Raw genomic sequence first — 52253 nt, 5'->3', positions numbered from 1 at the left:
ATGTACGTTTATGTATATTTATATTTTATTTTATTTTGTCATCTGAACGTATCAATTTTCAGCATAAGACCATCTATGGAACTGATTCTCCATTTTGAAGTTGTTATTTGTATGCATGGTAAAAGCTATACAAACGGGCTTGACCATGGCTGTCAGTCAAAATGCGCCTTTTCCCTCTTCCGTTTTTTCTCCATCAAGGTAATGGATGAAAGTTCATAGACATTATTTTATATGTTGACATGGATGTATTGCTCTGCATTGTTGAAAATCACTTTAAAAGATATGTAAAGAAATAGTGATAATTATGTAATAAAAAATTAATATGTAAAAAAAAATCCTCCATTCATTCAGATATATATCCAGAATAAAAACGGGGAGAGATTTTCGCCTGGTTTTACTTCAACATATCGTGAAGAAATCGGTCATGCCATTGCTAGTTAAACACGATTTAGTGTTATCATAAAAACTAAATATAGTATTAAATATTTTTCTGTGATATTACTTTAACATTTTCTTCAATAAACCTACCCTAAAATTTGACAAAACAATAAGTGGACAAAGTATGTATTTTTAATCTATAAATGTTATATAGATATTAAAGCGTGGAGGATAAATTTATTTTTAGACGTGGAGTAGCCTTTTCTAAAACCAAGTTGGAAATTGGAAATTGGATCAATTCCTTCTGATTTTTTTTATAATCTTGAGTCCAAAATAGCAGTAAATACTTTACTGAGACAACAAAATAGTGTAATTGCACGATAGTTATCGAGATTTTTAGGGTCACCCTTCTTTTTGTACATTGGTTTAACTTTTCCAATGGTTAATCATTCTGGTATATATAGCCTGAGTTCAAAATACAATATATGTTGGTAGCAGTATGGACTCCGTATCTTATATATACTAATTTATGATATTATCAAAAACCTGGTGCCTTATTATTAGGAAGGTAACAAATAATCCCTTATTTCTTGTTTATACACCTTACTATTAAGCATAAAAGTATTTCTGTTTTAAGTATTAGAATAACATTTTTTACTCCCGATGACTCTGCTGTGATTCAATTACTTTTCATAACAGATTCTTTTGGGAAAGCATGAGATTCTGGTAAAGAATAAAGGAATTCGTCTAGACGTGTGTGATATAAATAAAACTTTTGACAGGGTTTGGCATTAAGGGTTAATATACAAACTGTTGGTAGGTCTATCGGGTAAAAGTATTGAACGGTTTGAACGTTATTTGAAAATATAATTAAAACGAAGGGTATTTTAGGCGTGAGAGTTTCAAACATCAAAGGTTTTATGGCAGGTGTTCCTAAAGGCTCAGTACTTGTACCTTAATTGTTATTCCCTGTATTCATTATCGATATTGTTGTTTATTTAAGGCATAAAGTTATTTTTTTGCAGACAATACCTCAATAATTTACATAATAGTTGGCGAACCAAGTGTAACTAGAAATATAATGCTAAATAGTGAAATTAATACTAATCAAGAATGACTGATAAATGGCTTGTAACTGTCAATCCCCCCCCCCCAAAAAAACAACCAACAAAAAACGATAGTTTACTTAAATGTAGTAAAACTTTGAAACCTGATCTGTTCTTTTGATCTGAGATGCGATTGCACTTTCAAGGAATAAAAACACTTTGGGTTTTTGAAGAACATTTGAAAAGAAAAAAATAGTCTTAATTTAAAAGAAGAAGAAAATTTCAAAGCTGAAAAATTCTAGATACAACAGTTTATTTCTAAGCCCTCAGTTGTTCTTCTAAACGATCGGTATAATTGAGTAATAGTGTTATTTCTGAAGTGTCTAGTCATAAACGTCTTTGTATTTGATTTTCATCAACTCTTTCATGGCATGTTCATACAAATGATACATTAGAGTCTGCTTTAAAAACGTTTATTTCTTTAGAATAATAACAGTAACAAAAAAACCCAAAAAACAAAAAAAACAAAAAAAACAACAACAACAAAAAAAAAAACAAATAAAAAATAAATAAGACTCAACTTGATCGAAATTACATCAAATGTTTATATATCCTTATGACCTTTAATGGACCCATTTTGGAATATGGCGACGGAGTCTGGGACAATATACCTAACTGCCTAAGTGAGAAACTAGAAAGTATATCAGGCAGCGAGAATTGTTACGGGGTACCAAATTATCAAATTTAAAACTTTTTTACAGAGTATGGTAGAAAAAATGATACACACCGTAAAATGGTTGATAAAATGTCTCCTAACTATACAGCCCCTTCAAGAATTTCCGATAACCATACATATACAGTCGAGAGTTATCAGATTACTTGTTTCGCTGAATATTGTCCACCGTTGACCAGCTGACTGTTTACTATCCCCACTAGCACCAGAATACATTCCATCAAAGTTAATTCTATTTCAAATGGCAAATGGTTAATATTTTCACCAACCTATAATCATTATACCCATCGTGCCAAGCCCCTGTGATCAGGGCCAGAGGAAACTCGGGCTACGGCATCTTTACGGGTTTTTAACTACAAATTACTGTCGATCATTGTGAATTAAAGATTTTCATATGTATAATTTTTCATTGATTACGTAATAAAAAAATCTTGGTAATATTTTAATATATATATATATATTTTTTCACGTTACGCAATAAATAGTCTAATGTTCATTTCCATAGTGTTAGCCGGGATCCGGGGTCGGCTCCGGTATCTAATTAGACCATCACTTAACCGGAAAAGATGTTTACACATGCGTGGCTTTGGTGTTGACATTTTTTGAACAACGTAAACATCATGTTGTGGTGGTTCGTTAATTTATACCATTTACCTATCGACCGATAAGGGGTAAGATATATGCTAATCCATCTCTAAAAACACATGCCATATGCTTAACTGTATATTCGTTTGCATTAATCACTCATTGTCAGATATAACATTATAATAGCCGGGAACACACAGATGTGTTCAGGCATGTTTTGGCATACTGGAGCTGTTTAGTTTCGATGCGAAAATGAAACCATGATGATGTTTTCATTACAAATTATAATAGTATGTCTTTGAACAACGGGATAATATTACATGGAAGTAAGTATTTTTACCATCCAAACTGCAACAGTATTTAATTTTCAGCCAATTTGCGAATCGCATATATATATTATATATATCAAAATGCTACATCCTCCAAAACATAGAAATAGCTATTAAAGTCCGTTAACAGAGTTCAGACTGTACATACATTTTTCTTTAAAATTCGTTTCCAAATTTTTTATCAAAGTAATTTTAGGTATATTTTTAGTAAGGAAGACAAACTTTCATATCAAGAGTCTCTTATAAGCTATCTTTAGTTAAATCCTATCATAATGAAGATATAAAATGTAGTAACATATACATTTTTTTATATATGAAATCAATATGGTGGTAACTTACTTATGACCTTATACAACACAACATATATTGCCATAGCCAGATATGAAAGATAGTATGTGACAGGGAATCGTAGCTCTGATCATGATGACAAGTCTTGACGACCATCTGTCAGAAATTGTCTGTCCGCCGTCCAGAGCTGTGTTATCGCAGCTACCTTGACATTACGACCTAGGTAAATTGAGGATATCTCAGTACAAAATCAGACTACAGATACAACATTTTGACACTTGGTAGAGAAGCTAAAGTCTATTTCAGAATATGGAAAAAAAACACATTCTGACACATGATGTTGCACTGTACATGTAGTTTGTGCAATCCTGTGGAAACATATATACATAATCTGCATCAGATAGTATCAAGATGCCTTGGAACTCTACTGCATCATCTCAAATCAGACACAATCATCGGTATATAATATAAGTCAAAGACATATTTTTACGAATAGCTTATCAACGATCTATTTACTTTCACTGACTGAAGTTTGCAGGCTAATTAATGATTAATGATCATCACTTGTGATTTGTGCCCCCCCCCCCCCCCCCAAAAAAAAGGGGGATCTGAATGCCCTGCACACATATAGGTCTCTGACAATATGTTATACATATATCAGATCCTACAACTTTATATAGACATATGTTAACTCTCATGATCGTCAACTTACAAAAAATAGTCTGGCGAATTTTCAGATGCTACGTATATACGTATGTATACACCATTGCTTATACATTGATCTGTTAACAACATTAATTGGGAAAAAGTGAAAGTAAACAGCATCTTAAAAAAAAATGATCACTTATTGAATGTAAAAGCTTTTTATTGCAGCTATTATGGTCTTAATTACAGACCTTCAGCTGATGAGCAATGATCACCTGATCTTGTTTTCAATTAATCATTACTTTTTTTGCAGTTGAAGCTTGTGCATCTTTAATAGTTATCCGTCTCATTCTGAAAAATTCAATGGTATAGAGTTAAATGTTCAGTATACTCTGCGACAAAAAATTATGATGAATACACATGTACAGTACAGTATGTCTCTTTGGCAGTGAATGTCTTTTTTTTTAAGAACTCAACTGTATGTAAATTAAGTGAATGTCTCCTCAAACCAACTAGATCTGATAACCATATGCATGTTCTTGTTCATGTTCTTGCAGGTAAAGGTAATAAATTGACATGATGGCCAGTAGCAGTTTCTTGGGAGCCTCTGGGGGCACAGGTTTAAATGCAAGCCTTCCTCCTTTGCCTCCCTCCCCAGGACAAGGCTTGGCACAAAAACTCCCTCAAATCGCAACAGAAACAGAATTACAGAAAATGTTGACTGACGAGCGAATGAGAAGTCAAATGCATAGAACCAACTATGAACAGTTAAAACAAGAGCATAGAAGGTTTGTAAAGTTATAGAAATAGGTATTTGATTTTGAAAGAGCTATCAAATTGATGTAGTACATGATATGTACAGGGCTTTTTCTGAGGAATTTTGGGACCGTTAATGGGCCCCATTCTCTATTGGAATTACTTCATTTTAAAGCCAAATTCCCAAATGTTTACTCCTGAAAAAATCTTTCCTAATTCACCAATTTTCTTCCCAAAATGAGACAAAAAGGTCCCATCTCCAACCAGTGAGAAAAAGTGCTAATGTATTTGTACCTGATACAAGGTTTTATTGCTTTTTGGTACCACAGGTGATACTGCTACATACTGACCTGTGAACTTTAACAATGTGCCATGCATGCTTTAAATGAAAATATTTCTAGCCATATTATATGGATTGTTTTCCTAGGTCTGTAATCTGATTAGAAAGTTGAACTTGGTTTATATATACGAACTAGTATAGGATATTAGTTGTTGATGTGACCTGGCCTATTCTCTTTTAGATAGCAAAACTCATATGCTTTAAACTATTTCAAAATATATAGTGTCCACCTGACCAGATATGTAAGATTTTCTTCAAAGTTTCCACCATTACTGGCTGGGGGGCTATGAGTGTCACTGTGGCTAAGTTGATATATAAAACTATAACACAAACTGTCTGTAGTATACATTTCTATATGAAATACATTAAAATGCATGTATCTTATTTAATATTTTGAAGAAAAAAAAAAGATACAAAGAAATTAATTCCAGTCGTGTCTGGGCTTGTTTTTTTTTTTTTTAGGCTTCAAGATGAATACTCTAAACTGGAAGATGAAATTAAGCACACCATCGAGGAAAGTAAGATTGTCCAGGAGAAGTACAAGACAATGTATGAACAAGCCAGGAATGATCTGACATGTAAGTCAGAACAGCTGGAGGAGCTACGCAGCAAGGTACCTAATTCTAGATATTTGAAAATCATTGAAGTTGAAAAGATAGTTCCAATTGGTCATATTTTAACATGTAGAAGTGTGTTTTGTTGCAAGTAAAAGTATATTTCTAACCTCAAAATTAGCTCAATTCACTCATGGATTTGATATAAATAAAGATACATATAGGAGTTCCTTGATATACCTGGTAAACATTTATTTGAGATTGAATTAGATATCACATATATATATAAGACAGCAAAAGGTTTAAAATGTAATTATAACAAATATAAAGTCCATTACCTAGACAGTTCAGTGCTGATATATCTAGTTATGTCTGTATCAAATGTGGCTTGACCTTCCATATTACGGTAGATTGTTATCAGCCTTCTGAATTGCTAAATACTTAAATATTGCCACAGTTGGGACATCCTATGGGATCCTATGCAATATTAAGTTTTAACAAGAATGAAGTGTGTAAATTTTAATGTTCATGTGACAAAAGATGTACATCTTGTTCTATTAATGGTTGATAATAACAACATAGTTGTACATTCAGCAAATATACTTGTATCAGTGAATCCTATTGTCAGGAGAACATGTTGTGAATTGATGGGTGCAATACATATTTGTGATAATTACCTCTCAGGTTGTGACACCCCAACGTCTGGAGATCCTGAAGATGCAGGTCGTGGACGATATGGAGAAGACATACAAAGAGAAGTACCACAGGCAGGAGACAGAGTTGGATGAGTACAAGACCACCTGTACCAAACTCAAGTACGAGATTGCCTTTGTAAAGTCCGAGTTTGAACATGACAAATTGGAAAACCAGCGCATTCTTGAGGAAATACAATTGCAACAAGAGGCTGAGGTTGGTTGATTATCATTATATAGATAAGCACTTATGTAATAATCAATACACAAACTTACAAAATACAGAATTTCATATCATTCAGTTTGGAATTGGATCAAAATAATCATGTAGAAATTTATATCATTCTGTTTGAAATTGGATCAAAATAATCATGTAAATAAATTCTATAAATGTTTAATCAGCAACATATTTAAATAAAAAATTGCCATTAATCTCTTTAAAAATTCAGATCCTTAAATGCAAAATAGAAGTCCAAAAATTTATCTAAATCATTCAGTTAATGCTAAGTTAAAGATTGTAAATCATTGTGTGTGTAATTTTGTTTTCTATGTATTTGAATTTTCATGAAAAATGCTACAGAATGGATATCTGAATCAATTGGGTGAATCTCCTAACAATACCCTGAAATTTCATTTTAATAGGTATCAAATCTGAGGAAGGAACGCGAGGTTACCTTGACTAAGATGAAAACAGAAGGCAGTCTTGATTCTGAGCGCGTCCGTGTCTTGCAACGTGAGAATGCTCAGCTGCACCTAAAGCTTAAGAGTTTGACTAGAGAAATGGAGGAGATTCAGGCTCAGCGAGAGAAACAAAACTTTGATGTGGACCATCTTAATCGTGTGCAGGCCAAACAGATCTCTGAGTTCACTGCATCTATCAAGTCAACGGAGGTATGACCATAACAGGACCGAAAGTATTTACATACTGATCTCAGCATTAAACACTGATGTTACATGTATAGAGAGGTTGTAATTGATATGTTATACAACACGGTATGTAGTTAATTGCATATTTGACTGTTTTAGGCATCAATATATTATATCAATTAATCCAAAGATAAAATTTTGTTGAATGAAAAATAATTACACATGACTGTATACATTGATGGAAAACATTTTGTTCAAACAAAGCAAAGTTGTATGTTTTGTTTACAAATTGAATCATGTATTTTTAACAGATTCAGTGTGACGTCGCTAATATAAAGTATTTTACAGTGTCAGTACTGACAAACTGGGGACTGGTAACACAAGTTTTATTTTGGGATACTCAAAGAATGGCATTGTGAGAGTGGTAACATTGTATTTTGGTGTTTACAGACAAACAATATTGTATTTTGGTGTTTACAGACAAACATATTGTATTTCGGTGTTTACAGACAAACAATGTTTACAGACAAACATATTGTATTTTGGTGTTTATGCCCCTGTCACACTTGACCGGATTGGTGTACCGGACATTAACGGATAGAAATTTTTGTTATCCGGTGGTATACGGTGGCAAAGTTGTCAGTCCGGTAGAAAAATCCAAACTGACGACGTACTTGCACCGAATATGGAACGGATAAAACGTACCAATAACGAACATGTAACGTACGGCTACCGTACTACCAACCGGGTGTCTCCGAATGAGTAACGAACAACAAACGAACATGAACCGGTGAATCAGGACGTGTACAGGATGCATTCCGGACAAACCGAACACCTTACGGACATTAACGCGCGCGTGCAGAAAAAAACAAGATATATGCATTTCTCCGGCGATCAGTTGTCAAAAAGTTACAGTGCTGACTGCCTCGCCAAAATGCCTCGCGGTAGAAAAAATAAATAAAAAAAAAAAAAACGTTCCTGCAAAAGCGCAAGACACAGAAGAAGTGTCTGTCGATGCTGTTGATGCTGTTGCACAGGAAACCGAAACTGAAACTGAAACAGAGCATGATAAAGGTGGTGATGATATTCCAGTTGAAGGTGGCGAAGTAGAAGTTGATACTTGTAATGCAGGTGAAGTGGAAGGGTTTGAAGAAGTTGTGCCAAGTGCGGGAATGACTACCAAGAAGAAGATAAAAAAGAGTTGCCATCTGAAAGATGAGGAAGAGGAGGCCCTCGTTCTGGAATGGTAGAAGCCAATCCTTTATTATGGAATTCCAAAGATCGGGAATATATGCATTTCTGCCTGCAGCAAGGCGGCCCTAAACTGCACTGAAACTTTAGTCTGACATTCCATGCTGACAACTGTCTGTGAATCTAATTTGGAAGCTTCTAAGAACCTTTTTATATGCCTGCGATAATTAATCAGTTTCTGTCGGTAGTCAGTTCCTCCCCCTGTAGGTATCCTGTAGGTATTCTGTATTCATCCGTTCTGTGCGTGTTATCCGTTTTCAATCCGTTTGTCTATTCGTCGTGTCCGGTGTTAATCCTGCAAGCATCCTGTGTTTGTCCGTTATGTGTCCGTTATGTGTTCGTTATGTGTCCGCTGAAGGTCCGGTTTATGCGTGGCGTATGCGTTCAAGTTCCATCAACGGACTGGGTAACGCATGCCCCCCGTACACCTACCGCATATAAACGAACAATGACAGGATATATACAGGACAAAACGGACATGCACAGGACAGCCAACGGATATTCTTATCCGTTACTGTCCGTTTCAAGTTTTGTGCATGCACAAAACTTTCCAACGGATACCACCGGACGCACCGTACATCACCTGACATGAAACGAATGAACTGGACATAAAACGGACATAAAATGGATATTGACGAACATCACCGGATATCTAAAAATGTTATCCGTTTCACGTCCGGTGGCCCAATCCGGTAAAGTGTGACAGGGGCATTACAGACAAACAATATTGTATTTTGGTGTTTACAGACAAACATATTGTAATTTGGTGTTTACAGACAAACATATTGTATTTCGGTGTTTACAGACAAACAATGTTGTATTTTGGTGTTTACAGACAAACATATTGTATTTCGGTGTTTACAGACAAACAATGTTGTATTTCGGTGTTTACAGACAAACATATTGTATATCGGTGTCTACAGACAAACATATTGTATTTCGGTGTTTACAGACAGAGAGGGAGTCCCTTCGTAAACAGGTGGAGCAGCTCCAACGAGACCTGTCCTCGACCGGAGACACTCACAACAAACTGATTTCTCGCACTCATGAAGTAGAACGTGAGAACATCCTCCTCAAAAACAAGGCGGATGAGGTGTCACACAAGAGCAAGGTAGATCTCACCAATCTCAAGATGGACATGCTGAAACAACGGGGAGATTTGGAGCGTGACCGGGACAGACTTGCCAACCTCATTGATGGTAGGGTACATTGGTCGTCTTGTGTCCCAATCAACATTTGCAATGTCCTGAGTATTACCTCATAAATTTCCTTCACAGGAATGACCAATGCCTGCTTTGATAAACTTATGTTGGTACTTGTACTGCTGTAGAGTAACTATTAAAATTGATATAATCAGTAGTGCATTACTGGTAATTAATGTTTCTGCTTTATTGCTATACATATTTAAATGGTAAAATTTGGAATATTAACCAAGAGATGTCAGGATATATTGAAACAAATTGAACAGCTGTGGACAATAAGTCAATCAGATTTTGTGTATTGTTATACAGCCAATTCAGGTTTCCATCATTTAAAATAAATTAGACTCAAATCATAGGCTTCATGTTTCCTAGTTAGTAATTTAGTGGAACATTTTCCATGACAACCACCAGAGTGAATTTCAATCTGATTAAAATCAGCTGTTACATGGCTACGTTTACTATGCACTACGCCTGTTCAGGCGTAGTGCATAGTAAACGTAGCCATGTAACAGCTGATTTTAATCAAATTGAGTGAATTTTGTATGCAGTATGATAAAGCTGAATGAATAATAGTTCAGATATAATCCTCTACTAGGCAGCCTTTACCCTATACATTTACAAACTTAATTAATATTTTCTAAATTTGTTAATTTATAATAAAACAGCATTAATTTATATCTGTCACAATATAAGTTTGAATACATAATCATTCTGTGTCTGAACACAATTTGATAATCTGATACCTACATGCATCCTGAATCTTATTTTGATAATTTGTTATCAGGAAATTTATGTTGCTGGGATGAATTATTTTAATATTGACTTAAACAGATCTACAGACAAAGCTGGAGATCTCCAAACACACCATTGACCAGCAGTCTCGCGGGCTGGCTGAGAAAGAGAGAGAATCAGTACGGCGTGTCCAGGGAGCACGAGAAGAAGAATTTGAAAAATTCACAAAACTGGAGAGTGAGAAGTAGGGCACAAAAGTTTTATTTCTACTCTGGTGTACAAACTTAGCAAGATTTTAAACAAAATGGATTGTTTTGGCCTGGATGGCTTTCAATATCAATATGCTCTATATGGTATATAATAATGACACTAAAAGACAAAAAAAGACATTTATTCTATATATATGTTGCCGTCAATACCATCATTTGAAATGATATCAATATATATTCTCTCTGGTACTTTCAGAATTTAATACCAATATAAAGTAATTCTAGGAATTTACTACATATTTCTCAGGACAAATATTCTGTAGTCTGTTTGATTTTATCTTATAATTAATTTTCAATGCATAAACATTATTTTATAACTTGCTCCAGACTTGCCATGGAAACTAAATTGCAAGAGATTGAGAGAAGGAAAATTGATGAGGAAGCCCAAAAGCATGCAGAGAGAGAAAAGACTGAGGAGAGGATCCGTGCAGCGATGGATCTAAAAGACATTGCCGAACGGGAACTTCTTGTGATAAAGTACGATATAAGTGTTTTTATTTTGATTTTTGAGGTCACTTGAGATGGAGTCCTATGATCATGTTGGCCTATTGCAGTGCAGTCGCCTTTTATCTGTATCCGTGTACTGTCTGTCCATAAACAATATTTTACAACTTCTTATGAAAAACTCTTACACAAATCCTAAACCAATTTCAGTGAAATCTTTAGAAACCTTCCATTGCCAAAGTTAAATCATGAGTGTGAAATTTGAGGAGGGGAGGGGGATGCAAAAAGGGACAGATGTGTTGAAGTTTCCAAAAATCTTCTAAATACCCAAATATTGTAGAATAAAATACTCTTCATAGAGGAAATGGTCTTATTGTGCTTTACCACAATTGTAAATTTCACCCTAGGGTTTCTCCTTTCCCCCTAGGGAGGAGTAAACTTATTAAATATGTATATGAAAATCACATTTTTTAGCTCCATGTGTTAAATTGCCACTCAAAAAAACATGGTTACCATCATCAGTATAGGATGCCAGATTGATAGTATCCTGCACATATTGGCCCTGACTGAACCCCAGGGGCTGATAGGTGAAGCAAAACTGATTCAGATGGACTGACATTTCATCAATTTTCTTCTGTGTACCTGTAGATAAGGTAGAATCACAATACTGTTTTACAGTACTCTTTTGGATGTATCATTGGGTTAAAGGTTTTATGCTGCCTTATTAGAATTGTGAATTTCATTATCCCATGGCTTCATGTTTGCTGTTGGATAGGGGATGAAATTTACAGTCGTTTATATTGGTGAAGTGGGGCCAAACAGTGTCAAATTGACTTTAAAATGATAATAGTTTATGTCCGATTCAGATTGATTGGAAACAAATACCTGTTATTGGTCCAGGTATCAGAAGTTTGAATTTCACCCCGAGCTGTCTAGGGTATTAGGTGGATGTGAAGTAAATAAGTTCTGTTTATTTGGGGGAAATGACCGAAATGAAGCTTCAAAACAAATTATTAGATAATAAATGAAAGATTTTGAAGGTTGTTTATCATAGTTTCACTACTCCTGTACTTCATGGCAGTGATTTTCTTACCCTAATTATACAGGGGCCTGTACCTTCTCCATTGGGAAAATATAGCCATATCTTTTTAATTTCGGCAAAAATGTACTTTCTTCCAAGCTCAAAAATAATCAAGTCAATGGTTTAATATCATTTTGAATAAGCATAATATAGCTATGATCAATCAATTATAGCATTGGCTTGTGAAAACATTATGTGAAATGTTATATGATCAACATTTCTTCATATTTATTAACAAACAAGGGAATATATGAACTAAAAATTGGGAAAATACAGCAAATTTTCTTTAGGGGAAGGGGCCTGTATTCGGCCCCAAATCCATGCCAAAAAAATCACTGTATACATTGGCTTGTGAAAACATTATGTGAAATGTTATATGATCAACATTTCTTCATATTTATTAACAAACAAGGGAATATATGAACTAAAAATTGGGAAAATACAGCAAATTTTCTTTAGGGGAAGGGGCCTGTATTCGGCCCCAAATCCATGCCAAAAAAATCACTGCATGGAATGCAATTACATTGTGTATGCTTGAAAAGGTGGCTATCTAGATGCTATGGATGTTTTACTGTAGCCAAACCCCATGGGCTGAGCCCAAAGTAGTCAGATGTTCTTAAATGTCACAATTTCTTTGTTAAGACCCAAAGTTACTATAATTAAATACTCATCAGTCTTGAATCTGTATGCTCGAGATATTGGATTTTATCAATTTTAATTGGGTTTTATTGTTTTTTAACGATTGGTTGGCTTGTAAGCTTAGGGCTGTTACTAAAGTATCTATGTCGGAGCGGTGGGAGGCATTTTTCAGAGAGGCATTTTCCACCCATCAAATATTAGAATGTTTTTTAGTATAAAGGAATAATATAAAAATGGGGGCTTTACCTAATCAAACTTTAATACAAGTGCCTCCCACATGGATGATTCTGGAATAGTCCTTCCCAGGTATCGGTTTATTGCTGGATAATATGGTAAATATTAATTTTAATTGTAGTATGTGTTATATATTTTTTGGTGATTATGATTGTTTTAGTTTAAACCACAGAATTCTGCTGATTGAAATCAAAATAAACAAGTCTACAGCAAAGGAATGTTTGGAGTCATGTATTCATAACTTCTGGGATACTACTAAATTTTGTCTAAATCAGAACAGTTTTTAATGCATTGTATTGAAGGAAGTGGTTTATCAGGAATCTTAATTTTGTTGTATATTTCCTAACGTAATTTAATCCTGAATTCTCTACTGGTCTCCAGCTTACAACCATTTATTCTACCTCTCTTGTTTTACAGGACAAAACTTACTCACTCACAGTCCACGTCAGACCAACTTGAAAGAGAGAGACGTGAAAACTCTGAACTTAAAAGTAAACTCAACAAAGTGGAAACTGAACTCAATACTTATATGGGAAATGAACATGAAATGACTGATGAAAACATTAGGTTACGCAATCAAGTAGAACTCTTAAAGGAGGAAGTGAAACTGACGAAGGATCAGTTACATAGGATTCAGGATAACCATGATTTAATAGTAGCTCAACAGAAAACTGCCTTTACAGATGATAGGACACAACTAGAATTACGGGTACACGAACTGGAAGACAAACTTGGCACTGCCCAGAAGAAATATCAAAAGGCTTGTAGTGTATATAAAAAGGTAGGGTCTGTGTGTAATCTACTTTTTGTTGGACTGGTACCTACATAATAATGAGAGTATTTGTTTGTGCATGTATTTCAGCGTGCATACTTGCCAACTTTCCCGATTTAGTCGGGAATTTCCCGATTCCAGACTCCCTGCCCCGTCTCCCGATTGTATAGATAAAACATAAGGTATTCTCCCGATTTTGGAGAATATGTCTTGATAACCCCGTATGGAGCCCCTATTCATCTTGTTAGTTTCACTTAGGCCTATGACAGGTAAGGCTTGCTGGCTGGCGAAAGACATATGTGTGGGGCATTGGTCAGTTAACTGACCTGCTCACAGACCGTAACGAAATTCTGACACTTCACTGACTGCAAGGGTGACAATACCCCGATAAATAAACAATTAATTAAAACCAATTAAGCTGAGGACGCATGGTGATGGTTTCGTAGCAGGTGGGTCATGGTTGATTAAACGCTTGCAAATGGCTTCGTATACTGCCTTTGATGTCAAGCGCATAAACGACCTCTACTTAACAGTATATTTCGGACAGTAAAAGTGAAAACAACACTGGCAATGTTATCAACGGAGTATCGAATGTGACAGATTACTTAATGAAATGTTAACTACATTTAAACATTGGCTGATCTTTAGATAATTAGCACAAGGAAATAAATTCACAATAACGACCATATAGACTGAAGGCCTGGTTGCCGGTAGGTAACATGTCGTTTCAATCACCGTATCATCAGCATACTTGGTGTCAATTAGCAGAGACTTATTTTGGCAGAAACTTTCCCAATTCACATTTTGAAAGACAAAAACATGTCCAAAAATACTCACTTTCTTAAACTAAATACTGTCATGTTAAAAACTTAGAATTTAAGTATCGATCCCCACCTACAAAGCACTGAGTTGTAAGCCTATAGTGAGTACAGCTGCTAGTAGTGTACAGCCCTTTTTATTTAGTTATTTTTTTGTATTATTTTCTTTGTTTTAAACCAAAGGAAACATTTGAAATTTCATTCAGATATTATATTGTACTCTAGATATTTATTGTGACACTTTAGGTATTTTCTTTTGAAGTTTACTGCCGGAGAGAAAGCTTGATAGAAAGTGATATCATTGTGATAATTTGCATTCATTGACTGACATCTATCTTACAACATAATTTTCATAACATATCTAAGTAAATACTTTTATTTAGAGTGAACAGTCAGTTAAATAATTTCCAGAAATAATTAATAATGATGTAATTTTGCATCTATTTTTTTGTAACTTGTTGCTTATCTTTCCAAACTTGAATAAAAAAGATCATTGGCCAATCTTGAAGTAAGTTTTTCCCTGCTCTTTTTAGTGAGGGAAGGAAGATTAAGTGTTAATGCAAGGAATTTATTTTCCAATAGCTAATTATCTCCCCTTAGTTTTTGTTTGCTAAATGTGTCGCGCGTGAAATGTGTTTTCCAGTCAAAAATGTCGCTCACGCACTTTCTCCCCCATGAGAATTTTAAAAAGTTGGCAAGTATGAGCGTGAGTTTGAGCTGAAATCTCTATATAAAATTGATAGTTGATCTCTGATTCAGGTAGGATCATGCAGGTACATTTTTATAATGCCAAGTGTTCCACTACATTAAGTTACAAACAATGAGCTTATATGTAATTATGTATATTTAATCAGTCAAGCTTGTCTGGATAAAGGAAATATTTGTCTTTGGTAGAACACGGTGTGATGTGTTGTATAGTAACCATCAGTGTATGTTGAGTATGAGAACTAAGATTTTAGTACACTTTGATGTGATCTGTGCAATTTTGGGTATAAATTATCACAAGGTATATATGGCACTAACGATGTAGCAAATTTGCTACATCACGAGTCAATGATAGGAGCTAATCAGTAACTATCTGTCTGTCAACCATTATATTGATGTAGGATATTTGCTACGAGTGTAGGACAAAAGCCCCCCCGGACATTAGCCCCCCCGGACATCAGCCCCTAGGACAAAAGCCCCTCCGGACGAAAGCCCCCCCGGACATTAGCCCCCCCGGACAGAAGCCCCTTCTTTAGAAATTTAGCTGGTATACTTTATATAAATCTGTACTTTTGAAAAACAGAAATTATATATATATATATATTGTTGTTTTTATCTCTGAAATTTGGAGAATAATTGTGTGGAAAATGAAGGTCCTTGGTTCAATGTCAGTGTAGCATTATATGTCTGTGGTTAAACATCATAATTTATTTTTTCAAACTTTATATTATTAAGTAAGCTAAAAATTTCAGGAAACTCTCCATGATGAACATATTGTTACTGATCACTGATAATTTTTGACTTCCTAATTAATATACTGCAAATATTGATAATCAAAGAAATGCCTACAAAAGCAATAAACATTTGATCCCTATTTGCAGTGTCTCAAATTATAATATAATAAGTACCTAACCAAACATGTTGCACTGCGTTGTAATAAGAAAAGTTTGATTTTAGGAATGATTAAAATCAAAGAAACAATGAAGCCATCAATGATATATTTCTTTCCAGGAGAACACAACATCAATAAAAACCTACCAAACAACTGTGTAACAGCTTATTATTTATGTAACAGTTCAAGTAGTTGTTGTTGGAACCGGTTGTTTACATTGCCGAAGCCACTGATGACATATGTTATGTATATGTAGCAATTAAAAATCATAAAAAAATAAATATCATTTTTTTTTATGAAGTGCTTTTGCCGAAGCTACTGATGACATATGCATATGTAGCAATTAAAAATCATTAAAAAAATAAATATCATTTTTTTTTTATGAAGGGGCTTTTGTCCACTTTTTGATTAGTGTGAAGGGCTTTTGTCCGGAGGGGCTTTTGTCCTAGGGGCTAATGTCCGGGGGGGCTTTTGTCCGTACCTCATTTGCTACATCGTAAAGCCAAGATAAGAGATGATCAGTAACTATCTGGCTGTCTACTATTATATCAATGTATGGAAATTTTCTACAGAGTGAGGCCATGATAGGAACTGATCAGTAACTGTCTGGCTGTCTACTATTGTATTGATGTGGCAAATTGGCTACAGCGTATCGATGTATGGAAATTTTCTACAGCGTGAGGCCATGATAGGAACTGATCAGTAACTGTCTGGCTGTCTACTATTGTATTGATGTGGCAAATTGGCTACAGCGTATCGATGTATGGAAATTTTCTACAGAGTGAGGCAGTGATAGGAGCTAATCAGTAACTATCTACTAAAATGGTAAACTGCCAGATATTTACTGATCAGGTCCTACAAGTATCTGGCTGTCTATCATTTAAGTAACCAATAGTTTCTAATTAGCTCCTATCATTGCCTCACAATGTTGCGTTACATCAAGAAAATGGTAGACAGCCAAATGGTTACTATATGGCCTCATGTAAAACTGCTACATTGTAAGGGCCAATACCCAGCAGTGATCAGCAATTCATCACTGAAAATGGAGAATCGCATCAAAGTGCACAACAAGGAAACATGGAATTCTTCCTTTTTTTCTGGGAACTGCGTTATTAGCTCACCTGTCAAAAGGGCAAGTGAGCTGTCTAGCGTCATTTTTTCCATTTAAACAACTTCTCAATAACTAAGACGCCCAGAGACCTAATATTTGGCATTTAGCATGCTGGGATGAAGGGCTACTAAGTTGGTTCAAATGAATGAAGTCGACCTTCATTCAATGTCACAAGGGTCAATTAGGATAAAATATTTAAACGACTTCTTAATAACCAATAGGCCAAGGGACTTGATATTAGGTCTGTAGCATGCTTGGGTGAAGGGCTACCAAGTTTGTTCAAATGAATTACCTTTCCTTACATTCAAGGTCAGAGGGGTCAAATAGGCTAAAATCTTAAGTGACTTTTTCTCAATAACCAGGAGTCCCAGGGAGTTGATATTGGGTCTGTAGCATCCTGGGATGATCAAAGGGCTACCAACTTTGATCAAATGAATGACCTTGACCATAATTTAATTTTGAAGGTGGTAAATTGGCCTTTTCGAATAACTTCGAGACCCTGAGATCTTATATCTGATCTCTGATACAATTGTTCTTAATTATGTTTATGTAAAAAAGGATCACTGGATTGCATGTGAGCGATTTGGGGCCCATTGGGCCCTTGTTTATATACCGTAAGTATTTTAGTTGTGGTTAATGTGTTGTGCTGTTTCTGTAACTGCAGTAGTTGTAACAAAACTTTATAATCTGTTGACAGTATAAGAAGCGCAGTCAGCATGTCGTAGAAAATACTCGAGACCGTCTTCAACTGATGGAGGCGAAAAATGAAGAACTGCAGTTAGAAAAGAAGGCTCTAGAGTAAGTATGATAATCACTGCCAAATTGATATGCTTAACTCTTAAATACTGCCCTCATGTTGGACTCCATACTATGTCATATATTCCTAAATGTTGTCCATCATATTAAATAGATTGATTGCAAATTGGTTGTCCAAGGGAAAAAGATAGAGTGAAGATAGAGTTGCATCCTTAAATAGACAATATCAATATGTCAATGTTTGCTCTTTCTCTGTAGGTCCTGTGTGCCTCAGGATACATATAATAAGCTGAAGAAACAGTGGAAGGACCTTCAACGTCGTCATGGAGAATTTCGTCGCTTTCTTCTCTCCACAGGAGGCTTACAGCAAGTAGCCATAGGAGACATGTCATTTGGCTCTGTGAACCTGGCAATGGATACTACTCTCATACCCAACGTCAGCTTCACAGAACAGGTACGCCGCATAACAATCATCAAAACATGCTGTGACAATTCTTTCAACTGTTCCAAATCGGCACTGGGACACCACAGACTAAGAGTCCAACCACAACCTTTTGAAATCCACTGTCAAGATCATTTCTTCATATCATTATTATCAGTTTATTTTTGTCTATATATGTGATAGTTTTGTATACATTGGTCACATTGTTAATCATTAATCACTCTTGGGTACATGTATTGAGGCTAATTCCTGACATCTCAGTGTTAACTGTGAATGTAATTATTCTTGGTACAACTGAAATTATTTAACCGTGTAGTTTAATTTAATGTTTCATTTCAATTGTCCTGTACCAGTGCAGTGCTATTTTTGTATTTTGAATGTTTCAAAGGATGCCAAATAAACACTAAATCCATATTTATGAATATCTCTTGGTAAAAGACTGAATCAAATGAAACAGATACTTTCTGAAGTGAAAAATCATATGTAATGAGAAGAAAACAGGTATTACGATAACTTAAAAAAAAAAAAGAGAAAAATTAGCATTATGAGCATTTTAAAATTTTGAATTAAGATTTATTTTATGTTACAGTAGTAGTTCAATGAATACAATGACCCTTTCCTATTAGTGATAAGGGAATTGTATCGGTTACCTTGGATAAACACTTCATTGTGATTTGGCATCCTTGATCATCTGTTGATAATCATACATTTTACCAGTCACCTCACCTCTTTGATTTCCAGCCCAAAACTCAGTAGATAGTACAGGCTTGAGGTAGGATGCCCAGCATCATCGCTGTTCACCTCTGTTGTATATATACTCTCCTGGTATTGAGGAATTTCACATACCTGCATTCATCTGCATTTACTCCTCTCAATCCTGCCATCATAACAAAAACCTGTAAATTACCCACCTCATCAGGATAAATACATATGGCTTGCTCTAATTACTGCTTTAGTCCTCCTCACTGACATCTTGCTTTATAAAATATCATCATGGTTCAATTCTGTTGTTTTGTCCTTTAGAAGCCAAATGTTGGTACACTGTACTACTGATGGTACAATGCTTTTCTCTGCACTTTTAGATTTAGTTTTACAGTGAAACCTATCTAAACTGATCAATTCAAAGACTAGCATATTCATTCAAATCAGATTTGCTATGAGAAAATTATTTCGTTGACAAGGACTCCCAGACTGTTCTCAGTTTAGAAAGGCTACACTGTAAAACAGGGTTCTTAATGGTTTAAAAAGATTAGAAGGCGCGGACGAACATTCCTTATCAATTATTTAATTGTGAATTCCCTGAAAAGTACTTACCCGGGTAAATTTGATCCAAGATAGAATATGTTATGTTTTACAAAATATGTATATCTTGTATTCTTATAAAAGTCTCAGAAAAGTAGACGAACAAATGAACAAATAGTAGATTATGATAGTTTAAAGAAATTATTCAGGATGATTGCAGTCTTGGGGGGGGGGTAACAATGATAAAAAAATGTAGTTGATGATATGTAGTCTGACATCATTTAAAGTAGATTTTACAAGTTTTAAAGTAAATCAGTAATTTAAAACTTAATATTCTTGATTTAGCTGAGCATCATAGAGTAAAAAAAAAAAAATTGTCCATGCCTAATTAATCTTGTAGATATTCAGATATTTTGTAGCTATTGTTTGGTTGATTTTTTAAAAACTTTTTTTTATTATTGGATTGGATTCTAAGTTAATCAGTTTTTCACTATTTACAATGCTATATCCCATTCCTCTAGCAAAGTTTACCAAAACAAAAACAAAAACAAAAATAACAAATGATGTGTGGGATCGAGATGATTGTGAAATTTCTTAATACACAGGCATACAATTGATGTTAACTGGATCAGCATTGAAAGGTTTGGCATGTCATTCTGGACTCAAAAGAGGCAACCTAAGAAATTTTATCACAGAAGCTACACACTTTTTCATAATTTGTTATGATAAATACATTGATCATGATATGACAGAAGACCTGTTCAATGCTGACTATATTTATTGCATGCGTTCACAGGTAAAGAACAGTAGCTAGAGGGCCAGACAAGGCTAATTATACCCTTACCTGTTAGTCTCTGGTCTGGACATTACCAGGCTAATTATACCCTTACCTGTCAGTCTGGTCTGGACATCACCAGGCTAATTATACCCTTACCTGTCAGTCTGGTCTGGACATCACCAGACAAGGCTAATTATACCCTTACCTGTTAGTCTGGTATTGACATTACCAGACAAGGCTAATTATACCCTTACCTGTCAGTCTGGTCTGGACATCACCAGACAAGGCTTATTATACCCTTACCCGTCAGTCTCTGGTCTGGGACATCACAACATTAAGGCACCATAAATGATCAGATATATATATTACCTAATAGATATACTCACCAGACTTAGTAACATCACAACATTATGATTAAGGCACCAATAAAACAATATCCTTACTGAGATCTGATGAGAAATATTACCAAAATAATATACTTACTGAGATTCGATGAGAAATATTACCAAAATAATATACTTACCGAGATCTGATGAGAAATATTACCAAAACAACATACTGAGATCTGATGAGAAATATTACCAAAACAACATACCGAGATCTGATGAGAAATATTACCAAAACAACATACCGAGATCTGATGAGAAATATTACCAAAACAACATACCGAGATCTGATGAGAAATATTACCAAAACAATATACTTACTGAGTAACATGCATCACCATATTAAGTCAACATAAATGATGAGAAATATTACCGAATCATTGTACTCACTGCACTAAGCAACAAGGAATATTAATATTGCATACCAGGTAATTGTAAAGTGTAGTAATGATGTTCCTATATTTAATCTTATTTTACCAAAATGAAATAAAATAAGATAGGATTACTGACATTGTATAAAGTGGAATTACAACAAAGGATAAAAGTGTTTTATACATATTAATGAAACTCGTTGAAAATCAGTATCATTGGTATAGTTGATGTTCCTGCATGTTCATGCATGTCTGTGTTGTGGTTATTTTTGTTTCTATAGTTATTGACCTTCTGTGAATCCAAGATATATCTGTCATGTAATAGATATTAACTGGAGCTTAACATCAGTTTATAGTGGACTATCTCCTTTATCTTTAGTACATGTATATAATAAACAAGCATATACCTGTTTTTCTGTAAAATCAAATATTTTGATGCATAAAGATGCCATGGTATGTCGAACCACAAGTAGTGTTATAATTGTTCATGTACCTGGTATTTGGAATTTTGAATGTTTTATGGAGGTTTTTTGGACAAGTCACCTCACAGATAAAGTTACTGTATCAAGTTCTAGAGAGGTTTAATGTTAGATCATGTAGAAGACATCTCTTATTTCTTTAAATCAATTTCATGTACACCAGTCCTGAATTGTTTCAACTGTCTACATATCATCTTGTAGTCAAAATAAGAGTGGTTTGTTACCGTTACCTACAGTCTTATATTCCTTGTTTATGTGACCTCTCAGTAGCTCCTCATTATAAATTAGCCATGACTTTGTTAACATCCTTCAAATTCATTGTCCATGAAAAACTATTCTAACAAGGTGACACCTAGCAATCTTCTTGTCATCTATCATAAAGTGGTAACATATGATGTTAAGTAATGTTTTCTGTAGTAAATTACTATAACTTGATAATTCAGAATTTTGATATTTCTTTCATTGAGCCTTGATTATATAAATCTGATGCCCTCTTCATTACATGTATATATTTTTTTGTTGAACTGCAAATCATATCATAATCTGTTTGTTGATGGTGGTGCCATTAAAACATTTTTTTTATTAAACGGCAAATTATATCAAACTGTTCCCAAAGGTTGGTAAATTATGAAATAATTAACAACTCTAGGTTTGGAGTAACCCTAGCCTGAGTGTCCTCTGGTCCAACACCAGATTTTTAGCCCACCATCAAATTCATTCAAATCGCCTTGCGTCCGTGGTCCATCGTCCGTCCGCCGTTATCGCTATTTCTCAGAAAGTACTAAAGGGATTATTCTGAAATTTCATATGTAGGTTCCCCTTGGTCTGTAGTTATGCATATTGCATTTTGGGACCGATCGGAAAACAACATGGCCGACAGGCAGCCATCTTGGATTTTAACAATTAAAGTTTGTTATCACTTTCTCAGAAAGTACTGAAGGGTTCTTTCTGAAATTTCATATGTAGGTTGCCCTTGGTCCCTAGGTATGCATAGCGCATTTTTGGACCGATCCGAAAACAACATGGCCGACAGGCAGCCATCTTGGATCTTTTGAAGTTTGTTATCGCTATTTCTCAGAAAGTACTGAAGCAATCTTTCTCAAATTTCATATGTAGGTTCTCCTTGGTTCCTAATTATGCAATTTGCATTTTCGGACCAGTCGGAAAACAAGATGGTGGACAGGCAGCTATCTTGGATTTTTGACAATTGTAGTTTGTTATCACCATTTCTCAGAAAATACTGAAGGGATCTTTCTCAAATTTCATAATGTAGATTCCCCTTGGTCCTTTGTTATGCATATTGCATTTTGGGACTGATCAGAAACAGAAAACAACATGTCCGACAGGCAGCCATCTTGGATTTTGACAATTGAAGTTTGTTATCGCTATTTATCAGAAAAAAACTGAAGGGATCTTTCTGAAATTTCATATAGGTTGCCCTTGGTCCCTAGATATGCATATTTCATTTTGGGATCAGTCGGATAACAACATGGCCGACAGACAGCCATCTTAGATTTTGACAATTGAAGTTTGTTGACAAACAGCCATTATCGCTAAATCTCAAATTTCAAAGTTCCCCTTGTTTGAAAAGTACTGGAGGAATGTTTCTCAATTTACACAGATTAGTAAGAGGAAAGGAAAAACAGAGAAGATCAATCTGATATGGAACCTATAAAGATCATTCAATGGTGGGCGCCAAGATCCCTCTGGGATCTCGTTTCTGTCAAAATGTATAACATTAGGTGTTACGACCAAAAGGAAGCTCAGGCTTTGGTGCTCTTTTCACTGATTACTACTGTTACAGAAAAGAAGTCCAATAAAACAAGCAAGATTAGACAATTTTTTAGTTTCTGAGAACCTTTTATCTTGTATACAAAAAGCAAATATTGACCCAGGCTAACAGATATCTTAAATGACAGCTATGAATTTTACATCAGATGAGCTACTATTGGTTCAAATTTGTAAACATGCTTTAAAAATCAGTCACCAATCATAGGCATTATGTTGGAATGAGAATGTATGTAGTGTTCTGGTAATAGTACTGTACATGCCAACAATAGAAATCCTCGAAATTTGAACCTGATAGACTGAAAACACTTATAAGTGCTTCAAAAGATATGCTAATGACAAATGTTGTGTTATTTCAGGAGAGGAAACACCAGGAGGACTTGCGCTTACTCAAACAGCGTCTGGACATCGTCGATAGCAACCAGCAGCATCAATTGGAGGAGCTACAGGAGATAGCTCATAGTACATTTAAGGGCTCCCTGCCTGGTATGGATGATGAGGGGCCGCCGACGGTCCGGGATGGGAACATCAAGGACAATATCACCGTTACTGGGGAAGATGATATTGACGATTATGAAGATGATTATGATGATTCGGACAGTATTGAAAAAGCTGACACAGAAAAGTCTAGCTGATGTGTTTCTCCTCTGTTTTAGGCCTGTCTATCTGTGATAATGATCAGTCCCATCAATAAGTGATGTTGATGGTGGTGCCGTATGTATGGTGCATACTCAATACAAGCTATTTTTATAACAAGCCTTTCCTAAGCTTCTTTTTAGCCCACCATCTGATGATGGTGGGCTATTCAAATCGCCCTGCGTCCGTGGTCCGTCGTCCGTCCGTCCCCCCGTCCGTCCGTCCGTCCCTCCGTCCGTCCGTAAACAATTCTTGTTATCGCTAATCGTCAGAAAGCACTGAAGGGATCTTTCTCAAATTTCATATGTAGGTTCCCCTTGGTGCCTAGTTATGCATATTGCATTTTGAGACCAATCGGAAAACAACATGGCCGACAGGCAGCCATCTTGGATTTTGACAATTGAAGTTTGTTATCGCTATTTCTCAGAAAGTACTGAAGGGATCTTTCTCAAATTTCATATGTAGGTTCCCCTTGGTGCCTAGTTATGCATATTGCATTTTGAGACCAATCAGAAAACAACATGGCCGACAGGCAGCCATCTTGGATTTTGACAATTGAAGTTTGTTATCGCTATTTCTCAGAAAGTACTGAAGGGATCTCTCTCAAATTTCATATGTAGGTTCCACTTGGTGCCTTGGTATGCATATTGCATTTTGAGACCAATCGGAAAACAACATGGCCGACAGGCAGCCATCTTGGATTTTGACAATTGAAATTTGTTATCGCTATTTCTCAGAAAGTACTGAAGGGATCTTTCTCAAATTTCATATGTAGGTTTCCTTTGGTGCCTTGTTATGCATATTGCATTTTGAGACCAATCGGAAAACAACATGGCCGACAGACAGCCATCTTGGATTTTGACAATTGAAGTTTGTTATCGCTATTTCTCAGAAAGTGATGAAGGGATCTTTCTCAAATTTCATACGTAGGTTCCTCTTGTTGCCTAGTTATGCATATTGCATTTTGAGACCAATCGGAAAACAACATGGCCGACAGGCAGCCATCTTGGATTTTGACAATTGAAGTTTGTTATCGCTATTTGTCAGAAAGTAATGAAGGGATCTCTCTCAAATTTCATACGTAGGTTCCACTTGGTGCCTTGGTATGCATATTGCATTTTGAGACCAATCGGAAAACAACATGGCCGACAGGCAGCCATCTTGGATTTTGACAATTGAAGTTTGTTATCGCTATTTCTCAGAAAGTACTGAAGGGATCTTTCTCAAATTTCATATCTAGGTTCCACTTGGTGCCTAGTTATGCATATTGCATTTTGAGACCAATCGGAAAACAACATGGGCGACAGGCAGCCATCTTGGATTTTGACAATTGAAGTTTGTTATCGCTATTTCTCAGAAAGTACTGAAGGGATCTTTCTCAAATTTCATATGTAGGTTCCCCTTGGTGCCTTGTTATGCATATTGCATTTTGAGACCAATCGGAAAACAACATGGCCGACAGACAGCCATCTTGGATTTTGACAATTGAAGTTTGTTATCGCTATTTCTCAGAAAGTACTGAAGGGATCTCTCTCAAATTTCATATGTAGGTTCCACTTGGTGCCTTGGTATGCATATTGCATTTTGAGACCAATCGGAAAACAACATGGCCGACAGGCAGCCATCTTGGATTTTGACAATTGAAATTTGTTATCGCTATTTCTCAGAAAGTACTGAAGGGATCTTTCTCAAATTTCATATGTAGGTTTCCTTTGGTGCCTTGTTATGCATATTGCATTTTGAGACCAATCGGAAAACAACATGGCCGACAGACAGCCATCTTGGATTTTGACAATTGAAGTTTGTTATCGCTATTTCTCAGAAAGTGATGAAGGGATCTTTCTCAAATTTCATACGTAGGTTCCTCTTGTTGCCTAGTTATGCATATTGCATTTTGAGACCAATCGGAAAACAACATGGCCGACAGGCAGCCATCTTGGATTTTGACAATTGAAGTTTGTTATCGCTATTTGTCAGAAAGTAATGAAGGGATCTCTCTCAAATTTTATATGTAGGTTTCCTTTGGTGCCTTGTTATGCATATTGCATTTTGAGACCAATCGGAAAACAACATGGCCGACAGACAGCCATCTTGGATTTTGACAATTGAAGTTTGTTATCGCTATTTCTCAGAAAGTGATGAAGGGATCTTTCTCAAATTTCATACGTAGGTTCCTCTTGTTGCCTAGTTATGCATATTGCATTTTGAGACCAATCGGAAAACAACATGGCCGACAGGCAGCCATCTCGGATTTTGACAATTGAAGTTTGTTATCGCTATTTGTCAGAAAGTAATGAAGGGATCTCTCTCAAATTTCATACGTAGGTTCCACTTGGTGCCTTGGTATGCATATTGCATTTTGAGACCAATCGGAAAACAACATGGCCGACAGGCAGCCATCTTGGATTTTGACAATTGAAGTTTGTTATCGCTATTTCTCAGAAAGTACTGAAGGGATCTTTCTCAAATTTCATATCTAGGTTCCACTTGGTGCCTAGTTATGCATATTGCATTTTGAGACCAATCGGAAAACAACATGGCCGACAGGCAGCCATCTTGGATTTTGACAATTGAAGTTTGTTATCGCTATTTCTCAGAAAGTACTGAAGGGATCTTTCTCAAATTTCATATGTAGGTTCCCCTTGGTGCCTTGTTATGCATATTGCATTTTGAGACCAATCGGAAAACAACATGGCCGACAGACAGCCATCTTGGATTTTGACAATTGAAGTTTGTTATCGCTATTTCTCAGAAAGTGATGAAGGGATCTTTCTCAAATTTCATACGTAGGTTCCTCTTGTTGCCTAGTTATGCATATTGCATTTTGAGACCAATCGGAAAACAACATGGCCGACAGGCAGCCATCTTGGATTTTGACAATTGAAGTTTGTTATCGCTATTTCTGAGAAAGTACTGAAGGGATCTTTCTCAAATTTCATACATACGTTCCCCTCAGTGCCTTGTTATGCATATTGCATTTTGAGACCAATCAGAAAACATCATGGCTGACAGGTAGCCATCTTGGATATTGACAATTGAAGTTTTTTATCGCTATTTCTCAGAAAGTACAGAAGGGATCTTTCTCAAATTTCATATGTAGGTTCCCCTTGGTGACTCGTTATGCATATTGAATTTTGAAACTAATCAGAAAACAACATGGCCGACAGGCAGCCATCTTGGATTTTGACAATTGAAGTTTGTTATCGCTATTTCTCAGGGGATCTTTCTCAAATTTCATATGTAGGTTCCCCTCAGTGCCTTGTTTTGCATATTGGGACCAATCCAAAAACAACATGGTCGACAGACAGCCATTATCGCTAAATCTTAAATTTTATATATAGCTTCCCCTTGTTTGAAAAGTACTAGCTATAGAGGGCTGTTTCTGAATTTACACAGATTAGTAAGACTTAGAAGAAGGGAAAAGTAGAGAAAAGATCAATCTGACATGGAACCTATGAAGATCATCCAATGGTGGGCGCCAAGATCCCTCTGGGATCTCTTGTTTAATACCTGGTACATAAATTTTTTGTAAGAATTGTTTTAGAAAATCGTTATTCAAATATTAAATGATTTCAGTAGCCACAGTTTACATGTAAGACATCAGTTGTTCAGTTAGAATTTTTGAATCAAAATTAGAAACTGATATCAAAATCTGTATGCTGGATCCTTTATCATTTAGTGGACTTTGGTTGTTGCAGCTTGACCCAAGTGCTTTACATTGACAATGAAAATTGGATGTAATACTCCTTTTTGACCCACCATAACTTCTTGTTAATTATTACCAACAGCAGGATACAATACTTTACCTTGGTCTACAAGTAGTATGCTGATAAATACACGTTTAGTATTCATTTTAGTTCGATATCAATCTGCATTAAGATAAAAGTTGTTGGGGTATATATACAAATGTACCTTCTTCACTCAACATATTCCTGTAGTAATGATTTTTGATCCAGTAACTTTGGCAAAATAACTACTACTTGTCAATATTTATTGTATAATTCCACAAAGTTTCCCTTGTCACAAATGCCTTTGTCTAAAACTATGTAATAATTGTTTGATTATCATATCGTTGTTAAATTTTTGATGGTTGAAATCATATTTAGAAAAAAGATATATATACAGTACAATTTCTCACTTGCACAGTATGTATGAAGTACATTAAAGTGGTCCACAAAATCTATAAACCCACCAATGATCCAAAACAGCATTTAACATGTTATTATCAGGCTTGCAAAGAATTTTGTGTTGAAACTGGAATTTCATTGATCATTACATTTTGATCCTCTCTTTTGAGAACTATATTCTCTTTCTACTTATTATATTTGTATACTCCTCAATATTTACATGTCCTAAGTCATGTTATTGTACAATGTGAATAAATAAATTATATTTACTTTTTACAGGTTTTACTGTTGTGCTGTTTAAAACCTGGGCCGTTTTCTTGTTTGTGGTCCAAACGGTTGGACAAGTTGGACCGTTGTTGTTCATTTATGAAATAAAGACGGACCTGGCATTTTATATTGTTTTTAGATGAGCCTTGACAAAGACTTCCTGTATTAACATTTGTAGGTCCGTCAAGATATATGTTTGAAATATTTCATTAACATTTAAAAACTGACAAACCAGTTTGTCCGTATAAACGAACAGGCCCTTGATGTTCGAGGCTGTACAGATTTTCTTTGTACCATCATCAGAATTTTTTTCCCCCAAACAAAATGAATTATGCTTTCAAAATATTGGTTTAAATTCATTACCGATTGATTATGAAATATAAATGGGCCACTTTTTGATCAAAGACACCAACAAGATTCAGCTCTATATTATAAATACTGGGTAGCTAAAGGATGCCGAGATACCCTTGTGTAACTTGGCGAGTCATTGAGATGCCATAAACAAGAGGATATTAGGTTGATATTGTTAAGGTATCCTTGTGTAACTTGGCGAGTCATTGAGATGCCATAAAGAAGAAGATATTAGGTTGATATTGTTAAGGTATCTTTGTGTAACTTGGCTAGTCATTGAGATGCCATAAAGAAGAAGATATTAGGTTGATATTGTTAAGGTTCAGCACACATTGTCTCAAATACAACTCTACAGAGTGTATCCTTACAATCAACAACATTAAATTTAGAATTCCACAGCTGATTGCAAAAAACTGTTTAACTTCTATTAGTAGTAAACGGTTGGCAGTATTACTGGACCATACCAAGTACTAGTATCCACACGGTATTGATACTTGGATTTTTCCAGAAAGAGAGTTGAGCCAACCCTCCTAAAACACTAGTTTTGTACTTTTTGTTTACATAGCTAGAAGTGAATTAACACAGAGTGCTGTACAGAACAAAGTACTGGTATTTAGTCCATGGAACCAAGGCCATACTATCATCACAAGCATTAACTGATTATTAAGGAATATTGTATGACTTCAAATCCAGGTTTAGTTGAATTGGTCCATCTTGTAAATAAGACACTGAACGAAATAAATACAAAACTTTTACAATGACAAGTAAAGTAACTGTTAGAAACTGACAAATTGTTGTAGCATAAAGATTACATCTAGTACCTTGGTGCACGGATTGGAATGTAGTTACATCTAGTACCTTGATGCACGAGTTAGAATGTAGTTACTTCAATGCAAGCTATATAAATGGTCTTTATCATTTGGTAGCCAAACGCAACAACATCAATCCCACTGATAACTTCATACATCTGTTACAGGTAAAACAAAATGTTTGAAGCTGTCATAATTATAGTCTAAATTTTGCATTCAATAAATTTTCAATTATTTTATCTATTATGGAAATATACTTTTAACCTAAAAACCTTGTGACGTATACGGTATATATAAACATGTATATCATATAGTTCAGTCGCTCATATTGTATAAAATTGCACAAATTTGAAAAGTTTGGCCACTTTAATAGTTTATAAATACATATAAATATTGCACACACTTTGTCACAGGAGCACAACTCCCAGTCCTTTAAAACTCATCACTGTCATCGTCATCTCCAAAGGTAGCCTCAGACAGGCCCATGTCACGTGATCTTGCTGCTGCCATGGCAGCCACATTAGAAGAGAAGGAAATGTTTGCCCCTGACAGACGTGCCATCCTTTCAGCTAGTGACTCCTGATCTTTTATCATTGGGTTGTAGTTACTGTCATTATCATCGGGTATACTAGAATTGTCTTCATCATTACACCGAACATGTTTTGACTGAATAATACTACAGAAATTCTTAACAAGTTCTTCACCCCCATCAGATTCTGAGTCTGTGTATTCGGGAAGTCTCACTTTGCGTTGATTGTACATCCTGGAGAAACCTTCCTCCTCTGAGTCCTGGCTTTCCTCCCCTGATCTATCCTGAATCCATTTTTCAGTCCTTTTGATATCATGCTCATTTATACTACAATTTGATTCCTCATTTTCAGTTTCTGATTGATTATCACATTCAGTTTGTTTACATTCCATCGAATCGTCTGTGCCATTACAGTCCTTTAACTGTCCAAACATCTGAAGACCTGGTTCTGTGATTGTACAATTACACATTACAGTTTTACTGTTAGATGACTGTGTCTCAAGGTCACACTGCAGGCTCTCAAGGTCACACTGCAGCCTCTCAAGACCACAATGAAGACAAACTGTGCCTTCTATGTTACTTGTTGTCTGTATAACACTTTTATCAGTCATTTTCCCGTCGCTAATCACCTTTCCTGGTTGAGCGTCGGCCCCTGAAGAAGTACGAGATTCACCATCTGTACCAGACGTTGGCCCATTAATTTGAGATCTGGCCTTCTCTAATGCTTTGTTTTCTCGTATTTCTCGTTCTGTGGCACGCACAGAAATCACAGATTTCAACTCTGTAAGAAGTCTCATTGCTTCTTGTTTTTCTTTCTTCTTTCTCTCCTGCAATGAATAGAGGCCAGATTCAGGACATGTGAGCAATAAATCTAAACTTATCACACTTCCCTATGAAGTATCAAATCGGACATCAGTTATTAGGAAATCTGAGTGGAAGAATACTAGACGTATATAGTATATAGTTTTTAACAGCAATTGATTATTTTACAACTATTAATACATAAATCATTCTGAAGGTGAAGGACCCATTAAGCCACTACTCAAATCAACAGCCGCGAAACATTGGCTCTATTTCCGATATAAATCAGTCTTGATACAAGTGTATTACCACTGCAACACTCAACCACCCAAAATACCAATTTCATGGCAAGGAAGTTTTTCTTAATTTAATCGACAAATAAAATTTTAATTGGGGTGCTTTAGACAATATAGTTTTGGTGATGAGCCAGCGACCAGCTAGCCAGACAACACAATTGCTGTAATATGTAATACCACAGCTAACCAGATAACACAATTGCTGTAATATGTAATACCACAGCTAACCAGACAACACAATTGCTGTAATATGTAATACCACAGCTAACCAGACAACACTATTTCTGTAATATGTAATACCACAGCTAACCAGATAACACAATTGCTGTAATATGTAATACCACAGCTAACCAGACAACACAATTGCTGTAATATGTAATACCACAGCTAACCAGATAACACAATTGCTGTAATATGTAATACCACAGCTAGCCAGACAACACAATTGCTGTAATATGTAATACCACAGCTAGCCAGACAACACAATTGCTGTAATATGTAATACCACAGCTAGCCAGACAACACAATTGCTGTAATATGTAATACCACAGCTAGCCAGACAACACAATTGCTGTAATATGTAATACCACAGCTAACCAGATAACACAATTGCTGTAATATGTAATACCACAGCTAACCAGATAACACAATTGCTGTAATATGTAATACCACAGCTAACCAGACAACACTATTTCTGTAATATGTAATACCACAGCTAGCCAGATAACACAATTGCTGTAATATGTAATACCACAGCTAACCAGATAACACAATTACTGTAATATGTAATACCATAAGTGTATCAACATCTCCAAAAATTATTTGGTTGTTGAAAATAGAATACCCTTTTGCTTGTAATCAGTTTATCAATAGTTGGTTTGTTTTCTATGTTTATAGCCCTGTCAACAACAAGGGTCATTTTGAGACAGGGTCTCCTTGTAGTAGCTGGTGGCCACTTTAATGAACAACATACAGGAAGCCATCACATGACATCCAAAAACATGAATTCAAGTGTCTTGCCCTGGGAGAAAATCATGATAGAACAGTACAGTTCATAATTTCAGCTTCCTGAGAAACACAAACCACCTCGGATAGGAATGGAACCTCAACTCTGACCTTTATCTATGGTCGGATTGATCTAGTGCTCTCCCTACTGGGTTATTGCGTGCAGTGAATGAAACATGCAGCATAAATTTACTGGACTAGCCAAAATATACCTTTTCTTCTGGTGTCATGAATTCATCCCAGCTGTTGTGGTAGCTTTCAACAGGGTCTTCTGTGATGTAGGCTTCAAAAACCTGCCAAAATGAATTGGTTAATGTTGAAACATATACATATATATATTCTCAAAGGAATTCAGACCTATAAGAAGGCTTATTTCTAATTTTTTGAAAGTTTCCAAACCAATATGCTTTCCTCATTTTATCAGTGAATTCTTCAACTGATAAGAAATTTTAAAAAACTTTGAATGTGTTAAAAATGGCCATAATGTAAAATGTAAAATGCTGCCTCGAATATTCAACTGGTATTCAACACAAAAAGTTATCTATTGATTGATCTTCTGAAAAGCTGGTCAAAATATCCTACACTCCAGGGGTTGTGTATATTTACACACGCCAGGGAAGACATATCATTTCTGAGATTTACCTTTTAGAATAAGACTCGGACTAATTCAAAGTAAAAAGCTTAAATAATTGAACTGATTATATTTTTGTGTAAATCGTGAAATAGTGAACCTACAAAAATCAAGGTTTACCTGATCCTCTATTATGGGGTCACCCATTTCAAACAAAGGTATGGGTGGGGCCTTGGACTGGACTTCCTTGGAAGATGTATCGGCCTTTACTGGTTCTGTAATATTTGTAAGTACATATTAAATAGTATTATTGAAAACAACTAATACCACAAATTATGGTTGTGTAATTAAACATGGTGATATGGTTGTGTAATTAAACATGGTGATACTACTGTGTAATTAAACATGGCGATATGGTTGTGTAATTAAACATGGCGATATGATTGTGTAATTTAACATGGTGATATGATTGTGTAATTTAACATGGTGATATGGTTGTACCACCTGACCATCCAACCCGATATTGGGTTCCTTACCATCAACAAGATGCTGGATCATGCCAGGTTTGTTACTATGGACAAGTTATGATGTTGTATTAGCTAGATGAACACAGGTATGAACATGTTTGTATAAATAGAACGCTATATCCCCTCCTAACTTTGTCGCGAGAGGATAACAAGTTAACTGACAAAAAAATAGAAAATCATCAATCAGCTGGTCAACAAAGGAACTGGTGAATGATACTGATAAACGACACGAAGAATTGAAACCAAACCTAACTGAAGACAGGTAAAATACACATTGATAGCTTTGATTATTTTTTTGTAAGTTAGTTAAAGCGTCTGGTATCTGATTTACCCTTAGCTTTCTCTAGACAAAAATATTCACATATATATGATAATTCTGTGTTTGAAAGCTGTGCAAGAATGTGTGAATTTGTGGTCGGTGGGATACTCTTATCTAGTATAGAAATAGAATCACAGAGAAGTCATCTTTGGTTAAATGGCACAATCTTCAAATTAGACTGTCAGTTAGATGTGAATTAAATAGATAAGAATTCAGAATACTACAAAATTCCTTAGCTGGCATAAGATATGATGTAATATTAATTCTTCAATCACTGTGGTATTCAAAAATTTTAATGTAGTACATTGAAAATAAGCATTGATCATATATGGATTGAATAGATTTTTTTAATTTTCATTGCTGCGCGCCTCGGAGGATATGTAGCTAGCTACTGGTATTCATAGCCGCAATGAAAATTAAAAAAATCTGTTCAATTCATATATTTACATAACCTTGATTTTAAAAATTTTTATCGAGAAAACGAGAAATTTTATTAAAAAGAAAAATTTGCCATGTATACGACGAAACGCCAAATTATTAGAACAGCCGAGAGATCCCGCCTATGCACCACGCCATTGTTTTAATGTCGTTCCCCATTTTCCTGTCTTTTTTGTTTAATTTTGTATAAAACAAAAAGAAAGAAGTATTAAAGTAAAAATAATATTAAATACAATCATTCAATATTTTTAACACTTATCTCGTACCAACGTTATCGATCCAAGGGAAGCTACTCTTCCTGTCTTACTGTCGATGGCGTATTAATATGACCCGATTAATCAGGTGATTTGCACGAGAGACAATGTTTTCATACGGTTTTCATAGTGTATTCATGGTCATATGTTTGTTATTTTCACTTGGTATGTTCATATCAGCAAACAACATTAGGAATGTAAATATATGTGTATAAACAATCCTTTTTATACACATAATTATATTATTGAATCTCCAAAAGATGATTTATAACATTGCCATTATACTATTTGAATGTATAATTTACAAATTCACACCAGACTTTATAACTGGGATGCAGACAGACAGACTCACCTTCTTTCTTGGCCTTGACCTTCTCCAGTTTCTCAAGTCGACTGATCCCTTCTTCCCAGCAGGTCTTACAGGCATGCAGTTCATGTTTTACCTGGAGGCGGAGCTTGTCATAGGCCTCGTCCACTCTGAACTGATGGTCAGTACAACCTTCAAGATGACCTACATTACCCTGTTCAAGGTGAGTCTCCAAAAGGGAGGATAATGACCGTACTCTAGAGGAAAATAGGAATAATAATTCAGACTGACTTAATAAAGAAAATGATTGGAACACATTGAGCTTTACTGATCACAGTACCATGAGTATCAGAGTGTACATGTACCTGTACATTACTTCAAACACAAATTAGTTCCTGTTGCTCCTGTGTATCAAGGAATGGTGACATACCCAACTGACCCATAAGGACAACCTATTGTCTCTTGACTAAAATATTTTAAGTTATATGAACATGTCTTCATACTTTTATACTATTATTCTAATTTGTATTCTGTACTAGATGACATGGTGATGTGACCGCGCCCCATTAGAATCATCATTCCAAAGACATTTTATAATCATCATAGGTTGTGAATTGATGCATGACCAATCAGTGTCTCTTTCTCTTTGAAGATGAGGATATCCAACACAAAATAGCACAAGAAGATCTTGACAGACACCCATTACATGTTTGATTTGATTCCCACCTAAAGCTTTCTGATGAAATTGTCACAGAGAAAATTTAATGCTGTCTCTTTACACCTACATACAAAAATGTACATTATATAGGTCACCTAATACCTATAGACGGAGGTAAATAGGTCACAGGTCACCTAATACCTATAGAAAGAGTTAAATAGGTCACAGGTCACCTAATACCTATAGATGGAGGTAAATAGGTCATAGGTTACCTAATACCTATAGACGGAGGTAAATAGGTCATAGGTTACCTAATACCTACAGACGGAGGTACATAGGTCACAGGTCACTTATTACCTATAGACAGACGTAATAAGGTCATAGGTTACCTAATACCTATAGATGGAGGTAAATAGGTCACAGGTCACCTAATACCTATAAAGAGAATTAATAGGTCACACGTTACCTAATACCTATAGACAGAGGTAAATAGGTCACAGGTTACCTAATACCTATAGACAGAGGTAAATAGGTCACAAATTACCTAATACCTATAGACGGAGGTAAATAGGTCATAGGTTACCTAATACCTATAGACAGAGTTAAATAGGTCACAGGTCACTTATTACCTATAGATGGAGGTAAATAGGTCACAGGTCACTTATTACCTATAGATGGAGGTAAATAGGTCACAGGTTACCTAATACATATAGACATAGACAGAGGTAAATAGGTCACAGGTTACCTAATACCTATAGACAGAGGTAAATAGGTCAAAGGCTACCTAATACCTATAGACAGAGGTAAATAGGTCACAGGTTACTTAATACCTATAGACGGAGGTACATAGGTCACAGGTCACCTAATACCTATAGTCATAGGTAAATAGGTCACAGGCTACCTAATAACTATAGACAGAGGTAAATAGGTCACAGGTCAACTAATACCTATAGAAGGAGGTGAATAGGTCACAGGTTACCTAATACATATAAAGAGAGATAAATAGGTCACAGGTTACCTAATACCTATAGACGGAGGTAAATAGGTCATAGGTTACCTAATACATATAGACAGAGGTAAATAGGTCACAGGTTACCTAATATCTATAGACAGAGGTAAATAGGTCACAGGTTACCTAATACATATAGACAGAGTTAAATAGGTCACAGGTCACCTTATACCTATAGATGGAGGTAAATAGGTCACAGGATACCTAATACCTATAGACAGAGGTAAATAGGTCACAGGTTACCTAATACCTATAGACGGAGGTAAATAGGTCACAGGTTACCTAATACATATAGACAGAGGTAAATAGGTCACAGGTTACCTAATACCTATAGACGGAGGTAAATAGGTCACAGGTCACCTAATACCTATAGACAGAGGTAAATAGGTCACAAATTACCTAATACCTATAGACGGAGGTAAATAGGTCATAGGTTACCTAATACCTATAGACGGAGGTAAATAGGTCACAGGTCACCTAATACCTATAGACAGAGGTAAATAGGTCACAGGTCAACTAATACCTATAGAAGGAGGTAAATAGGTCACAGGTCACCTAATACCTATAGACGGAGGTAAATAGGTCACAGGTTAGTGAGGTTCTTTTATAGATATGTCACAATGGTGACCTGAACCAATTAATTAATTCATAAAATGAGATCATATGATAATTACCTGAGCCAGGCAGCCTGTAGATGAAGATCTAGACTATGGACCGCCATATATGTCTCTCTAAGAGGGTGTTCCTCATTAGGAGGGACATACTTGGGGGTTTGTGTTCCCTTCCCATCTATCAAACAAGTGTGAGAGTCGTACATCTGCTGTAGTGTTTGTCCCTCCTCAGACAGCGGGTCGTAAATACCAGACAAAATGGTCTCCACCTCCGTCGTCCCAAGTTTCAGACTGATGTCACCTTCAAACAGTGTTTTAATATCCAGACAAGTTTAAGATGAGCCTCAACTCCAGAGTAACTGATACAATTACCAATCAGTTCATATCTGTATAGAGATGAATATTTTAACAAAGGAAAAAATATTTTTCTGTATCTTCAATAACCGATGACTAAAACTTAAATGTACACTTACAAGATATTTACATGGATAATATATTGTTAATGCCAATTGTCAATATGAACATGCATCTCTGTCTACCACAAACACAGTCTATTAATTTACTATCATAACCCCATCAGAATCTCATTAGATTTTAAAAAGCTGTTATTAAATCTAATTTATGAATTTTTGTGAAAATATTTTCATGGGCATTAAAGCAACGTCACAATAAAACATTTTTTTTTTACTTTTTTTTTTTATAATATATAAGTGTATCACCTTATGAAATATGACAAATGAATTTTGCTGAAATAAGTACATAAAGATGTGAATTAATAATCTATAAAAAGGAAATTTATCTTTGTTGAACAACAGCAGCCTCCACCTTGCAAGTGAATCGTCTGCATTTGAAAGGATTCTAGTGTCAGTTATAAAACAAAAGATGGCCAAATGAGTAAAAGTATTCCCTAGATTTTCACTAGGGAAGCAAAATGTACAGCAGATAGGACCTGTTCATGCAAGCCGCAGCTATATGGATGATGCACATATTCTGATGTATTGCCAGTATTGTGTATTGACGAGGTAGGCAAACCTGTACATGTTGTATGTATGGTTGGTTCTAACTGTTGTTTACATACATAATTTGGTAAAATGCTGGGAACATATGTAATTTTTACATCATTCAGAAATGACTTTGAGTTATTAAATAACATCTGTGACATCTATAACCAAAGCCGATTTCTAAAGATAGGTGTATATAGTGTCTCCCCATCATCATGTGTTCCTGTTTACAAAATGATTGCATCATTTTCAAAACAGCCACATGATACTATCAGTACTTAATCTGAGAGGGGTTTCCCAACTAAATCAAGTGGTCAAGCTCTACACTGGAAAATGATGTGAATATCGAAATAGTACAGAAATGTAACATGGAGTGTAAAAAACATGTACAATCAATACAAATAAATAACCAACAAATTATACAATTTACGGGAAATCCTATAAATCTGAGCCATTAATTGTATGTTCATAACCATTACTAAATGTACATACCGTTTCATCTGATTATTGTAAATATAGTACACAATCAAATTTACATTGGCATACTGATGGTTTAGTACATCCACAATGCAACAGAAAGTAAACTTCAAATTGTGCAATAACACAATAGTTTGAAGAACTAAAAACACTGAAACAAGATAAGCATTAGATATTATCAATATATTATGTACCATGTACATTGTGTAGTTTGAATATACAGTATACGTATCATCACCCTAGGTCTGTGACTTACACTGAAGTAAACAGAACACAGTACAGTCTAGATTAATAGAATCTATCAGCCAAACTCTTACACTGGGGTTGAGATATCCTTGTTCGCGGAACAGACTCGTGATTGATTATTTTTCTTACATACTTGCAACCAAACGTACGTTTTTATGAAAGTTTTTCGTCGCGCCATCTTCAATGCTCCTTGGAATGTGCGTCAGAATTTATGACGTCATCATTTACGACTTGGTTACTCAACGTAAAATGATGACGTTATGATATTATGAGCAGCGTCATATAGCGTGTGCCGGCTGTCTTTACCCACCCTGTGTAAGATAGATTTATCTTTTCCCTATCAACCGCCGGATAACCCTGTGAAGTATGGGAGAATGAAATTATTCTCCATGATAGAATTATACACATGTTACTAAATAAATCTTAATCTGTATTACAGAAAACATTTCTTTGCTTTTGTGGTTGCTATGGAACCATAAATATATTAATGTATAATGAATATTGTTGCATGGACTAACCGCGAAAGTTTATACCCATGAATTATTTTGAAATAGTCGTAAACATTTCATGTTTTACAGTAATGCAGAGAAATCAGGAGAATGTAAACTACAAGCCTCACCTGAATAACATAGGGAGATGGTTAAACGTCGGAACAGCTCAGATATATGCAGGTCACATAAATGTTTGATCCCCTACAAAGATAACAGTTTTCAGTAATTTAAGCATAGTTATATCCATATGACAATGATCACATATGATACTGGTTATAATGTACAATGCTTGTCAGTATATATACCTGTCAGTATATATACTTGTCAGCATATGACTTTTCAGTATATGACCTGTCAGTATATATGACTTGTCAGTATATGACTTTTCAGTATATGACCAGTCAGTATATATACATGTCAGTATATATACTTGTCAGCATATGACTTTTCAGTATATGACTTGTCAGTATATGACCTGTCAGTATATATACCTGTCAGTATATGACTTGTCAGTGTATATACCTGTTAGTATATGACCTGTCAGTATATATATAAATGTCAGTACATATATGACTTTTCAGTATATGACCTGTCAGTATATATACCTGTCAGTATATGACTTGTCAGTGTATATACCTGTTAGTATATGACCTGTCAGTATATATATAAATGTCAGTACATATATGACTTTTCAGTATATGACCTGTCAGTATATATACATGTCAGTATATATACTTGTCAGCATATGACTTTTCAGTATATGACTTGTCAGTATATGACCTGTCAGTATATATACCTGTCAGTATATGACTTGTCAGTGTATATACCTGTCAGTATATATATAAATGTCAGTACATATATGACTTTTCAGTATATGACCTGTCAGTATATATACCTCTCAGTTTATATACCTATATGTAGATAAATGACTTGGCAGTGTATGTTCTTGTCAGTACACCTATATACACCTGCAATTTACTAAATTATCTTTTTATGGCTTATTACCTGTTAACTTACCTTTAATGACGCCACAGAGAATCCATCAGTGATGTCATACAGCTGTGACTTGCCTTCCTCCCCCTCTCCATCAGTCTGTACACAAGGTCCATACTCATGGACAGGTACTTGGGCAAGGTAGTTTAAGGAAACATCGATATCCCCACCCAGGGGATAACTAGTAGCTAAGGGAAGTAATTTATAAGTCATAATGAAATTAAGAGGTCCATGTAATTTTTTTAATTTTTTATGCTGTAAATTCTTCTGGCATGGTGTTAATTCGCTTTCCTTCCCAATAACAGGAACAATCATTTACAAATAAGAAGTGGCTCATGGGTAAAAAGGTAACCTGACAGAGACTTACAGCAGAGACATGCCCCTTCATCCCATGGGATCAAACCAGCTTCATTTATAAAAAATAGTGTGTCCTCCGCCTCTGATGTTTTTGATCAAATCTGGTTGAAATCCATTAAGGAGGAGTACCATTTTAAATGAAAATTTCAAGTTCCCATTTTGGGGTCCTGCCCCTCTGTCCTCAGGGGTCGGACCAGCTTCATTTATATAAATTGTAATTGCCTTCAGCCAATCATGTTTCAGACCAAATTTGGTTGAAATCCCCTTTGGTGTTAGGGAGGAGAAAAGATTTGGAAGTAAGTTTACATACAGCACATAACAACTGACGAAAAACAATACCTATAGAATTAATTCTGCATCTACTCTACTGAATTCCTATCATTTATCTGACAGTATAAAATTCAGTATTTGTAAAAGAATCATCCAGAAACAGTTTAAGGAATACTATGTATACATCAAGAGGCACAGATTATAAGTACTTTCTACACAAAACATCATGCCACTTATGACTGCTGAACTGTAAAAAAAGGATACCAGTTGATGAGGAGCATGGTCTTATCTTTGGCCAGAAGCATGGTTTTCCTAGCAACGAGGAAGAGAGAGGCCCGTAACCTTGGGCACTGTCGCTGGGTACTGTGGAGACTGTTCTGTTCCAGCCTGCTTACTGGGCTCTGTTGACTCACTCTGTCACAAAGGTATGTTAAATATGACAATGAAAACACAAATGTAGACATAATATCTTATAACTAATAACTGATAACATATCTAACCAAATTGAAACCCCGAGGATCTCCAGATTACAGTTTGTCACCAGTCCATAATTACATCTTATTGGATAGAAACTATGACAATATGCGCAGAATGGGCATCCTGATTAGAGTCCTTACAGGTAAACAGACTGACTTGATGTCAGAGTTGGGACTCAGATGAAGTGTCTTACAAAGTAGACATTCTGCATGGTGTCTATGGGCACTATGATGAGGTGTCTTACAGAGTTGAGACTCAGATGAAGTGTCTTACAAAGTGGACACTCTGACATGGCGTCTATGGGCACCATGATGAGGTGTCTTACAGAGTTGGGACTCAGATGAAGTGTCTTACAAAGTAGACACTCTGACTTGGTGTCTTCCAAAACACTCAGACAAGGTGTCTCTTAGAGCCTAAATGTCTTACAAAATAGATACTGACAATAATTATGTTTTGCAGTGTACACACTGTGACTAGATGTCTTACTCAGCCAACACCTGTCAAAGTGTCTTAGAGAGTAGATAGCCTGGATATCCATTTCTGGATACATCCCGTATCTTTTAAGTTGCATGCATCCCTTTGTCACACTGATTATCTTAGAGGACATCCTAGCTACTGAATCTCATTTGGTATTTGCCTCATTTGACCACATTTTCCATCTTCATAATACATAATTTGATAAGAGAACATACAGAGTATATAGTGTATTTCTTGTGCTCTAAAAGCCTCATGATCAGTCTTCTGACCATTTACATACATGCTGTATAGGTTAGATCCACTGATCATGACAACATATCTAAGTTAAAACATTATCCACTGACTTCATGCCTTAAACATTGAATCCCCAGACTAGATTTAAAGCGTAGATACCCTGACTAGAGATCCGATTTAGTAACTAGCACTTGATGTGTAAATGCCCTGAAAACATGGCTTAGAGAATATATACCTTTATTAGATGTCTTAAGGTCACATGTAACTCCCCAGACTTGTAGCTTCAAAGCATAAATGCCTTCATTAAATGTCTCAAGGTCACATGTAACTCCTCTAACTAGACATCACAAATCACTGATGCCCTAAATTGATGTCTTAGAGAGTGACACATCTTACATTGATATCATAATTCCCGTGATTAAATATCTTATTCTTGATAAGATATATTATGCCATGACTAAACAACTTACAGAGTAAATCCTCGTGCGACTAACTCTGCCTCCTGGACCAATCTTAAGGCTCGTTTTGTGCTACGCAACAGTCCCTCACAGCAGCTGACAAGCTGGTGAATATGCTGGGAGGCCCTGGTTAGTCTTGTCTGATGATGGTACAGCACAGCCCATCTGGTGATCATTACCACCATGTAACACAAACAAAGACTTGCTGTCACGTCCGTTAGGCTGCGATACTTCCATGGCATCTCTGGGTATACCACACGCCCATACAAGTAGGCCAGGAGGCAAGGCAGGGAAAGGGTCACCAAACTGTTGATATAAAGTTCAAATACATCAAGAAAATTTATCTTAGAACTTTACAGCAGAAAATGTACATTATATATCCGAAAGCCACAGAACTACATGTATCTTAACTTTTAATTATCCAAACTGCCATTTTAATCAGATAAGATGCACTAAATGTGAAAGTTGAAATGCACTCATAAACTTGGATGACTTTGATATTTTGTTATCATCGCAGGCATTTTTAAACCTGATACAAATTAGAAATAAATAAAACTGGGATCATACTAATGGTTTTTATTACTCAGCATGATCATTACCCGAGGACATAGAGGCATTTCACGAATTTGACCTCAGACTACAAATGTTACAACAGATTGATGTTATAACAACATCTGAGACTGACTTAACAAGGAAATTATCACTCAAGTCACTGAGGACATAATCAGTGTTTGAAAGTATGTATGAAAATTCCTTAGACAATTGGTCTACAGAAAATTTAAATCCCTTAGCCCAAGTCATTTTTCGATAGACCTATTTTGTAAACATATATTGTTTAAAGTAGCATAACTGCATCACGCAAAAGCTTGCATCATCAAGTTCATACTCACTTAAATGTTTGAAGCCAATAACGCGCTATTCTTAGTAAAACACCTTGATTGTAAACTCTGATTTCATATGATTGTTTGTCAGAAAATATAGGAATGTTGTTTACATGAATTGAAATGTATGTCAGGACTCAAACTTTTCATAGCCATTCGGGCCAACATTTAGAAATTTTACATAGACCGGCCAGGTTTTCTATAGCCTCGGGCCATCGGACCACCTTTACTTTCGAACACTGCATAATTTTCACCCCCAACTCCCCTGTGCATGTTTTTCAAAGTTCCAGGTGCCATTTCAATTAAGTACTGTCATGCTCACTATATAGTATAGTAATGTACAGGTGTATCACTACAAACATTTTGCATAAAAATCTGATAAATGATATACATTTTTTTTTTGTATACCACTGCACATTTCCATACGTACATTGTGGGTTTGAGTGCCTGTGGACAAGAGTGTCTGTTTGAGATATATATGTATGTACACTGTATATATACAAATTTCCATACTTACATTGTGGGTCCGAGTGCCTGTGGATAAGGGTGTCTGTTTGAGATATATACTGTATATGATTTAATAAGGGTGCAGGGCATGGGTAATTGACAACGGGGCGCCCTTATAAAGTTTGTTATTCTGAAGTTTTATGAAAAAGATTATGTACCTTATAGCACAATACCCTGGAAGGCTGTGGAAATAGTAAAATATTTAGTCATGAAAATATTCCAGATGAAGATATCTATTCATTATCATATATCAAACTTAAATATCACTTGAATATTCCTGTAAATTTGTAAACCATGCCAGCTGTTCTTTAGAAAAGAGAACGTGTGTTCCACCATTTATGTTCAAATGGAACTCGTTTGTGTTCTATTTATAGACGCAGGTGATTTCCCAGATCATATCAGACACTGTTTTCTTTTGACCTAATAATTGATTTAAAATGTCTTTTACTAGCTTTCTGTTCTGAACAACATTTAATTAACAACATGAATTAAGTCTTTTACTTGATCTTCAAATAAAGATGGTAAGTTATATATATGTAATTTGTATGTATGTTTAGTTTCGGTGCACTTTGCACTGACATCTGTATGATTTGACAAAAAATGTCAAAAACTTCTGTTCAAGTGACTTAATTTGCTGAAGAAAATTGAACACAAAGCAGCAAAACATTTCACATGGATTACAGCTTTTGAACACCATTTTGACACTCGGTCAAAGATTTTTTTCTTTGAAAAAAGGTAAGGGCGCCCTTATCAGGTAATATATGATATTTGATAATATGCACTATTTGGCCTACTTACATTGTAGGTCTGACTGTGAGCCTGTGGGAAGGTCTGTTTGGTATAAGTAAAGCTGTACTCAAAAAGTCTCTGTCTTCCTCTGTCAAAAGCTTTGATTGCAGTATCAATTCCAAAACCTCTGCTTTGTAAAAACTTGTCTGAAAATAATCAAGCTGATTTCAGAGAAGCCAATTAACAAAATCAAACAAAAAAACATGAATCAAGTTCCACTGTAAATGTTACAGTTGCATGCTAGTTTATTGAAATGTTACAAAAGTATTTTATGAAGGGTCAGAACATGACTTTGATGCACCATATCTTCTGATTTTGTATTACAATGTATATCCTATAGGATATTTAGGACTAGTTTAGTTGGACTACTTACAAGTCTCTGAAGGTCCTCTGACAACACTGACAGTCCGATCACAGTCAGGATGATTCTCCTTAGAAAATGTAATGAAAGCCTCCATCTTTTATTGTCATCCTGCATTTATTAGAATAGGAAGCAAGTGAAAATTAATTAAGATTATATTTAAACTAATTTAAAATAAAATTTAATTCTCAATTGTAATGTTTTCTTATTGTTTTTTAGCATAAGATAAATAACAAACCAGTATCAGTATTTTTCGATAGATCTGCTATTCAAATTAATAAATGATATGCATACAATATAGTTTGTCAATTTAACCCTCTGTATTTGGAAGGAAAGCTCCCGATATTTTCTTTCTTTTTTTTACAATTTTAATTACAAAATATCAGTAAAACTTCTTCTTTGTTCGCAATTAAAAAAACTATTAAAGCCTCCAGAAGAAAGAGCAGCTTTAATAATGATTTAGTTTTAAGGTATCAGATTGGACTTGAAAATTTCAACAGTCAATCTTCACCAGGAAATTCTAAGATTAGTTTACGTTGTCCAGTATGGCTATAGCTATTTATTTTAAGATGGACTGAGTCTGATGTTTTGTCAGTTTATTAATATAAGAAACATTTATTTATAATTTATATTATTATCCAAATGAGTTCCGATATTTTAAGCAATGTGTATCAGGGCCTCCAGTAGACTTTTGAGAATATATCTTATGACTCCCCAAAATGAGATCTAGCTGACTCTTGGATTTGAAGGGACATGTCTCTATGTATGGTGATGATGAATGTCTTGACCCTTCTGAATTCTGAGAAATACTGATTGCTAAAAATAAGGAGTCAACTAGATGTCCTGTATATGGTAAACTCCAAATCCTGTCTGTATTTGATGAGAGATTTTTTTTCAGTGGGATATATCATGTACATGTATCTATTTGATTAAAATTATTTTCACTGGGAGGTGGACTGAGCAATAAGCAAGTAGAGCAGATGGACATACAGCTAAACTGAAGGATTTGTCAATAAATTTACTCTACGTACTTACAGCACTATAGCCTTTAGGTGGTTGAAGAGGTCAATTGGGCAATATCTAGTCTTATTAGGGATAGACAATCTTCATTTTGTCCATTTAATCAGAAAATTGTAATTTGCTTGTGTGGTGACCACCTTTAATGGTCATGCAAGTATACATTATTATAATAAAACTTTTGTGGAAGATATTGTTTAAATGAATGACATGCTGTAATTAAGTTTTCCTGGTTTATTGTTTTTTGGATGATACCCTAAGTTCTGCAATGCTGAAATGGTGGATGAATGATAAATCATTTCTATTGTAATTCTGATCTTTCATCATGCATAACATAAATATAAATCTGAATCAAATTGAACTACATCGAGTGCATTTGGATAGGTATAAAGCTACTTTCTCCCACTATGCCTTTTATCTGAATTTTCCAGATGTTGCAGTTACAGTAACAGTGTAAACTTTAAAAGGTATTTCATTGCCTTATAACAGTGATCAAAGCAGAGATGTCAATCATACTAAACGTGATGGTTGAACAATTCATTGAGCTAAAGAAAAATTCTCTCTAGCAGAGGCTGATGGAAGCAGTTTAATATTAGTATTTACCAGGGTTACATGTCAATCCTAAGCCTGGATCAATACTTATCAATTCAATTTGATGCACATGATAAATTAAATTTAAATCACTGCCTCTGCTAGGGATCGAACCCGGGACCTTACTAGTCTTAAGCTCAACCGATCAAGCTAAAAAGATCTCTCTCTCCAAGGGGTATATTGCGGCTAGGCCGGCTAGTATTTACCAGGGTTACAAATACATGTTTGTGTTTGTGCACGTGTGTCAGAGGGAGGCTATGTTCCTTGCCTTAATTACCTTTTGAGTTCATTTCTTACATTTACTAAGTGTAGAGTGGGGGTACGTAATTTCGCACACTTTCGGTATGTATTTAAATACATTTCCATCAAATCAATTTCAAATCAAGAAAGAATACCTCACATTGTTAGATGTACAAATGCTTCGTAACATACAAGTGTGCAACCTGATACGGGCACACGTATCACTGCGCATGGGAGCTGTTGTTAACTTGTGTTTACTGCTGGGTTTGAAGACGATCGGGAACGTAATTTCGCACACCCATCTAACTTATTTAATTTTGTTGGTAAAAATAGTTTCCAGTCATCTTGTAGACAAACAACATCCTAAACTAAGATTAAGCCCAATGCCATGATTAAAAAAATCTTTAAAAACAAAATAATGTGAAATTAGAAAGTATTAATTTACCGCCATTTTAGCTTTAAATAATGACCGCTCCCTACGGAGGTATTGTAAACAAGGCGGTGAAAATGACGGGGTGTCTACAGGTCAGCGCTGTTATAAGTTATACTTAAGTGGATTTGTATTCAGTTTTGTTTATAATCTGATCAAATAATATTTTCCCTAAATATTTGCAAATTCACATGCCAATCAACAACTGGGATTATTTTAAATAAAATATTTAATCATCCGGTATCAATTTTATCGGAAGAGAGTCGTATCAATTAAAATTTGTTTTCAAAACGAACTTTATCTGAAAAGATGTACTTAAAATGGCAAATGTTCCACTAAAGGTTGGCATTAGTCAACATATAAACAAAAAAGCACAGTCCTCGACCACTAAGAGGAAAAACGCAAAAAATCGTCAGGTGTGCGAATTTACGTACTGTGCGAAATTACGTACCCTTGCTCTATGCTTTGTTGTAGGCCTATCCATTTTTCATACTAATTGTGTACATCACTGGATCAGCCTTGTAAAATTGTTCAATATAATGTTCAAATTAATCAAATAAATGAACTACTTCTGTAGATATAATACAGAGAATGTCCGTTACTTGCCTGTGTGTGTGGTGGTCCTGGGGGTCGAACAGGTGCTTCTTTATGCACGTGCAGATCGGCATCTTTCAAACCAGCTTCCTTCAGGCTATGATACAGCGGGGAATGCTAAAATTATGGTATTAACATAATATTACTGAAATACATTTACATATAACTACTCATCAGTGCACATTTAATACAAAATCATAGTATTATACCTACTTCAAACATAACATCTTCATCTTCATCAGATACATCCATACTCGTTTTCGGTGTTCGGGATTCCCTTTAAATTTAGAAGAACAAACTAATTTCCGGCGAAATTTCATTGGTGGGGGTCATTTCTTGTATCCCGAGCCGAGCCCGAGCTTTGGATATTTTCGCTTTTCTCCTTAACGGATGGACTGATTAAACCCATTTTCTCTACATTTGTTTGTGTTGATGTTTATCACTTAACCGTGCCAGTAAAATTTCATGAAACTAATTCATCTATTTACAAACATCCCTAAACCAAAACAACATATAAATGCTCAGATGGTAAACATGGTATAAAATGTAAAAATGTTTGTAATATTCAAATAACGAATAAATTATATGGACTCATTGTAACCCCACGACCCCCAGGACCACCACACACCCGTCGTTGAGTCTGGAAACATTGTATATGGCCAAGAGATCTACATCATAATGTACATCAAATTAAATCTCGGGCTCGGTTGAGTTGTCTGCCCTTAGCACGGGCTCGGTGTAAACATAGCCAGCTGGCTAGTCCGGTGATCGGAGGCTCGGTTACTAAAAAGTCAAAATTTCCAATGAAATAAACCGAGATTGATGTTGAAGTTGATATTTTTAAAACAAGTTATGTTTACTTGTTACATGCATGTATGAGTATCACAAAAATAAAGCATGTATTTTCAATAATTTGCAAAAAACGTGAATAGTCACGCTTGAGTGCGGGATACAAGAAATGACCCCCTGAAAAATGAAAATCGGCGATTTCAAGAGTAACATTTAGTTTCATGAAATTTTGCCGGCACGGTTAAGTGATAAACATGAACACAAACAAATATAGAGAAAATGGGTTTAATCAGTCCATCCGTTAAGGAGAAAAACGAAAATATCCAAAGCTCGGACTCGGGTCAAAAGCTCGGGCTCGGCTCGGGATACAAGAAATGACCCCCACCGGGAATTTCCATATTGCTATTTTTAGAAAGTCGCGAAAAGGAGCACCAGGACCGATGGCTGGCTGTCACAGGATCCATATTATAAAAAGGTTTGCCATATCTGCTTGTTTTGAAAAAGAAAGTACAATCACAGGCGTCTGAAGTTCTGACAGTAAACTGAGATATAATACCATATAAAAAATAAGAGTATCTACTATATGGTATTAGAATCTATATCTCAGTTTACTGTCAGAACTTCAGACGCCTGTGGTACAATGTACAGATGTAGGAAAGGCATAATTTCGCTTTGCCTTGTAACAGGATAAATAACGGACACGTGTATTTAAACCTCTATAAATTCACACCAAAAATTATACATAAATGAAATATAATTACTGTTCACTTCTTGTAATTTCATTTCAACAAATTTTATTATACAAGATGTTATAGTACAAAGGGATTTGACAACAGGCTTTGCCTATATCAGTCTTCTCCCACATAAAAGACATGTTGATAAATTTAAAGTAATTGAACAATAGAACTATATAATTATGGTTATTTGTAACACTTACACATACACCCATACACTCATAAACACATCATTGTAATAATTTAAGTAGTCATTCATAGTTTAATGGAATAATTTATAGTTAAAAAGTATCAAAAGTTCAGGAAATAGTTTTATTTATATACATTATATATAGAAAATAGATAATTATACAAGACTTTGTAAAGCAAAAGCGCTTCACCTACCTGACGTTGAGAAAGAAGAGTGTTTTATATATTGAACAATTATAATGATATACATACATATCAATGTAATATTATATAATTAATTGATTCAAAGAGAAATAAAAGAGAATTAAAACCTTCTCGAATTAGTTATAAATCTTTCTACATTACTTAATACAAATTTATTACGATCAAGTGAAAGTTCATAGTTACCACATGTTAATAAGTTAATACACGTACATGTATTTATAAAAACAACTTGTATAAATATGTCATGTATAAAGTACGTGCCTTATATGGTTGTAATTTGGACAGTAGAAGAAGTAATGCTCTAGATCCTCAGAATAATAACCACAGGAACAGGCTGAATTTGGAATTAGATGATCTATTAATCTGTGATAATTTAAGTTGCCCACAGAGTTTCTTAATTGGCAAAGAGTGATATTTAATTTTCTAGGTGAGCATAGTTTAAATAAATCAGTGTTTAAAGGTCTATTTCTATTCAATTTTGATTTAAAAATGTTTAGTGAAGGAGCACTAGTTAAGTCTGTTTCAAGGGAGTTCCAAATTTTCATGACATCAATGAAGTAGCTGTTATCATACAGGTTTGTTCTGCATCGAGGAATATTAAAGAATCTATGATTTCTAAGATTATGATGTGGAGCATTATTATTAATATAGGGTCTAACAACATCAAATAAATATTCAGGAGTCATTTTATTCAATATTTTATACATTAGGATAAGTTTATGTTTGCGACGTCTTTCGATAAGTGGTTCTAAATTAGTTTCAGTATAAAGTTTATGATGAGATGTTCCACTTCTTAATCCAGTTATAATTTTCATTGCTTCAATTTGAATTGATTCAAGTAATTTCGACTCTGCAGTAGTACAATTATCCCAAACAACATCTGCATATTCTAAAATTGGTCTAACATATGAACAGTATAGTGTAATTAATGAGTTCCTATCAATTTTATGTTTGAGCATTCTTAAAATGTTTAATCTTTTATAACCTTTTTCATAAATATCTTGGATATGATTGTTCATGTGCCTTTAGAATTGAATGTGGCTCCTAGATATTTATGAATATCTTTCTCATTCAGACTCAGAGGCTGATTATCAAAAATCAGTGTTGGATGATTTCTTTTTTTTTTTTTAGTTACGGTTAAATGCTATAGTTTTTATTTGGGTTGAAGATTATTTTCCATTGGTTAACCCAGTTGTTGATAGATTCTAAATCCTCATTTAATTCCATACATGGAGTAACCAAGTCATCATCTACAATAACATATAAAGAAGTGTCATCAGCAAATAGCTTTATATTGGTACATACTTCATTAGTTAGATCATTAATAAAGAGTAAAAACAAAAAAGGTCCAAGAATGATCCTTGAGGGACTCCAGAATTTACATTTTTAAAACTAGATGAATAACCATCATATACAACTCGTTGTCTTCTGTTTGAGAGATAATTTTCAAACCAGTTAATAAATAGAGATTACCTTTTATGCTATATTTTTTTAATTTATATAATAATCCTTTATGCCAGACTCTGTCAAAGGCTTTGCTAATGTCACAGAAAACAAGTCTTATATCTTTCCCTTCATCTATTTTTTTTTAGAAATTGTATTGTATACTGTGAGCAACTGATTAATTGTAGAATCATTTTTCTGGAAGCCAGATTGGTGAACACTAATTATATGATGTTTGTTTACATGATTAAACACATATTTGAAAATATTTTTTTCAAGTATTTTAATAAAACAAGATGTAATTGCAATGGGTCTATAGTTACTAGGATCATCAGTGTTTCCTTTACCTTTATATAAGGCATTTACATTTGAAGATTTCCATGCTAGTGGAATCTTACCAAAGTCTATAGTTTTTTGAAAAAGAATTTTTAAAGGTTTGACAAGTGAGGGTAAAAGATTCTTTACAATTTTAGGTGACAAATTATATCCTGGTGGTTTATTCTCCTTGATTATTTTAATTTGGTCTGTGATATCTTGTTCAGTGATTTCTATATTATTAAAATCCAAGTGACTAAGGGGAGGTAATTCATCAACAATATCATCAGGATCTTAATCAACTGCATTAGATATGGAAGTAAAAAAATTATTGAGAGCCTCAGCCTTATCAAGAGGATGTAATAATGTATTACCATCAACTCTGAGGGGATTTGAGGTAGATTTATTATTAAGATCACTTATTGATTTGGCTATTTGCCACCATTTTCTTGGAGGAGTATTTTTATCTAATAGAGAATTTTGCATCTTTGTCAAATAATCAGATTTTGCTTCCCGGATTAAGTCAATAACTTCGTTACGAGAGTTTCTGAACTTAAGCCAATCACTT

General features: G+C 35.0%; 2 protein-coding genes across 6 annotated transcripts; one reads left to right on the top strand and one right to left on the bottom strand.

Moving 5' to 3' along the window:
* Positions 1-2709: 2709 nt before the first annotated feature.
* Positions 2710-28642, top strand: LOC117331728 (centrosomal protein of 83 kDa-like). Of its 3 annotated transcripts, none has more exons than XM_033890585.1 (13): positions 2710-2828; positions 4562-4792; positions 5563-5713; positions 6339-6563; positions 6989-7237; positions 9417-9663; positions 10498-10642; positions 10995-11144; positions 13483-13846; positions 18061-18161; positions 18378-18573; positions 23965-24380; positions 27744-28642. In XM_033890585.1, the coding sequence occupies exons 2-12, from the start codon at positions 4581-4583 to the stop codon at positions 24238-24240; spliced, it is 2316 nt and encodes a 771-aa protein (XP_033746476.1). In that variant the 5' UTR covers positions 2710-2828; positions 4562-4580; the 3' UTR covers positions 24241-24380; positions 27744-28642. The 3 variants fall into 3 exon arrangements, with proteins under 3 accessions (XP_033746476.1, XP_033746478.1, XP_033746477.1); XM_033890587.1 differs by lacking the exon at positions 27744-28642 and adding an exon at positions 19303-19333 and having other exon boundaries at positions 23965-24204; XM_033890586.1 differs by lacking the exon at positions 2710-2828 and adding an exon at positions 2957-3068.
* A 1504-nt stretch (positions 28643-30146) lies between these two features.
* Positions 30147-48315, bottom strand: LOC117331727 (vezatin-like). 3 transcript variants are annotated; one of them, XM_033890583.1, is made up of 14 exons: positions 48225-48298; positions 48024-48156; positions 45152-45250; positions 44788-44924; positions 44000-44016; positions 42614-42907; positions 41220-41369; positions 40353-40509; positions 39464-39536; positions 37184-37421; positions 34888-35099; positions 33178-33272; positions 32639-32719; positions 30147-31151 (listed from the first exon to the last, which is right to left on the bottom strand). In XM_033890583.1, the coding sequence occupies exons 3-14, from the start codon at positions 45234-45236 to the stop codon at positions 30228-30230; spliced, it is 2463 nt and encodes an 820-aa protein (XP_033746474.1). In that variant the 5' UTR covers positions 45237-45250; positions 48024-48156; positions 48225-48298; the 3' UTR covers positions 30147-30227. The 3 variants fall into 3 exon arrangements, with proteins under 3 accessions (XP_033746474.1, XP_033746475.1, XP_033746473.1); XM_033890584.1 differs by having other exon boundaries at positions 48024-48128; positions 48225-48246; XM_033890582.1 differs by lacking the exon at positions 44000-44016 and having other exon boundaries at positions 48024-48128; positions 48225-48315.
* Positions 48316-52253: the final 3938 nt, after the last annotated feature.

Source organism: Pecten maximus, chromosome 7, assembly GCF_902652985.1.
Source record: "Pecten maximus chromosome 7, xPecMax1.1, whole genome shotgun sequence".
In the NCBI taxonomy this organism is placed as follows: Eukaryota; Metazoa; Mollusca; class Bivalvia; order Pectinida; family Pectinidae; genus Pecten; species Pecten maximus.
The sequence above is the reverse complement of the archived record's forward strand: the minus strand, read 5'-3'. Positions and strand labels throughout refer to the sequence as shown.

Bases quoted from the DNA above. Each gene is read 5' to 3' on its own strand.
- LOC117331728 (XM_033890585.1), top strand. From the start codon at position 4,581: ATGATGGCCAGTAGCAGTTTCTTGGGAGCCTCTGGGGGCACAGGTTTA. The intron at 9,664-10,497 runs GTAGGGTACATT...TGACTTAAACAG, and splicing joins ACTTGCCAACCTCATTGATG to ATCTACAGACAAAGCTGGAG. The intron at 13,847-18,060 runs GTAGGGTCTGTG...ATCTGTTGACAG, and splicing joins CTTGTAGTGTATATAAAAAG to TATAAGAAGCGCAGTCAGCA.
- LOC117331727 (XM_033890582.1), bottom strand. From the start codon at position 48,263: ATGGATGTATCTGATGAAGATGAAGATGTTATGTTTGAA. The intron at 33,273-34,887 runs GTGAGTCTGTCT...CAAATATTACAG, and splicing joins GGTCAAGGCCAAGAAAGAAG to AACCAGTAAAGGCCGATACA. The intron at 32,720-33,177 runs GTAAACCTTGAT...TCATTTTGGCAG, and splicing joins ACCCCATAATAGAGGATCAG to GTTTTTGAAGCCTACATCAC.